Genomic DNA, 67,302 nt, shown 5'->3' on the forward strand with positions numbered 1-67,302 from the left:
GTTTGATGTTTTTATTCAGATTTTATTGGGGACTCCCATCAATAAATGAAGTTGAACCTTCGTTTCTCCTCCAGGAGGATCTCATGTGGTGGCAGTTCCAGCAGCTGCCACTAGGCTGCCGACCTGTCTCTGGACGCTGACATCACTTTTTGTAAAACGTGTTTGTTATTTTGCACGTTAGTAAATAATAATTGTTGAAATAATGAAGTTACTGTTTACTAAAAAGTGTAACATCTGTAATATTCTGACTTATTTACTTGATGGAAAGTAGTGGCAGCTGCCACCAGAAGTGACACTACTATTGTTGAACTGGGAACAATGGGAACAATGGGAATGCTGCGTGAAGTTTATGGAGGATCGAGCTGAGGAGTTCCTCGGGACACCAAGACAAGACGGTTCACCAGAACCTGACCCGTCTCTGATGGACGGCGGGTCCACAGAGCTCTGCAATCTGATCTGCGTCTCATCTCCATGGCGATGTGGGCCGGCGCCGTGGGCCAGGCCTGACCTCCCCCAGCGCTCTGACAGGAACCGGCTGCTTTATGGGAGAAGCCGCACGCCGAGCCACTGCTGCAGCCGACGGCCTAATAAGGAAAAAGCTCTGGGCTGTTTATCTGCTCCTTACACAGGAGCTGCTGCGTTTGGACTAGCTGCTAAATAAAACACCGTCATCTCAGCAAGGACATCTGGAGGACACAGAGGACAGACAGAAACCAGGAGCTGTCAGCAGCTCCCAGTAGGAAGAGGAGGGTCCACCCACAGCTCTGTCTCTGCACTGCTGGACACCTGAAGACATGTCTGCAGGTAAATGGAACAAAACAACAGATGGACTCGCTCTCAGTGGGCGGCGTCCTCGCTGACAGAACATTAAATCTCCTTTCAGAAACTTCTCAGCTTCTAACAACGACTGGTGGCCTGCAGAGAGCGGCTGCAGTTTCTCCTTAAACCTGATGCTGACCGAAACTCCAGCAACATCAGGCCTGGTGGAGCAAACAAGTCTGAGGACGCTAACCTGAGGCTAACCTTAGGCTAAACTTAGGCTAACCTTAGGCTTAACTCAGAGGTTAAACTCAGGCTAACCTCAGGCTAACTTGAGGTTCAAGGTCAGCTAAAACAACCTGCTCAGCCAGAAGCAGTTCCTGCTGCTTCACAGAGCAGAGGCGGAGCTGCTTCACCTGTCAGACGAAACACAATCAAAACAGGAAGTGATAAAGATCAAGAGCAGCTGACCTGCTCCAAACTGCTTGTGTTATAAAAATATCAGCTACTGTAAATATAGAAAAATAATTACTGAAGCTTTCTCTGATCCAACCAGTTCAGAACAAAGATCCAGATGGTTCAGGTACAGCCATTACAGATCATCGTCATCATCGCCACCACTTGTATGGCGCCATACCGAGACACCTAACGGTACCAGCGACAGAATTAAAATCCTTTTTAAACAAGTTCTGCAGAACCATCTGAACCAGAGTACTCAGGTACCATTTCTGTCACTGAAACCTGAACAATCCTGTCAGGATCCCGGACAAGCCCCCAATTATTTTATGAGCTGATGTTTGATCTGCAGCATTAAACATGTTAACCTTGAATTGGCCCATGTCTGCTGCCAAACAGGACCCAGTGGTTCTGAATGACCTCCACTTCCTTTGCACCCCTCTAACTGAGAGACTAATGACCTGTGGACTGGGTCAGGCTGGGCCCAGATTCTGGACTAGTCCCAGTGGGTTTTATCTGTTGTTTTAATCTGAAACTGTTGTTAATTGAACCACATCTGCCTAAATGATGGTGTATTGTGATGAAAAGTACTGCATGTTGTAAAGACTGTGACCACTAGGTGGCCCTACTATTGCTTCAACACTGTCCAGCGAGTTAGAAATGCTGCTGGACCCAAACTGCATTATCTTAGTCTGCTGGCAATACATCAACATAAGAGACGATGCTACATGCCTCCACTGAAAGCTTTTCTTTTTCTCAGGAGACGCGCCATAACAAACTGCCCCCATCTGAACTGAACCAAGATCAAATATTCGCTTGGCTCTGACATGTTTGAGACCTGCTGGGATTTTATTCCAGCTGTTTGCAGAAATATGCCAGGTCACATGACAGGATGGGGCGGAGCTAGCAGATAATCTACAAAATAAAAATGGTAACATTTCTAATCCGCAGCTGGTTTCCATCCACACATCAACATTAGGGACAAAACCGAAACAGAAAAATTGGTCGCTGGAAAAGACTGTTGTGTTCAAGGTGTGCTAAAAGGAATTAGCCTATCAGAAGCTATGCTAGCCTAAAAAAAAAACAAAAAACATCTCAATGCTAAACATGTTGCAGCTAATGCTAATGTCAGCGTCCCAGTCCACGTTTCTAAAGAAGCTTCCTGGTTTTGAGTTCTTATTTCTATTTATTCAACGATTAGAAGCAAAAATTGTTTTTGAATTGAAAGTGTTGCCGACTTTGTTATGTTGTTTGATTAAGTGTAACACTCACTTGCAAATTAACATTTGCAAGTGAGTGCCACCACTAGTACTTACACAATCTCGTCGTTGTCAAACTCCAGGACTCCGTGCGTGTCTTCGAAGTCTTCTCCGCCGCCCTTAGCCGTACCTTCAATGGTTTTGAACGGCACCGCCACGACGCCGCGTGCCCCTGCGTTTCTGGTCACCTTCACCTCCATCACCCCCACGCTCTCGCTCACCGTCACCACCGGCTCCTCAAAACTGAAGATCCCGGCGTGGTCGTCGTCGAAGATGGTGACGGTGGCCGTGCACGGCAGGCCCAGCCCTGCCAGGCCATCGGCGTGGTTCGCCTGATGGTTGTTTGCTCCGTCTGGTGCGACCCGCACGTTGGTGAGGTGAACCAGGAAGTGCTCGTCTTCCTCAAAAATATCGTCGTCAATGATGTTGATGTGGATTTCCTTGTCGGTCTCACCGGGTTTGAACACAATGGTTCCTTCGGTGAGCTGGTAGTCGGAGCCAGCGTTGGCGGTCCCGTCTTCAGTCTGGTAATCCACGTAGACTGTAGCGGTCAAGTCTCCTCCTCGGCGGACGACATTGAGCGCCACGCTGCCGCAGTTCTCCAGACACTGGTAGTTCCCAGGGTCGAAGAAGACCTTGGAGGAAAAGTTGTTGATGGATATCTCGGAGCAAATGTCATGCTGTGCGGCTCTCTTGGCCTGGTCAGCAGCATGTTTCTTCAGGACGTCGCCTGCTCCTGTCATGATCCTGGTCGCCTGGCAGCGGTAAAAGGCCCGACTCTTCTGCTGCTGGGTCAGAACCTGGTAGTTAGCGAGCTCCATCAGCTGCTCCGTCTCCTTCTCTGGATGTTTCTGCTTCAGCTCCTTCAGGATCCTGGCCAGCTCTCTGCGCGCCTCCTCCTCGTCCAGCTCCTTTACCTCTCCGTCCAGAAGTTCATCTCTATGGGAGTTGAGCATTTTGCCGTCCATTTCGACGTCCACCTTTGAAGGGAGATCTGGCTCACCCTCGGTCTCGATAATCATTCCCTTCTGCTTCCCGGCTCGGTATCGCTTGTACACGTATTTGTAGAAAAGAAGCCTGCGGTCGGCCACATAAGCAAACCCAACACAGAAAGGGAAGAAGAAGAGTGTGAGAAGCCCCTCCCATATTTCAACAACACCCGGAGAGAAAACGGCCAGGATCAGGTACAGCCAGGTGTAAGCAAACACGCTCCAGGTGGCGGTGACGAAAAACACCCGCAGGTGCTTCACCTTCCTGGTCTCCCCGTCGGGGATGACGGACACGCAGAGGCCGATGATGACGAACATGTTGAAGGCGGCGCTGCCTACGATGGTGTTGGGACCCAACTCACCGGCGTTAAAGTTGTGACCACAAACCTCCACCACGGACAGGAGGATCTCCGGCGCGGACGAGCCGAGCGCCATCAGGGTCAGGTTGGACACCGTCTCGTTCCAAACGCGAACCGTGGTGGTGATCTTCTCCCCGTTGGGCTTCTTTATGGTGATCTTCCTTTCCTGAGAGGTGATGACTTCGATGGACGCCATGAAGCGATCAGCGATGATGGAGACGCCCAGGAACATGTAGAACATCCCCACGAAGTAGATGGTGGCTCTGGCCAGGCGGTCGGGGAAGGCCGGGTTCTCCGGCTTCCACACCGGCAGGATGACGCCCTCGATGCAGTCGGTGCCGCCGCCGCATTTAGTCTGGTTTCTGGCTGTGCTGTTGGACTTTGGGGTCAAACTGGCGCCCCCTGCTGCAGAGCACGGGAACCCGGCTGAGATGGCGGCGAACAGGAGCAGCAGGAACGAGGGGCGTCCAGCGGGACTCATGGTGAAGCTTCAGGCCTCCTTAACCTGAAACAGACAGAAACGGGCTTCAGTCTGGATCTGGGTTTATGAAGGTAGCGAGGTGGTCAAACCAAAAACACGATCTTCCTCCTGCTGAGACCAACTTTGACCAACCGATCTGAGAAATATCGACAGTCTGGACCTTTAACCCGCTCAAACAGGAGCCAACGATCCAATCCACACTGCAAAAACCAAAACCTTACCAAGGATTTCTGTCAACTTTCCAGCCTTTATGCTTGAGGTGATACACAAGTAACTTTTTAGCAAGAAATAAGTGAGTAATTCCTGAATATTGTTAAAAATCTGGCAGATTATTTAACCTGGAAAGAAAAAGACTCATTAGAGGAAAAAGACCTGGTCAGTTTGGAGCTTCGTTTGGTCCAACTCAGTGACGAGGCTGTGAGCAGCGGTTAGTGAGGTCACCGGTTAGTGAGGTCACCGGTTAGTGAGGTCACCGGGTCACCAGCCTGCAGGTTGCCATGGATACCCTCTGGTTAAGGTGCAACAGAACCACATGAGGACTGGCAGTGAAGTTCTGGTCAGATCTGGTTTCATGGTTACTGAGAAACATTAAGGCTGATATAATCACCTCTGACCTCTGCAGTGACCTCTGCAGTGACCTCTGCAGTGACTGAGGCACTAGCAGCTTCATGCAGTCGGTCATCAGGCTGCTGGAGGAGGAAGAGGAGGAACCTACCGTCAGATGAAGAGCAAAATGCTTTAAATTAGAATCTCCACAAAGTTCCAGGAAGTTTTCATCTTTGAAGGAGGAAAAACTCTCCAGCCCCACAGAACCAGAACCAGAACCAGAACCAAAAGGCGACACAAAGACAAGAAGCAGAACCTCGATGCAGTTAGAGCCCAGAAACAAGACGCTGCCTCCTCCTCTTTCTCGTCTTCCTCCTCCTCCTCTTCCTCGTTGGAGACAAGAACCGGTCCAAAACAAGCAGCTGTAAACAGCCAGAACCTCTCCTGGACCTTGACTGGTTCTGGTTCTGGGAAGGTTTTACTGAGTAAATCTGGTAGAATTGAAACCCAGAAGAATCTGACTCGTTTTGTTTGATCTGTTGCTATGGATACATCAGTAAACATCAGCATGTTTTTCATTTTTCCCATCAGAAACTTCAATTTCATGATGACAGCCATTTTTCAAGATGGCTGCCATTTTTTAGCCTTTCTAACCAATTATTGCAATAAAATGTTTCCAGTTTTTATGAGTAGAATGAATTTTATGTCATCTTATTTTTTCGGCTCATCCAGTTTATGAATCTTAAAATAATAAAATGTATCAGGACGTTGCTCCATTCGTCCACTGATGTTAGCATTAGCCTCTGCTAATTGTTTATGTTTAGGAATTAAGATTTAGCTTTTGTTATTTTTATATGCTTTTCAGTTTAAGATTACCTTCCACTACATTTTAGACACATTTAGCAGTTTAGCATCATTATGTGATTAGCAAGATAATTAGCACTAGCAGGTACTGACCGTAACGTTTGGTAAACTGTCTGCCTTTAGCAATATCTACGGCTAGCTTTAGTGCCAATATATTCTCTACAACAACCACGGCAGCCATCTTGGAAAATCAAAAGATTATCAGTAAATATTTTTATGGGTCCATGTAAAATTTTCATCTTCATCTGTGATAAATGTTGGCAAATTTAGTGAATGAAATGACTGATCTGCTGCAGCTGGAGCAGAACGATGGACAACCTGCAGAGGTCCGTTTCTACCAGCAGGGGTCAATGTGGAGAAGTCAAGATGATCCATCAGTTTTTATTTAACAGGAAGATCTGAAGAAACTTGGCACTGAAACTCCATCTGAGCCGGAGGCAGTCTGATCAGAAAACCGCAGCGTCTGAGACGCTCCAACAACCTCCAAACGTTTCCAACAACCTCCAAACGTTTCCAACAACCTCCAGACGTTTCCAACAACCTCCAGACGTTTCCAACAACCTGCAACTGCCTCCGGCTGACGGCGTGTCGGCGTCTCCTGCTGCAGGTTGAGCACAGTGAATGAGGAGTTTTGTCCCCTGCGGGTTGTGGTTGTGGTTGTGGTTCGGTGAGTCTTTACTCGCCTCGGTCCTGATGCAGCCGCTGCAGGAGAGCAGAATGTGTCCAAGAGGGAGAGCTGCGCCTGATAGCTGCTCTAAATTTAACAGCAACGCCCGCTGCTGGTCACACGGCGTCCTTATCTCCGTCTCCCTGCAGCCATGGCCATACAAGGCTGCTCCGGGCCGGGCCGGGCCGTCCGGCGGCCCCGGGGCCCCGCACACATGGACAGATAACCACCGGCAGCTACAGGCAGCCTGGTGACGCCTTCATCAGGCAACACCCAGAGATCTGGACACTTTGACCTCTGACCTCTCCCAGAGGTAGGTCCGGTCGGTTCTGTTCAGCTTCAGTGCTAAATGTTGAAGCTGAACATTTGAACTGAACTAATTCATTTTCAGATGTTTCGATGTTGGACGAGTTCAAAACGTTTCCAATTCACCAAACGGATCCAGGTTCTGAAAACGGCTCATCGACCCGCCTGCATCAGTACAATCTTCTGTAAGGTTCCACCAGAACCCAATCAGAACCTGTTTCTAACTACGCCGGGCTCACTGAGGAACCGACTCTGGAACCAGGCCCGACCCGGAGGAACCGGAACCAGCTGACGTTCCAGCTGCTTCATGTTTCACATTCTGAACTGAAGGGAAACGAAACGACCGGACAGGAACCGTCGGAACCACCTGGATCAGCCATCCAGTTTCATCCTCCTCTAAGGCAGAACCTACAGAACCTACAGAACCTCCAGAACCTACAGAACCTACAGCTTCAGGTCTCGTCTCTCCTTTTCTTCATCAGCTCAGATCTTTTACCACAAATAAATATTTAAATTAGATTCAAACTTTATTTCACAGTGAGAATCAGAACCAGAACCTTTTCTGGGCCCATTAAGCAGCTCTGGATATTTTCTCATGTTTCCTGGTATTTGTTGTAATCCTGTCTGCAGTCTTTATGTTTCTGTTTTACTGTAAAACTCTCAATAAGTAAAGTGGCATTGAATCAGATGAATATGAAACTTCAGATTTTACCAATAATGAAATGAAAAATCCCAGAATCATGAAAAACAAACATTGTTTTCTGCCAGGACTTTTATTTTCCATAAACGGAACCACTCATAAAACATCAGATAAGAACTAACGGACCGGAGCTTCTGGAGGCTGGCAGTCCTGCAGAGGACACACAACCACTGAAGACCCAAAGCCGCCACCGAACCAGAACCCGAACCCGGCGTAGAGCGGCTCGGTGAAGGTGCACGATGCTTAAGGTGGAGCAGGGAGTCCGAGGAGACGCAGAAGGACAGGACGCCGGCGGGAAGGTCCAGTACAGGAGACGGACAGGACGGCGTCCCGCTGCCGGTGGCTCACCGAGTAGCCGGCCGCCGAGCAGCAGAGGCTCCAGGACTGGAGGTTCCTCCCGAACAGGCACTGGTCTCTGGATCCCCTGTAGCTCACCGCGACGTGCACCGCGCCCCGCCACTCCACCTTCCAACAGCAGCGGCCCGCCAGCGCCTCGCTGCGCAGCAGCTGGCAGAAATGGAACCGCTGCGGGTGATCCGGATACGGCTGCTGCTGGCTGATCCGCGCCGCCTGCCGGCCGCCGGCGGACAGCAGCAGCCGCCGGTGCGCCGGGTTCTCGTTCAGAAGCAGCTCACAGAAATCTAGGAGACAAGCAGCCTGTTGGCTCCATGTGCTGACAGCCCGACTAGTTCGTGAACAAACACGTGTTCGTGAACTAAGATCTTTTTATTTCTCCACAATTGTGTTAATTGTAAAGAGAGTTAAATAATAAAAATTTCAGAAATTATTCTTTTCTTTTTTTACTCCAAGGAAAATCTTAAGTTAGGCAGAGAGGGAGCAGCCTGCAGGCGCCGCCGCCCTCCGATAAAACCCTGCAGGCGCCTGACCGGTTCTAAACTTTAACCATAGAAAAGAGTTTCATGCATAAACCAATTTATTTTAAACATTTTTTATAATTTACTTTTTGAAAAAAATCTAAATCTAAACAAATGTTATTAATTCAATGTAACAACATTAAATTAAATCATTTCTGTGGCAGTGCTCCCTAAAGACAGTGGCTGTTTTTAGAAGTTGCTCTGCGGGCGACTGACGGTCCCCCCGGGGGCCCCGCGGGCCCCGTGTTGGTGGCCCCTGGTATAAACTATGACTGTTGCCATGGAGACTGTCCAGCGTTGCTAACGGTCCCAGTTTCACCCTCCACTGCCTCCAGTGTTGCTTAGATCCATCCATCCTGGTTGATCCAGTTCTTGTTGAAAACTCCAGTAACAAATATCAACAATTTCAGCGGCTCAATGATGGAAGAGTGTAAAACATGATCAACTCCAACATTACGGCTTCTTTGGTTTGTGAATAAAAACGTAGGTCTGATGTTGACGTTAAAAAAACTGGAGATTTTTATAATTGTCCTTGCAATAGCGGGACGAAATCCGCCTCGCCCCTACACTATTATTTATTTTTCTCAGCTGAATGCATTAAATAAAATTTAGTAACAAGGTCATTCTCTATAAATGATGCTACAGGTTTAGATCTATGGTCTGTGTTACAATTTCTAGGGGCCCCTGGGTGTCTGGAGGTCCCTGAATGGCCCCTACCAGCAACTACTGAGTTTTCTTTGCCTTGATATCTCAGTCTTATAATTCTAGATCTAGAGGTTTGACATCAAACTATTCTATAGTTTTAACCCCTTTAAGTTTTTTGATCTATAAATCAGTCTGCAGCCAGGTTGTTCTAGAGGTTAAATAGATATTATTAGGGCTTAATTAGTAAAATGGCAACAAGTTAGCTTATTTCATGACCTTTGACCTTCTCTCCTCTGGTCTGTTTAACAGCTACAGTCTCAGATTAACTCAGCCCTCCAGGACTGTCAGCAGCAGAAACTGAAACTTTATACTGTTGGTTAAAATATAGATTATATTTGCTTTGCATTTCCCTGCATGATGGCAATGATATATTAGGATCCAATTAGATTCTTGATTAATATGGGTTGTTGTGTCGTTGTACTGAGTTTTTGTTCAATGTGCCCCTTTTTTAAATTTGAGCCCCTGCCCCTCCATAGGTCTCTGCACGGCCCTGAGAGAGCACGTCAGAAGAATAGTGGCAACAATATAAAGCAACCTAACATTGCACAGAACCAAACTCGGGTGACAACGAAAATCCATTTATCCTACCAGCAGCATAAGTTTACAGGATCCAAATCCCACTGCACCACAATGGACCCGACTCTCTAAACCTGGCGGGGACACATGGTGCCTATAAACGCACTGATGAGCCCGACAATGCTGCGAACAGAAGTACAGGTGGGGAAACGGGGTATGGTGCATTCAAAGACCCGAAATGGGTGGGAATTTACAACTATTTTATATAAACAGTGTTTCCCAATTCCAGTCCTCGGTGTCCCCCCGCCTGCATGTTTTAGATGTGCCTCTATACCAGAACAGCTGATTCAAATGATTTCATGACATCTTCTGCAGCCACCAAGTCCTGCAGGAGCCTGTTAATCACCCAAAGATTCAATCCAGGTGTGGCAGAAGGGAAACATCTAAAACATGCAGGCAGGGAGCCTGAGGACTGGAATTGGGGAACACTGGTCTAGACCACCCGGTTACAGAAAGAACACTCAACAATTAGAAAAGGTACAACAGACTGTAGTTTGAAAACCCAGCCACCTTACTGTATTTTCATGCTGTAGTTTTTACAGCCATTTATTACAGTGCAGTTCTTGAATCCCAATAGTTCCCTGCAGAGAAAAACAAATATCTATAGTTTAATGTGTAACTAAAACTCTTCCCAGGTGTAAATGTCTCATTATCTCTCGTGATCCCCTGATCTCACTAGATCCTCTTCGAATGAATCTGACTAAATTGAATCACGTTATCTCAATTTAAATACATTTTATTCAAGTTGAGACAAAAACGACTGTCTTGCGTGATATCCTGTGATCTCACTCGGCTTTAGCACTATATCAGTCTGACTTTAATGACTCTTGTTATCTCAACATGATTACATTTCATAAACGTGAAGTTGTTGAATTTTTTCTTTATCCAACATGATTGTATTATGTTTATGTTTGAAGCATGAAATTATTTAGTTAAAAGTACATGATATTCTTTTGTTAATCTGATAACCCCCTAAGTTCATTTTTTACAGTGTGGGTTCAACAAAGTTTGGCTTTTTTCACAAAAACCCCCAAAACAAAACAAATCTTAATACTAAAATGAAAATGTATTTCTACAAAATAATGACAAACATAAATGTGTAACTCTCCTTTAACAGGCAGAACCAGCTCTGGGTTTGAGCAGCCAGAACCGCTGAACCAGGAGAACCTTCTACTCCGTCTGGGTTCCCTGGACCTCTGAGTTACTCACACCCAAAACTTGATTTTCATAAACGCTCCCAATTAGTACACTGTAGTTCACTTTTACATTCAGTTTAATATTTTTAACAGAGTTCCAAATGATTTTATTTGAGCAGTATATAATATAGTTATATTTCTTTATTTTTTATTAAACCATCTTATTGGCTAATCATCTAAAAGTTGTTCTAATTTCAGCTTTTGTCTCACAACCAAAAAGCAATCTCAGATGTTTGTTATGGATAAAATGATTCTCTTTCCTCTGTTTCATATCTGCTTACACGCACACTGCTGCTGCTTACATAACCATATCACATAAGACTGACTCGACAGTCACACATAAACGAATTAAACTGATTAACTTCCTTCGTGGAGGGAAGAGAATGCAGAGAAAAAGAAAAGCTAAACTCGCTCTTCAATCTTTGCCTCCCTTGGTGTCAGCCGAGGTCAGCCGAGGTCACTGAACGTCTCTGTTTCTGTTCCATTTGATTTGCTTGTAACATTTCATCATTTTCGGCATTAAAGTCTGTTTTATACTTAACCAAATCTCTTTATTTCTCAAGTTAATGACACCGAGGGGTTCTGGTCGGGAAACAGCGTACAGAGTGGGAAGTGGGTGAACCACAACATGTTGCTCAAAAAATAAACAGGATAATTTTGTTTTTAACCCGACACTGCCCCCTGGGGGATCCCACAGGAAGTCTCCCAACAATGGAACTGATTTTCGCAGAATCTTGTCTGTTTCTTTGCAGCTTTTCTCTCTAATTTATGAAACTGTTGGGATCGATTGTGTCAAAATGTCGAAGACGTCCCCGCTCCCAACTTCAGATCAGATCTAGATGTTTTTACTTTACTTAACGCCACAACTTTTGCTCTAGTTTCTGTCATATTTCTGAGAACTGAAGGTCGACAGCACGGACAGCCATTTCAAATTCAAATAAATATTCCATGTCCACACGAGTATTAATTAAATGAGTATTGAATAATAAAATGAAATTGTGAAATAAATAAATAATGAAATACATCCATAAAAACATCCTGATATAAATAAATAAAATTGTTGTTGACTAAATAAGCTTTCAATTAAAAATATATTTTTAAATATTTTTCATTTTTATTTCATGGGGAGATTAGGTTATTTAATTGATTATTTATTCATTTGTGATCGATAACAGCGTTTATTTATTTATAGAGCGAACACTCAGCTCTGTAGAAATGCTTGTCGGGGAAACTGAAGGTTTGACTCCACTGGGGCTCCGTAGCCGCTCTAACTTTCCAGATAAAGTTCAGTAAAGATTTGGAGCCTCCAGTAAACAGAGGGTGGTTCCGCCCAGATGTCGGCGCTGTAACTGGTTTCCAGGTCAGATCCAGTCCGCCGGAACTACCTGTTCCACCTGGAAACTTTGGAGCCGCAGGCAGCCCGGGAGCGCTGCATGCTGGGAGGAACTCAGCAGCTGACTGACTCCACCTTCACCTCCAGCCGTCACACACCGCCCGGCTGGCCGCTCCGACCGCCGCTGGACCCCTCTGTCTTCACACCGAGTCATGGACCTGCGGGACCGGCGTCTCACGGTGAGCTGCTCCGCCTGTCCGGGTCACACGGTGTCGCTGGAAGAGCTAACGCTTTGGCTAGCTGCGGGAAACAAGATTGTTGTGCTTGGAGTTCGGCTCGGTTCGGTGTGGATCTGCTTTTTCGGACGGAGCCAGACTGGGGCGAATTTACGGGTTTGATTTCTTTCTAACTCCCTGACCGGGTCGGTACCGGATATTTGAGACGTTATTCGGTTAAATCTGCCCTCAGTCCACAGGTTAGCTAAGCTAAGTTAGCTGCAGTGAAGCAGGTGTTCGGCCTCTTAGTTTTTGTTCTTCTGCTGACTGGACCGGGCTGGGTCTGGGTTCAAAGTGTCCAAACGTCCGCCTCCATGAGCACCGAACCGCCGACCATCATCCAACCTCCTCCGGTCCCCGGCGGGCCCCTGTTGGTTCCGTTAGCCTCCTAGCTGCTGCTGTTAGCGGCTACATAAACTGTCAGACACCGAGGGGTTCGGCGGAGCAGCCGGAAAAAGGTTCGGGAGGTTCGGAAAAAGCTGCTGTCATGGAAACCCTCATTGAGCCTGTGAGCAGGTCTCAGGTCAGATTTTGACTTTAATATTCATGGTTCTGGTTCTGATACTGGTTTCCATGGCAGCACAGTGCTTTGACACGTCAGTCAGTGACGTTTCTTCCAGGTGAACTGGTTTTTCTGGTTCTACTGGTTTGTAGTCCAGCTTAGCTGCTGGCCCCGCCCACATGTACACGGACCCCACCCACAGGTATGTTGGCCCCGCCCACTGCCACCGTTTCTTTCAGGCAGAAGCGGTTCACAGTTGAATAAGTGAAGAATATGATCTGATGGCTGCGCAGTGGTGCAGTAGGTAGACCTGCTGCCTTGCAGCAAGAAGGTCCTGGGTTCGATTCTTTCTGCATGGAATTTGCATGTTCTCCCTGTGCATGCTGGGTTCTCTCCGGTTCTCCGGCTTCCTACCAGTCCAGAAACATATAACTGTCAGGTTGATCGGTCTCTCAAAATTCTGTGTGCTCTAAAGTGAGCGTGTGAATGGTTGTTTGTCCCGTCTGTCTCTGTGTTGCCTGGCGACAGACTGGCGACCTGTCCAGGTGACCCCGCCTCTCGCCCAGAACGTTGGCTAGAGAGGCAGCAGCTCTTCCTGACCCCGCTAGAGACCTGGTTTTAGAAAATGGATGGATGAATATGAACTGATTCTCCGCTGACATGAGGATGAGTTGGTGACGGACGTGTCCCTCAGGACGGACGTGTCCCTCAGGACGGATCAGATTTTAATAGCTTTTAAACAGGAAGTGATGCCATATTTGGAGGAGAGGTTGGTCAGTCAGGTTTCCTGGTCTGATACTAAATTTATGTTCAGGTTCTGTTAGGACTCGAACCATCTCTGTCTCCTGCTGACTTCCTGTCTGTCCCTGTCCCAGGTGTAGCCGCGGCGCGTCCCGTGGGACCGGAGTGTGATGGAGCCAGACGTGATCCGGATGTACTCTTCGTCGCCGCCGCCGATGGACGACGGCGCAGAGGAAGAGGACGATGAGTTTGGGGACTTTGGGACGTTCTCCGGCGTCCCCAGCAGCGTCAGCTTCTCCGAGTTGGACACGCCGACGTCCTTTGACCAAAATCAGGCACTGACCGCCACCTCGCCGCCCGACCTTCACAATGGCAGGGGGGTGCTGGGCTTTGGCCACGCCCCCTTTGGCGAACCGCCCAAGGTCAACGGCCGCCTGGACGTCCGTCCCCCAGAGTGGACGGACGCCAGGAAGACGGCGTCCTCCTCGCAGGAGGTCTCTGTTGATTGCAACGGTGAAGATGCAGAGGTCCTGACCAACGGGTTTGTGACCTTTGACCTTCAGGGAAGCCCCTCCTCACAAGACTCTGTCCCCTCTCATGCCAGAGGACCGTCCACGGAGGACAGGGACAGTGTCCCGGTCCAAGAGGACGCCGTCCAAAAGGATGAGTTTGCAGACTTTGCTGCTTTTTCTGACTCTGAAGAGACGCAGAGTCAGAGGGACAGGGCCGGTCCACCGGGGACGTCCGCCTGTCCCCAGGACAGGGCCGGTCCACCGGGGACGTCCGCCTGTCCCCAGGACAGGGCCGGTCCACCGGGGACGTCCGCCTGTCCCCAGGACAGGGCCGGTCCAGTGGAGACAGCCGTCTGTCCCCAGGACGATGAGCGGGGAGCAGAGGACGCAGTGAGGGACGTCCACCGGGCCGAGGCCCCCGCCGGCTCCTGTAACATGGACCGGGGCCTGGACTGTCCCTCGGGGGACACGTGTCTCTCTGTTTGCACTACGGGGCGTCTGTCCCCGAACGGGACGGAGGACGAGGACGAGTCCCGGGAGGCGGGGGACGAGCGTAGCTCTGAGACGTCTCTGGGCCGGCTGCTGTCCACGGACGGCCTGGAGGACCTGGGGGACATCAGCACCACGGGGTCGTCCCCGCCGCCGCCGGGGGACGCCACCACGCCCGCCGGGGACGACTTTGGAGACTTTGGGGACACTGTGTCCTTCGGGACTCAGGGCTTTTCTGACTTTGAGCAGAACCGACCGGACGGTCTGGAACCTCCAGAACCTGCTGGGTCCGAGTCGGAGGACGACTTTGGGGACTTCAACTCCCCTAAGGTCCTCGGTGGACAGCGGGACGGAGACGGGGGGACGTTTGCCGACTTTCCCAGCAGTGAAAGTTTCGGGAAATTTAGCTCAGCGAAAGACGGCGAGGATGATTCGGGCTGGAGCGCCTTCAACGAGCAGAACCAGGAGGATGGAGAGTCCTGGGCGGCGTTCAGCCCAGAGCCGAGCGGCGAGGAGGACCGGGACGAAGACGGAGAGGACGCTGGGAGGACGGTGCCTCTGCCGGTAAGAGACAGACGGGTCGGGTTCTGATTGATCCCACAGAGAAAACAATTATCTGGTTAGCAGAAACATTCCTCCTGATTGTTAGTTTCCTCCATTTGCGCAGTTTTAGCTCCGATGCTAATTAGAGACACCAGGACTTGGAGGAATGATGCAGCTCAGTCTCAGTATGTTGGTTATTAATTCGATGCAGTTTTTGCTCAAATTGAGTCAAACTAAATGTTTTGAACAACCATTAATTTTTCATCGTTACACTATTTTATTTTAATGCTCATCAGCACCATATCTGTTAAAATAATGTTACATTAGGTAAAATACTTATGAAAATATTTTAGTCATCAATAGTTACTTATCTATTGATGACTAATTGGTCAGCCTGAATCTCTTATTGAACGACCAGAACTAAGATATTAACCAGACGTAGTTAACACCCCGACCACTAGATGGCATCTCCTACAGCAGCCTGAGAGGAACAGGGTTCCTCAGGCCGTTCTGTTCTGGTGCCCCTGCAGGGGGCGCTGTCCAGCCGTCTGGAGAAACTGTTCCTCAGCAGCTTCCCTGTTAGCTCCGCCCACAACCAGCAGCAGGTGGGGGAGGGGCAGCAGGTGGAGACCCTCAAGGTCCTGCTGGAGCCACGAGGTGAGGAAGAGGAGAGGCTGAGCAGCAGGTGAGTTGGTGATGATGATGATGACTGATCTTCATCATCGACCTGCTTCCTGTTTTGCTTCCTCCTGCTGCTCTCTGATTGGCTGCAGGTCGGCGCGCGGCGGCGTCTGGACGCAGCTTCAGGACGTCCATGAGGCTCTGGGCCTGCGGTACCAGTGGGGGGGTTCCCATGGCAACAAGGTGCTGCTCTGCTGCCTCGGCATCGACACCAGGAACATCGTAAGTTTGATGAATGATGGTTCTGATGGTTCTCAGAGTCATTTTGCTTTACTGTAGGAGGAGCAAACACCTGCAGTCGGTTCTGTTGTGGTCCGGTTCTGATCGTGTGGCTCTTTTCCCTCCAGCTGTTCACGGGTCAGAAGAAGCAGCCTGTCATCGTGCCGATGTATGCGGCTGGCCTGGTGAGTTCCTCTGCCTCCAGAAGGTCCAGAACCTCCTGCCGGTTCTGGTTCTGACTCGGTTTGGTTTCAGGGGATGCTGGAGCCGACCAAGGAGCCGCTGAAGCCCGTCTCTGCTGCCGAGATGATCGCCTCCATCGCCCAGACTCCGCCCGCCGTCGCAGAGAAGAGCTCCGTCCAGCCCGACTCGGTGCAGGTGGGTCAGCGCTGCGACCCGGCCCGGCCCGGCCCGCTCGCCGTCCTCATGTTCTGATGCCAGTCTGATTGTTTCCCATCCCTCCAGCAGGAGGCGCTCCCCCCGGTCCAGTTCGACTGGAGCAGCAGCGGCCTCACCAACCCTCTGGACGGTAGGTGGTCCGACCGGGCCGTCCAGAACAAACCAGCAGAACCTCAGCAGAACCACCGACCAAACGCTGAGCCCAGCTGGTTCTGTAGAACCACCAGCTGAAGCTGTCAGTCCAGTCTGCTCCGGTCCCACAGTGAAGCTCGGTAGCAGCAGCATCATGCTGTGGGATCTCCCACCTGGTTTGGTGTTCTGGTTCTGCTGTGGCTGAACTTTGACCCCTCTCTGAGGTCAGCCTGCAGTCCAACATGAAGCGACTCTGCTGCATGACCCTCTCTCTCTGTCTTTCTCTCTCTGACCTCTGACCTCTGACCCGGCCGTCCAGCCAGCGGAGGCTCGGCTCTGTTGAACCTGGATTTCTTTGGTCCGGTGGAGGATTCAGGCTCCAGCAGCTCAGCCTCCATCCCAGGTCAGAACCAGAACCACCCGACCCGACCCGACCAGCAGAACCGCCCGACCCGACCAGCAGAACCACTCGACCCGACCCGACCAGCAGAACCGCCCGACCCGACCAGCAGAACCACTCGACCCGACCAGCAGAACCACCCGACCCGACCAGCAGAACCACCCGACCCGACCAGCAGAACCACCCGACCCGACCAGCGGAACCACCCGACCCGACCCGCGGAACCACCCGACCCGACCCGCGGAACCACCCGACACGACCAGCGGAACCACCCGACCCGACCCGACCAGCAGAACCTCCCGACCCGACCAGCAGAACCACCCGACCTGATCAGCGGAACCACCCGACACGACCAGCAGAACCACCCGACCCGACCCGACCAGCAGAACCACCCGACCCGACCAGCGGAACCACCCGACCCGACCAGCGGAACCACCCGACCCGACCCGCGGAACCACCCGACCCGACCCGCGGAACCACCCGACACGACCAGCGGAACCACCCGACCCGACCAGCAGAACCACCCGACCCGACCCGACCAGCAGAACCACTCGACCCGACCAGCAGAACCACCCGACCCGACCAGCAGAACCACCCGACCTGACCAGCGGAACCGCCCGACCCAACCCGACCAGCAGAACCACTCAACCCGACCCGACGAGCAGAACCGCCCGACCCGACCAGCGGAACCACTCGACCCGACCCGACCAGCAGAACCGCCCGCCCCGACCAGCAGAACCACTCGACCCGACCAGCAGAACCGCCCGACCAGACCAGCGGAACCACTCGACCCGACCAGACCAGCAGAACCACCCGACCCGACCCGACCAGCAGAACCACCCGACCCGACCCGCGGAACCACCCGACACGACCAGCGGAACCACCCGACCCGACCCGACCAGCAGAACCTCCCGACCCGACCAGCAGAACCACTCGACCCGACCAGCAGAACCACCCGACCCGACCAGCAGAACCACTCGACCCGACCCGACCAGCAGAACCTCCCGACCCGACCAGCAGAACCACTCGACCCGACCAGCAGAACCACCCGACCCGACCAGCGGAACCGCCCGACCCGACCCGCGGAACCGCCCGACCCGACCAGCAGAACCACTCGACCCGACCCGACCAGCAGAACCGCCCGACCCGACCAGCAGAACCGCCCGAGCCAACCCGACGACCAGAACCGCCCGACCCGACCAGCAGAACCACCCGACCCGACCAGCAGAACCGCCCGACCCGACCAGCAGAACCGCCCGATCCAACCCGACGAGCAGAACCGCCCGACCCGACCAGCAGAACCGCCCGACCCAACCCGACGAGCAGAACCGCCCGACCCGACCAGCGGAACCACTCGACCCGACCCAACCAGCAGAACCACTCGACCCGACCCGACCAGCAGAACCTCCCGACCCGACCAGCAGAACCACTCGACCCGACCAGCAGAACCACCCGACCCGACCAGCGGAACCACCCGACCCGACGAGCAGAACCGCCCGACCCGACCAGCGGAACCACTCGACCCGACCCGACCAGCGGAACCACTCGACCCGACCCGACCAGCAGAACCACCCGACCCGACCAGCGGAACCGCCCGACCAGCGGAACCGCCCTACCCGACCCGACCAGCGGAACCACCCGACCAGCGGAACCACCCGACCCGACCAGCGGAACCATTTTGCATGTCTGCCGTAGAAACGGGCCCATTGTTCCTCCTGGACCGGGTCGCTCCGGTTCTGCTCTTCCTCCTTTCAGCTTCTAGAAACTAACATGGCGTCGCTGGGTGAACGGGCAGCAGGTCCACTTTCCTGGACCGGACCGGGTTCTGCAGTTTTCATTGTTGCATCAGTAATTGCTGTAGTAATTGATTATTGATTAACTATTATTTTGATTTGGAACCTTTGAGACGCTGGTAGAAAAAAAATTCAAGATGGCCGTGAAGAAAATAGATTTCTGCACTAAATTTGCCAATATTTTCACAAATGAAGACTTTTTGGTTCAGATGTTGCAGAACTGGACCCAAAGACATTTACTGATCATCTGTTGATTTTTCAAGATGGCTGCCATGGAAAATAAAACATTCTGTAAAATCCCCATTGGATGAATCACAGAAATCACATATTTCTTGGTTGCACTAGTGCAGAGAACAGTTTGGGTTTCTTGGTGAAAAGATCGGAATCTGCCACGATAAATTGATGTGGATCACGTTCTGCTGCGGTGGGAACGTAGCCAGAGCGACTGCAGCCAGAACTGGAGTGGGCGGAGCCTCGTGGAAGCCCCGCCCTCTCCAAACCAACCAGCATGAAAGCCTGTCTGACCAGAAAGGGGCGGTGTTAAGTAATCTCTGGTTGGTGCCACAGATACTGGACTAACTGCCGGCTGTGCCCCCCCTCCCCCCCCCCCTCTCCCACCCCCGCTGGCCGTCCTCCTCACCTCTCAGATTAACCACCCGATTTGTTTCCGATGGTTGAAAACTGTTCAGAGGAATGAACTCTACAAGTTGCAGTTGTTGAGTCAGAATCCTGGAGCGGGTCCGGTTTTATCCAGTGACTTTCTGGTAAAGGTCCTGCTGACCTCTGACCTGTCCGGCCCATTCTCTCCCTCAGGCGTGGACCCGGAGCTGTTCGAGCTCACCACCGCCAAGCTGGACCCGAGCGGCGCCGGCAGCCGTGTGGCCGATGCCTTCGCTCGCCTCATGTCCACCATGGAGAAGACCAGCACGTCCACCAGGTGAGTGTGTGGCCCGGTCCCGGCCCGATTCCGGTCAGCGTTGCCCTGAGGTCCGTTTGTGTCTGCGCCCCCACAGGAAGCCCAGGAGGGAGGAGAACCTGAGCGACGAGGCGGCCAAGGTGATCGCGGCGCTGCCGGACCTGTCCTTCATGCAGGCCAAGGTTCTGATGTTCCCCGCCACGCTGACACCGCTCTGCTCGCAGGCCACGCCCGACTGAAGCCCCGCCCACACGCATCACTTCCTCATCTACATCTTTGATTTTTCCATCTTTCAGTTTCTCTCGGTGGGGGTGTACATAATCAGGGATTTAATGTTTTATTTGAATGATTCTGCTTTTATTCTGGCGGGACTATGAAGGAAACACTGGCTGAACATAGAGATCTATAAAGTATGAATACATTTATATCAACATATAGAGTCTTTATAAGAATATTTATGGACTGAAACCACACTGCCTGCAGAATCCAGTTGAATGTTCGTCCTCGTTCGTTTCCGAGGCCTTAGTTCGTCCCGCCGCTTCCTGTCCTCCCCGTCCGTCTCGTCCGGGACGCGTGGCTGGAACCGGAAGGTTCTGGAGCTGTGAAGGAGTAAAGGGACCAACCCGTCTGTCGTTTTGTTTTTGCTCTAACTGCTGTGGCCGTCTCCCTGGAGGGTTTTGCACATTGTGAAGATGATTGGATGTAATTGTAGTTCACTGTGGCTTCAGACTGTAAACTGAGGAAGTTCCTATGGAAAACCGCTGAATCACTGGAAGAGCCTGCGAGGAGTCGCCCTGCATGCCGGGTCTTCCCAGACTGGAAATGTGTAAATTTTAGTGTACACAAGATATTAAAATAATTTAAGAGGAAGCTCTGTGTCTCTGGTTCTGTGGGTCCAGATTGGGATTAAGATGCTGGTTTCAGAACAAACTTCCAATTAGAATCAGAGCCGGGAGGCAAAAATGTTTAATACCTTGATCTGTAAATGTATTTTAATCTAAATCAAAACAAAAATCACTGAATTTTCCAATCCAAAACTGCTGTTGCTAAATTATTGAGCAGACCTGAGTTTAATAAACATTAATATGCTTAATTTGTTCTTCAACGTGATTAGAAAGCTGGACCCTAATATTAGGTGCTACATCTTTAGCAGAGATGCTAATTTAGGCTAGCATAGATTTCTTTTAGCCCAACATGAACACAATGTTTTCCGCATTAGATCTGTTTGAAGCAGAAATTTTTATTTTTAAAGGTTTTATTGGCTCTAGTGGTTTTTATTTGATAGTTAGACAGGAAAGAGGGTAAGGAGAAAAGGGGAAGGCGTGGCAAAGGTCGCCAGGCTGGGACTCGAACGATGTGACAGCCGCACCGAGGACTGAGGCCTCCATATGCGGGTTGTGCATAACCCCTGCACCACCGCAGCACACGCTGTTTGAAGCAGAAATGAACAGAAGTCGCTCTATCGCTGCTGTTAGAGCCCGATACAGAAGCTACAGTTAGCAGTGTGCTGGTGCGTCAGATTTACGGTTGTACCAGAAACACAATACAAAGGTTCCGGGCACTTCAGACTTTTGTATAAAACTGTTTAAAATGTTAATGTGATTAACCTAAATTAATGTGTTAGTCACTTCCCTGAAAAACAAACAAAAAACGACGTTAATTGTTTTAGTTTTTTCCCAAAGAGCTGCAGACTACTGATCTGTTCAGGAAACAGGAAGTGGTCACAAGAGGACACAGGAAGTGGACAAACGAACCAGCATGGCAGTGATGGAGCCTCTATGTTTAAACCTGTAAAGTCATGTGCCTGCATGTCTTCTGATTGGTCGTTCTGATACTCAGCAAATGCTAATTTAGTATCAACCCCAACCCTAAACTGGAACAAACTTCCAGAAAACTGCAAAGATGCTGAAACCCTGAGTTCCTTTAAATGAAAGCTAACAGCCTGGTTAGCGTTCATCTGTAGGGGCAGAGACATCAGAAACTAGGTCTGTGACCTCTGATGCAACATGACCTCATCTACAAACACTGAGTCGCCCCCTGGAGGCCATGCGGAGCAACTGCTGGAGGATTCACCTTCATGCAGAAGAAGAGACCAGACAGATGATCTGTTATGAAACATCTCCTTCATTGTTTAATAGACTGAGCCGCGGCATCCGCAGCCAATCAGCTGCTCAGGTTTCTTCTTCTACAGCTTCTGCAAACATTTATGTATAAATATATACAGTTTGTGGGAGCGCCGCTCCAACCGGGCCGGCAGCGCACGCGCCGCCTGACGGGAATGTTGTCTGGGCGGCGCGGGTTCTTCTTCTGCCCTGAAGGCACGTGGCTGAGGGGGCGAGGCGTGGAGGCGCGCGCGCTGCCGGTCTGAGCGGGCTCCGTCCGGACCCAGGAGACTTAAAAACGGTTCCGAGTGACAAGGAGACGGCAGGGGGCTTTGGGGTCGGGGCTTATCGTCCTACTGCTGGCCAGGGGGAGGGGCGGCGGCAGTGGCGGCTCTCAGCAGCAGCCGCCAGACGAAGTGTTGACCGGCTTGCTCTGGATCTTCACGTTGGACCTGTCGGCGGCGCCGGCCGTGGCCCCGGGGCCCATCCGCTTCTTGATCTCAGCCGCCATGGTCATGAAGGCCTGCTCCACGTTGGTGGCGCTCTTAGCGCTCGTCTCCAGGAACGGGATGCCCAGGTGGTCTGCGAACTCCTGCAGGGGTCAGAGGTCAGAATGCTACACGGCCTGCTTCAGAGGTCAAGGGGTCAAGGGTCATACCTTGGCTGTAGTGTAGTCCACCACCTTCTTGGTGGTCAGGTCGCTCTTGTTGCCGACCAGCAGCTTGTTGACGTTCTCGCTGGCGTAGCGGTCGATCTCCTGCAGCCACTGCTTCACGTTGTTGAACGATTCCTGAGGACCAGCAGAACGCAGCGTCACTGAGGGGGCGGGGCTGGAGGCAGGGCGGGGGCTCCATACGAAAAGAGGCGGGGCAACATCATTTGCATAATCAAAATATATGCTCAACTTTTTCAGCTATACTACCAAAATTTTACATATTGCTTCTTCATACAAATTATAAATCTCTTCATAAATCTTGATCACATGTTTATTCACCACTAGAGGCCATCAAAGCACTTCTAACAGAAACCTTAGTACGAGAGGAAGAGGAGAGGAAGAGGCATAGCCAACATTTGCAGCATTCAATTAATCGCACGATCAGTGAAAATTATCAACCTCATTTTAATTATTGGCTTTATCGTTTCGTCCTGCTGATCACACTGGAAGAAAACTCAGCTCCACTGACCCTCCCTGCCTCATTTCCTCAGTGTAATGTCCAGTTCACACTACACCATCTTAGAGCTGTCGGCCGATTGTCGGCCCTTTTTCTAAACCTGAGAGATCACACATTAGCCGACAGAAATCCTAGGTAGAACGGTTCCATCGGGTTCCATCAGGTTCCATCGGGCCGTGTGGTGTCCAACAATGGGCACAAAATAATTAACGCTCCCAGTCGGGGAAAACCCACACACTGCAGTGATAAACTGGCCAAGACAATATAACATGTTGAATATGTGTGATTTGGATCGGAGCCGCTGTTCTGTCAGATGGTCATAGGATTAGAACTGATGGCCATATCTGTCAAACAAGTATTCACTGTCATCAACATATGATTTTATTTAATCAGCGACGTAGAATCATGACGTAGATCGTCAGACACTTTGGTATTAACAGCTGTGTGACCTCCTGACTTAGTGGTTTAGTAGGTTAATGAGTTTCACAAGGCTGTGTGTTGTTGGCAGCTAGAATCTGCTTTAAATACACAACAATACGTGTAAATGTACCTAGTTATCATGGAGAACAATTCAATGACTTATTTTCATCCCAACTTGTTGAGTATGCTGAACTGACAGCTGCTCTGACAGTCGCACTTCCTAATGCTCAGGCATCCGTCCTCACTGCATATAAGCTCTTCTGACAGTGTATGATGTTCTACCAACTGGACCCGGTCAGCTGCAACACACCTCACACTGCAGGATGATCGGTTATGATTATTGCAAGTGACAATCTTAGAATGTTGGACGTTCTTCGAGTCTAAGACGTTCTAGAGGGAAAATTGGGGCAAAATAATCGTGCAGTGTGAACTGGGCTTACAGGAGGAGTGAAGCGTCAGATATGAGCGTCTTCTCTCTCTGCATCTAGTCCAGCCACCAGGACAACACACTTCATAATCTGTACTCTTTTGGTTGAATGTAGTTTTTATTTCCACTTTAGTTTTATGTTGTTTAGTTTTTATTCAAGTGCATTTTTGTGGATGGACACTGAGAGTCCATTTTATTTTTGGTTGTTTATTTTGTTGACCAGTTTTATTGCTAAAAGTTCTTTTGAAAATAAAGTGTTCTTTGGCAGGAAGTGCTTGCTACCGTTACATCAGTGTAAAAAGGTCTTCAAACAATGTTATCATTTATTGCAGTAGTTTGCTCCTAACCTGAACATTAAGCAGAACTTAACTCAGAATCTAACCAGCAGAAAATAAAGGAGGGTCAAGAAAAGGTCAGTGAGGTCAGTCTCTATCTACAAGTTCTTATATCATGACAGCATCAAGAAAATAAAACCAGATGTCGATATTTCCTGATGACTGAAGCTAACATCAGCTAAGCTAATGCTGCTGATTAAAGGTCAGAGGTCACTGACCTGATCCGTCACATCATACACCACTATGATGCCATGAGCTCCTCTGTAGTAACTGGATGTGATGGTTCTGAACCTTTCCTGGCCCGCCGTGTCCCACTGCAGAGAAGCAGGTCAAAGGTCAGCTCACATTACAGCAGCGTCCTGCTACGATCGGCGGCTCCTTACGATCTGCAGCTTGATGGTCTTCCCGTCCAGTTCGATGGTCCGGATCTTAAAGTCCACCCCGATGGTGCTGATGTAGCTCTCTGTGTACGTGTCGTCCTGCAGCCAATCACAGACGGGTCAGACAGCACTGCAGCCAATCACAGACGGGTCAGACAGCGCTGCAGCCAATCACAGACGGGTCAGACTTACTGCAAACCGCAGCAGGAGACAGGACTTCCCGACACCGGAGTCACCAATCAGCAGCAGCTTGAATAAGTAGTCACTGTGAGGACACACACACACACACACACACACACACACACACACACACACACACACACACACACACAGGTCATGGCAATCGGCTCTGACATGATTCAGGCCCAACCAGTCGACACCAACTGGACCTGAGATGTTCTGATCGGTTTAATCTCATGAATAAAGAATCCTCTGGAACACAACTGGTTTCTCTAAACTGGTTTCAGTTACAGAAATCTGAAATCCATATTTGTAGCGTGAAAAAAGAACCTGATTTTTTCCTGCCTTTTTTCTTTGTGTGTTTGTTTTAAATTGTCCTTCTATAATAAATCCATCAGATTATTAATTTCAGATGTCACAATGGTTTTATGGTTTGTTTCTATCACCAAGAGCAGCTGATTAGCTTCTTAAAAGCTTAAATAAACCTGAACTTTGACCCCTCGCCCAGAGGAGCTGGAGGAAGTCCAAACCATTTCCTCCATCAGAGCAAAAATCCCATCCAGGACTCCAAGACTCTCTGTCCAGCTGTCTGACCAACAACTGATGATGTCATCCAGGACGTTACTATGGAATGGCATGTTTGCTGTTAGCATGTTAGCATGTGATGAAGCCTGTCACACAGCAATGGTCTTCAGTCAGCGGCCTCTCCATATTCACTACAAGACTGACTGCTACTGAACATCCAAAGAATTACATCATTTAAATTCCCTTTGAGAACAATAAAGGACTTTGCTTTCTGAGTAAAAAAAAAAAAAAAAAGATTTCGTAATAATTTAATTATTTAAGTTTAGAATTAGAATTAGTCATTAAATGTGAACACAAAATGACTTAAATACACCTGTTGGTTAAATCATGTTAGTCCCAGCAGATTTTCATTTTTTCGGACAAAAAACAAAAACTAAAATTAGAAATATTAAACATTCAACATTAAACATTGATGACCCGTTTCCATGGAAACGGATCATCAACGACTTTGGTTAGAAAATAACTAACCCATCCCTGAGGCAAGTAATAAACCCTCAGAAAGTAACTAACCCTCCAGAAAACAACTAATAAGTCAGGAAGTAACAAGCCATCAGAAAGTAAGTAATTAGTCAGAAAGTAAGTGACCCGTCAGACAGTCCCTACCCCTTGGTCACACAGTAACTAATTAGAGTAAACACAGTTAGCCGTTAGCCGCTAACAGCTAGGTGTCATAGGACCGGTCACTCCCGTCATTTCTCGGCCTTCTTCCGGCTCAGCCTCGCTGTCAGGAGCCGGTTCTGCCTTCGACTATACGGCTGTCGGGGTGTGTGCGGTCGGGCGGTCATGTTAACGACTGAACACCGAGAAGAAAAGCAGATAAAGCGACGCTGCGCCCGGCTAGCTAGGTGTTAGCCTCCCCGGTGAAGTGACAGCTCAGACCGGACCTGGACGTGTCAGTCCGGAACAGAACCAAACTTACTATTCCGGATTCATGGTTGTCTGCTGGTTGTGAAGTGTGTCGTCTGTGGAAGCAGCTGAAGGTGTTTCGGAGAGATTCTGGATTGGTTCTGTCGTTACTTTGAAGCGAGTAGTTGTCAGAACAGTGTAACCGAATCAAATATGGCCGTCTGAGTACCACCAACCCGGAAATACCGGCCTAAAGGAATCATGGGTACTGTAGTTTTCAAATTATATTACATTCAAAACTGCTTTATTGATCTTAAAGGGAAATTAAAAGCTAATTAAAAACTGTTGTAACGCATTAATTCAAAGTCTTCAAAGACTTATTGTAGAGAGAGATAGCTGATGGCAGGAAAGCTCTGTGGTAGCGGTCTGGATTACAGCAAATCTGTTTTGTGGTTTTGGGTGTTAGCTCCCTGAAAAACATGGAATATAAAAATGTGTTCATCTGAATCCAACAGGCAGCCTTCTGCTCCTGGTTTTATTGCTAAAATTGAAATTCAACACATTTACACAATTTAAAATATAAACTAAATTGCAGATTTCACAGATTTTATATATATATATATATCATGTTGTGGACAGGCGTAGCGCGGGATCATGTTGCTCACCTGGTGACTTTAGTGAGTGGGTGATGAGGGAGGTTTACTTTTTGCTGACCACCGTAAGCTCGTATGTTTTTTGTCTTTGATAGTGATGGCCAAATGAAGCCTCATGAAGCAATGAAGCTTCCCGGTCCGTTGTTTTGCCCAAAAGTTCATCACTTGATGCTTCATTCATTTCTCTCTAGTGTCATCTGCTGTTGAAACTGTGACAGCCTGTCACTCAGACAGACATATTTAAAAACAATTAGTAAATGCAACATTGTCACAAAGTTTTTGTCAAACTCACGTTTAGTAGCAGGAGAGTCAATTAAATCCTATTTAACTAATCTTTTTTAGTTATTAAAATAATTTGTAGTCAATCCTGGTATATGTTGACTGACTGTTTTCTTTTGTCATTGACAGATTTGACAGTAGACATTTGTTTTAGTGTACTCAGAGTGCAGCTTGTTGGGGCAGACAGTTTTCTTTGAGTTTTGATTTGCCTCCTGAAAAATTAAAATTCTTCAAAAATTCTTTTTCTTGGATTTCTATTGGCTCTCTGATCTGATCCCTTATATTTTTACACATCAGCCAGAATTTTACTTTTCCAACAGCTTTAAGTCTGTTTGTGCTTTTAGAGACTGATATATTTTTGCAGAACAAAGAAATAGAGGAAATTTTAAGAAGGTGAGAATTTTTGGATGTGAAAGGTTTAATTATTATTATTTAAGAATCTTGTGAATCATCTCCAGTTTTCCCTGATGTCAGATTTTTTTTCTTCTTGCTGGCTCCTTTTCAATAAAGTTTATTTGTGTAGCACATTTCAGCAACAATCCAGTGTCAAAATGATTTACATAATAAAAACACATAAATATAAATTCGCAAAATATACCATAATCAACCATTGAGAAAACTGGTAACAAACATTACATTTTGATGAGTGTCATCATCAAAATCATTAATACACATGAACTATAAATATCGAAGACCCTATCTGAACATGGTCTATCTGAAGCCTGGCTTCAGATAGACCATCACTAGTCTTTGATCACTCTTTAAACTTGCGGATCCACTTTTTATGCTCTTTTGGACACTGTTCTTTCTTGGATATTGACAATATCGACAAAATAAAACTATTTTAAACTGCATCCTGGATTTGCGTTTTTGATCAGCTGGCGTGTCAACAAGGATTCCCCTACTCAGCTGCTCGGCGACTTTGTTTGACAGTCGCTAATATATTATATATATTATTTAATATTGAAAATATCTCTTCTCCTTCACTCTGTCTGGTTTCATACTTAACTGAGTAAAATTTGGAGTCACTGGGACATGTATGGAGGTTGAAAAGTCCTAAAATGTTGACTGGAGTCCTACTAACCTGGGAAGAAGTTTTCTTGACTTGTTTAGCCAATCAGACGGCTGATTGACGGCTTCAATTAGGACAAAGAAGGTCCTGGGTTCGATTCCCAGCCCAGGTCTTTCTACATGTTGTTACTGGGAACCAGACTGGGAACCTGACCTCCTTCACCTGGAAACTCTGGGCTGGTGAACATTTTTAACTCAGACTTGTTGCATAACAAGTTGCTGTCAGTAAAATCAAAACAAAGTCAGTAAATTTGAGCTTTTCTTTTATTTTTCAGATTTTAGTATTTTTCTTTGTATCTTTGACATCCATCATTTTAGAAACAATAAAAAAATAGAACTGAAAAATGTAGATTGCTGACTTGATACATATACATATACAGTATATATTCATATATTCAGTTTTTACACTGGTATAAATGTAATTATGTATAAAAAAAGACAAACTGATGGACTGCACCTTTGCTTTTTTCATCATAGTTATTAGACTGATGAAGACACGATGAAGAGGCTTCAGGCACTTTCCCTGGAGAGAGCCAGCGCCGGCCGACACACAGACAGGAAGTGGCTTCTCAGACGCCGGACACACTTCCTGTTGGACACTTCATTTTTTTATTGGACACTCATCTCTGACGGTCCAGACTGCCGCTTCTCTCTGGAGGGAAACCAGCTGCTGTGCCCTGACCAGACTGGGAACCAGACTGGGAACCAGCTACTGCATTCTGACCCAACTATGGACTGCAAGGCCAACATCGATGGTTTTCACAGATGTTTTCCTTCCACCAACTTTACAGTCTGTACCAGGAAACGTCTGGAAAAGCAGATGGAACTGATCTCATCTTGTCCTGACTTCCTGTTTTCCATCTTGACTTCCTGTTTGCCACAAAGTTTCAGCAGAACATTTCAGCTGCAGCACCATGTGGCCTATGTTAGCATAATGCTAACTACTAGCATCGCTAATAATTTTACAGGAACTGGATCACTTTGCACAAGAACATCAAGGACAACCAGGAAGCTAGGTGCTAGCGGGGCTGCTAATCTAGGCCACACGGACCGGACCGGACCGGACCGGACCAGAACTCATCGTCTGTTAAACTTAAAAACCACAGATGAATTTCCCAAACGCCATTCGTCCCGATGTCAAGCTACACTTAAAAACACATTCAGCCCAGAAACGTCAGTAAATTTTACCTGAACAAACATCTGGATTGTTTCCCCACCGGGTTCTGACCCGATGTCGGGTATACAACTGGAGTCGACTGCTTCCTGCTGCTGCCAGTACGGCCCAGTTTCTGTAGCTTATGTTGCATCAAAAATATCTGTATTAATTTACATTATAGCCTTTCTCTGAAATGCTGGGGGAACTGTCGTTACACCAATAAAAAAATAGATTTCAAACTTCAGCTCCCATTTTTGTTAGTTGCTCTTTAACCCAGATTGTGATCATCTGCCTGTGTTCCTGTTATCGGCTCCAGACAGCAGAGCAGCAACGCTCCTCCAAACCTTACCCCCAAAATGATCAATTCTCAGGAATCTGGGCCCAAAAATCCTCGCTGTGTTTGGACAGCCTGCTCCAGAACCGAGCAGCTGAGCTGAGGACTCACCGGCTGGTTTTCAGCACAGCGCCTCTGCCGCCATGGTGTGTGTATATGTGTGTGTGTATGTGTGTGTGTATGTGTGTGTTGGTGATAAACCAGGAGATTCTCCATTACAATAACTAGTTAAATGCGTCACTTTTCTGTCAAAAAATTCCAGTGTGGTTACAAGCATAAAAATTCAGGTCATAGGTTTTTCATTTTTCCCACCAGCCACTTGAATTTCAGGGTGACGACCATTTTTCAAGATGGCTGTCATCATTTTTGAGCCTTTTAAACCAGTTCTTGTTACCCATTTTCATGACCTGGATGAATTTGATGTCATCCAAGTCCAATTGTTTTGAAATTTGGTCATCCTGTTCATACAAGTTAGCAACTTAATGGTTAGCTTCTGCTAATTTTTTGTGTTTAGCGGGTTAGCATTAGCTCTGCTAATGTTTTATGTCTTTAGGATAGCTGAGCTAGGGTTTTTGTTTAATGAATATGTCATTAGTAAATGTAAGTTTTTGGTTAGCTGTAGCCACTGCTGATTATAGTGCAAACATATTTTCTCCTTCACAACCTTGGTGGCCATTTTGGACTTTTCAGTGACTAATGTTTACTTTATTTTTCCAAACTGCCAAGTTAAGTTAAGTTCTAGAAAGATGAAATATTAAATTTAAGTCAGGTCTCATATTTATGCCACACAGAGGGATAAACATCCAGTTTCAGATTTTTTGTTCAGATTCTGAAAAACCCAAACCACCAGACCAATAAAACCATCAGTTCTGTCATGAGGAAGACTGCTGCCATGACAACAAGGAGGGAAAGCTGCAAAAGCTAACGATGCGGTGGCTAACACACACCACTGTACAAATCTACTAAGAAAAAACTGAATGGAAGGAGAAAGTGTGTGAAAAAGGTGAACAAGCAACAACACTGGTAGAATAGTGAAGAGCTCATCTGAAGGTTTGGAGGAGGTGTTGTTTGTTTGTTTGTTTGTTTGTTTTAGGAAATGAAATTTTCTAATTTTCTGAATAACATTTTGAATCCTATTAGCTGTAAGTCAGAAATATCAGAAATATCCCTCTGTGTAGAATAAATGTCTGTCTCAACAAGAGAGTGAAGCAGCTTCTTCCAGATGAACAGCATCACAAACCCAGCTCCACCTTCACTGACCTGCAGGAATCCTTCTGGACCTTCTCCAGGCCAACCTGGCGGCTCCAAATATCCAAACTTTCATAGACATTTTCTTCATTTGGTCCTCAGAGTGACAGAAAAAGCACAACGGTTGACACAAAGTTTCACTTCCCTCTACAGATGAACCACATCAACAACAGAAAGAACAGCGGTGACGGTCTCTGTGGAGTGGGCGGGGCCTGCAGCCGCGGCCTCCGGCGGCTCAGCCCACGGCCCTGTGCTTGCCGCCGCAGCAGCGGCAGGCCACGCCGCAGCGGTGGCACGCCCTCAGGGGGGCGTAGCAACACATGCAGGGCGCCAGCAGCGACAGACCGACCAGCGCCGTCCAGCGCAGGCAGAAGCGCTCGTCGCTGGTGTCGCAGGAGCAGGGGTCCGAGTAGTCGCCCTCCGGGTCGGACATGCAGTGGTACAGCAGGCTGTCGGCGCACCACATGAAGCTGACCCGGCGGATGCAGGTCTGGATGGGGTCCGGCGCCTCCTGGCACTGGCCCCGCCCGTTGTCCTCGTGGTTGAACATGTCCTGACAGTAGACGCAGCGGAGCCGCCCCCCGTCCTCCATGTGACACTTCCCTTTGGACGCCGGAGGCCGCGGCTGCAGCGTCACCACCGCCCTGCGGCCGCCGCCCGCCTCGAGGCCGCCCGGCTTGCTGTCGAAGCCCCGCTGCACGCCGCAGCTCAGCGGGTACGGGTACGTGTAGTCGCGTTTCGGCGCGTCGCTCTTGGTGAAATGCACGCAGGTCTCCGGGAGCTTGTCTCGCGTGGCGTTGGCGTGACGGTAGTCCTCGTAGCCGGTGAGCCAGCTGCGCTCACGGGGGCTGAAGCGAACGATGTCCTCCTCCTCCAGAGGGAAGCTGGCGTGACGAGGAAAGATGTGGACCGCCTGCCAGAGCCGAGGGGAGCGCATGAGTCGCAGGAACAAACCTTGATGTTTCTACAAGGTGATGCAAGTGGGCTGCACGATGCTGGAAAACCTTCCAATGGCGATAATATTGGCAAATACTGAGATAACGATATCAGGAGCAAAATATGCCCGTTTTTTATGCTATTTGTGTCTAATTTGAGTTTTTACTGCCATGATTTTCTGTCCTACTGGCTAAACGATGAACGTAAGAACTCGTAAAATAGATGAGCCAGCAGTTTGTGCTCTCCACGCTGATATTATATTTGCGATATATTGTGCAGCCCTCACGCAGAAGCATCAAAACAAAGGCGCTGCGGACTCACAGGGTCCAGGAAGTAGTGGTCCGAGGGCCGGTGGTGCTCATAGAAATGTCCCAGGATGCAGTGGTGCCGGCGCGGCTCGCAGAAGTGAGCCGGCGCCGCGTGCATGGCGGGCTCTCTCCTCTGAGACGAGTTGGACGAGCTGTCGGTGGCCGTCTGCAGGACAAACGGAGGAGATGGAAGAACTGAAAACCCACAGATACTTCAGGTTGTGATTCCCAGAGTGTCCACTAGAGGGCAGGTCCTATGGGCTCCAGGGCTAACAGGGTTTAGCTCGGTGAACAGAGGTGGTAACCCTCTTGTACAGAAACAGCTTGTGGGAACTAGCTCACTTAGCTTACTGCTAACCTACACAGCTAACTACCAGATACTGAAAAACCTCAACAAATAAACACATCTGCAGTTTGCTGGACTTTGTCATAATGTTCTAAATATATTTTACATCATTGTAATGCTATTGTAGAAATGCTAAGGCTGCTAATGTTAAGGGTCTGTATCCTTTGACTAGGCCAGAACTAGCTTTACAATGAGAGAGAAGGTGGTTTTATAATTTTATTGGTTCAGTAAAAATAACTACAGTTCAGAACTGAGTCATCTTAAAGCTACTGCAAAATACTACAAGTACTTAAGAGTACTACTCTTCAGTAGTAGTATTGAAGGGCCTTAAGGAGGGGGTAGAGGTAAAAATGTATTAAAACCCAACCTTCTCCAAAAACATCTCAAAATGATCTCATCCTCTTTATGAATATTGTTCATTCAATATTTATTCAGATTCTTGCTTAATGCTGTACATTCAATAATATGCTAATGTTAGCGCTAACAGTGCTAACAGCAATAATTATATTAACATTGACAAAATAATATATCAATATGTATTTATTGCAATCTATTTCCTGATACAAAGTTTGATTTGTTTAATAAAATAACTGAATTTGTAAATAAATTACTTGTTATTGGAAGCATTTGAAAGGTCCCATTTTTAAAAAGCCTGATGTGTAAGTTCATTCTAGCTGTGATTTCTATTCATTCCCAGGTTATGGAAGGATTTCTGGGTTCCAGGTTCTTTTGGTTTAGCAGAAATGTTTTGAGGAAACAGAAGATCATCAGTTCAGATCCTGGTGGATCAATAAATGTCTGAAACCTTTGACCTGGAGAAGGGCAGCCAGCGGCTCTAACAGGATCTGTAACGGATCTATGATCTAGATTTCTGACTGATCTATAAAGGATCTATAATGGATTTATGAATTTAGATTTCTATGACAGATCTGATAGCTCTTTATTGGATCTATAACAGATCTGTGGTAGATCTATAATAGGTCTATAATGAATCTTTAACAGATCTATAACAGATCTATAACAGATCTATGTAAAAATCCTGCTGGACTCAAACAGGAAGCAGCAGATTTGAAATCTTTTCTTGAGATTTTTTCTCTCTGTTTCTACTTTAGTCCTGTAAGTGGATGAAGTTCGCTGCTCCAGAGGCTCCAGCTGCTTCAGTAATCTGGACTGAACCAGAACCGGTTCTGCTGGTGGATCTTCACACCTCTGATGGAGCGTCGTAAGACCTGACATTTCCACACTCCTCACCGTGAAGACGTCGTCGTCTCCGAGCTCGGCTTCGTTCTGCAGCGTCGACGAAGACGTGGTGGAACCTGCGGAGCAGAGAGCAGATCAGGGATCAGTGATTCAGGGCTTTCCTCCGTCTGGACCACTACAGGAACCGCCGTGGGCCCGGTTCTGGACGGAGCAGGACGGTTGGCTTCACTTCAGGCTTCTGCTTTCTTCTGACCCGGATCCTTCTCCAGTTCAGTCTTGGGTCGTTTCCTCGGAGGCCTCAGAGTTGATCCTCCGTCCGACCCTTCATTGTCTGCTGCTTATCAGAGATCAGGTTGCCATGGTAACAGGAGGGAAATCCAACATGGCTCTCCTCTGTGGGATCCAAAAGCGTTCCCAGCCAATAGGGACATATCCTCCTTCCTACAGGTTCTGCTTCTGCCAAGACCTCCTCCCCCTGACCAGGGGCCCAAACCACCAACTTCCAGTGAGATCAGGATCAAGGCGCCCCCTGCTGGTCGCTTTAAAGACGCCCCAAAGGCCAAAAGAAATCCTGTCTCAACGACGGACACTTGAAGGACACGTCCTTGAAGAGACGGACAAAAGATCAGCGTGTCTCCTCTAAAGGCCTCAAGGTGTTTCCTCTAAAGGCCTCAAGGTGTTTCCTCTAAAGGCCTCAAGGTGTTTCCTCTAAAGGCCTCAAGGTGTCTCCCTGTAGGAAATGGTCTAGTTAAAGTCGTTTGCTGTCCTACCTTCTGCCAGGTCCTCCAGCGCTCGCCTCACGCCGCGGTCGAAGGCGCGGGCGTCGGACGAACACTGGAAGGTCAAGCCGCACTTCCTGCTGTCCACCTGCCAGTGGTGGAAGGTGGGCGTGGCCTTGGTGTAGACCAGGTCTTTCTTTAAGAAACTCTCCAGAATCACCTGGGAATCCAGACAGAAAGTTGGAGCAGAACCAACCAGAATTAAACTCTGACATTATTTCGAATGTTTGTTCTGTTTATTTATTTTCAGTTGAAGCGCTAACCGATGTTAGCGCTTCAACTGAAAAGGCCAAATGGATCAGGACGGTTCTGACCGACTGGACCTTCTGCTCCTTGCTGACGGAACGTTTTTAATTTGTTGCAGATTTAAGTTCTGATCTCAAAACACTGCTGATGGTTTTTAAGCCTGGTGTTCTGGACCGGTACCGGCCCAGCAGAACCGGTACCGACCGAGCCCACCTGCCGGTCCTTGAGGCGCTCCCCGTGGATCAGGAAGTTGTTCCGGCCCGTCGGCCCATCAGGCCGCAGCCGGCAGACCCCGACCCGGCTCAGGCAGCCGTCCAGCGCCAGCCAGCCGCCGCTGGACTCGTCCCGGGTCATCACCACCGCCGTGACCCGCACGATGTAGCTGTCACTGCAACACAGGTCAAAGGTCATCAGAACACAAACAGCCTTTACCACAACAGAACCAGAAGATCAGGACGGGTTCGCGTTGTTGGATCGACCCAACAGGATGTTCCTGAGATCCAGTTGAGAGAGGAGGAGCCAACCAGAACCAGAACCAGAACCAGAACCGGATCATAAGCCAAACTCCATCTGAACCTCCATCCATCCGGATCTCTCACACAGGCTGGTTCTACAGAACCAAGTATTGGACCTGGAAATGTCCTGGGTTTTAATTCTGTCAGGTCCTGGAAACAGAACCGGGCCCACCTTGGTCCATATTTAATAAACAAACATGTCCTGTCAGAACCTCTACGCTGACAACAGAACCATGTCTCAGAACCCGCTCTGATCAGAACCTCTCCAGCCTTTCTGCTGCTGGTTCTGTGGACCGACCGGCCCGGCTGACCAGAACCTCCAAGGTTCTGATAGCTCTGGTTTTCCTGCTGGGAACCCTCCTGGAGCAGCTGAGGTCCACATGGAACCAGAACCGGCTCTGTCTGGACCAGAACCAGCAGCTGAACTCTGATGATGACTCACAACATGCAGCATTTCAAGAACCTGAGCTTCGGAACCGAACCGGGTCACCCCCCCACCTCCCGTCCCCCCTCTGCGATGAAGAAGAGGCCCTCCTCACCCTCCTCTTCAACAGTGGAGCTCAGAGACTCCTCCTGTCGCTGATACCGCACCAGAACCACGAACAGAACCGGTACTCACTCGTCGGGCCGCGGCTCCTCGTTCATTTTCTCCGGTTCAGCTCCGCTTGGATCGAGCTGCCGCGGCCGCTGCGCGGTGTGGCGTCTTCATGGTTCCGCAGCGAGCGGCGGGAGCGGCGGATGCGGTTCTGACGCCTCCTCCTCCTCCTCCTCCTCCTCTTCTTCCTCCTCTTCCTCCTCCTCCTTCTCCTCCTCCTCCCATCGGATCGTCCTCCTCCTTCAGCCCCGCCGCCTCCTCCGGACCGGGCCGGGAACGCTGAGACCGAGCAAGAGGTTCTGGTGTCGGGGAGGAAGGCACCGCACGATCCCCATCTCCTCCTCCTCACTCCGTGATGGACTCAGAGGGGGGAGGGGGGGCGGTGACGTCAGACCCGAAGGACCGCAAGGATCACGTGTCTTCACCACAACAACAACATCATCATAATAATATTAATGGTTCTGATTCTGATTCAGGATGGTACCAGTTCTGGTCCTGATGGAAGCCCATTTCTACCATGAAAAATTAATAAAAGCACAACAGGAAGTCAATTTAGTTTTAAATTTATTTTAAAAATGTTTTTATATATTGATCATGTAAGACGGTTTACACATCAGTCAGAAACAACCAATCAGAGTCAGGAGGCGGGTCTTAGTGCTGTCAATCAACCACTGCAGCTAGCATAGCCTGCCATGACTGCTAATGTAAATTAGCATTGCCACCAATGACAGCAGATAAACGGTCTTCCTGTAGCAGTAAGTTGTTTGTCCACCATTAGCACATTTAGCAGGGGGTACATGAGGATGATTGACAGCGCTAAGCTCCTTCTCTTGGTTGGGCTTTTATTTTTTTATTCATGGCAGAAATGGACAAGAATGAAACTAAATACCAGAAATGGGAAAAAACCAAAAAGTATAAAGTAAATGAACTAAATTCAGGATAAAATATTCTTGTGATGACATCAGGATGTTTGGTCAGAATGTAATTCTAAAACATTAAATCAACCAAAATTCAAATTTAGTTTCAGTGACTCTGAGTTAAAAACTCGGAATATCCAGTGGAACATAGACGGGTGTTACACCGAGCACTTAGCAAATATTAGCTGTCAATAAATGCAATATCTATTCTTTTTTAAATTAAACTTTATTTACAAATAAACAATATACAATTGCAGACAGTAGCATGCTGCAGGTGCTGCGGTAACAAATCCACAGGATTCCATGAAAAAAAAAAGAGAAAAAAAATAACAGTTTACAAATCAAATGAATCTCTTCTGGTAATAAGTTTCATAGCTTTAGAGTTGGTGAATATTTTTAAAGAGTCCAAAAAACGTCTTACATAAACTCTAAAAACAGTGAGGTTGGGTTTGTTTTTAACTAATTTACAGGCATGTATGTGGAACGTAGCCAACAGAATAAGAAAATGGATAATATATTCTTTCCCAGAAATACTGTTATTGGAAATACCAAAGAAAACATGTTTATCATTCAAAGGAATAAGTATATTACATTTCTGACTAAAGAAAATTTTGAAGTCTCACCAAAACATTTTGCTGAAAGAGCATTCTCTGAAAAGGTGGATTAAAGTTTCTTGTTCGATGTGACAAAAGGAACAAAGAGGATCAATATTTTGAATATATTTAGTCAATACTGAATTTACAGGGTAACATCTGTGTAGAATTTTAAGAGACACCTCCCGTACTTCATTTGAGACAAAAACTTTCTTGGCAATAACCATGTTTGTTCCCAATCAATATTTGTATAGAGATTGTTCCAAAAAAAGATTGAAGCAGGTTTGCTAATAGTATTCCTCTGGATTATTTCTCTAATATGTTTATTTCCAGTTTTAATACTAAGGAATGGATCTGAATTACCAATAAATAACTCTGGAAATCTGGGATATTGGACATGGGCTCCACCTGAGGTTGATATAAGGAATTTCAAACCTGCCTATTCACAAAATATAAACGGTAAAATGTCCATCTTACTCGTGAAACGTTATCCCACGAGATCTCACGACAATAGTCCGTCGATATGAACAAAAATATCCGGCGGTGTTGAGGTTCTGCTTGAGGTTCTGAGGTCTGCCTTTGGTTTTAGCCAAGTAGGAAGGACGACCGCTCCAAGATGGCCGCCGTGTTTCCTGAGCCACAGCAGCCAATGCGGGGTCTACTCTTCATATTACGTCTATGCACTTGAACGCACTGCCGAAAGGAACTCTGGGAAAGAGGCAACATGGCGCGATGTTCAAATTCTCCAAATAATTTTGAACTGATGTCAGTTTGAGTTTTATCCGCAGTCCGCCATGAACGGAGGCCGAAGGCGGCTGGAGCCGCTGGCGGCGGCCGGACCTCCGAGGAGGAACCGCCTGAGCCGCAGCCTCAGACGGAGTCAGACGGGAGCGGCGGTGGTCCTGGAGTCCACCCGGAATCGGAGAGAACCAGGTCTGAACGGACAGGTTCTGTTCGGGTCCCGGTTCAGGCTCTCCGCCTGATTCCATTCAGAATTCTGTTGTTTTAGGTTTTCTCCAGATTTATCCGCTGGTGAGCTGGTTCCGATCCAGAAACAATGATTTTACAAAGAGTTCTGTTCAGACCTTTATTCGGCACCGGACAGATTTCTGATTTGTCAAATCCGATTTAAATATCTCGAAATGATTCAGTTTAGTTGTCTGTCAGAACCCAGACAGTCAAGGTTCGGTTCGGTTCTGTTTGATGAAAACATGAAGGTGAAATCTGATGACTGTAATCGGGATGTTTGATCCACTATCAGAGTTCTGCTCACTTCTGGTTCTGTTCATGGAAAAGTTCTGGATCGGATCAGATTCTAACAGTTTCATCTTAATAGACTTCAAGACTCCCACCAGAACCAAACCCAGTTCGGTTCCGGTTCTGGGCCCGGACTCCCCGCACAACGACCTGGATCTCCAGCAGGACATCGTCTGGGACGCCGCGTCCCCGTCGCCCCGCCGATCCGGTAAAGTTCTGGCAGAACCTCCTGGTTCTCCGCGTCCTGCTCCGGTTCCCTGACGTTGCGTTGTGTTGCGTTCAGGAACAAGAGGGAAAAAGGCCGCCGCCGGAGGCGCCGTGAACATCTCGGAGATCGTCAGCAGGATCGCTCCAAAGGTCAGCAGCTTCCGGTTGGGTCCTGTGGAACCGGGCCGGACCAGAACCCCGGCTAATGTTCTGATTGTGTCTGCAGCACAGCTCCCTGCTTCCTCCACCCCCCCCCACAGGGCCCGCGGGCCAAGAGGCGCTCTCCCAGGTGGGTTCTAGAGGCCCGGTTCTGAGCAGAGGAGTTCTGAAGATTAGTTCTGGCAGACGCTGAGATCCAGAACCAAAAGCCCCTGTTCTGGTTGGCGTGGCAGGATGGAACCGCTCCAGAACCAGAATTTAATTTTGGTTCTGTTTCCTGCAGAGTGACCGGAGTGGAGAACCTGCTGCGACTCGCCAGGCAGCTGGACCAGAACCTGTTCCAGAACCAGAACCAGAACCTGGAGGAGGTTCTGACCGAGGAAGGTCAGGGCCCCGATTCTTTTGGACCGGAACCACAGTCAGACCCAGACTTCCTGCAGGACGACCTGGACTTCCTGTTTGACGGTCCGACCCAGACGCCGAGCAGAACCCCGAGTCGAGGTCCGACTCAGAACCGACCCGGTTCAGCGTCCCTGTGTGGTTCTGGTCCAGCCAGCTCCGGGATGTGCAGCGGACCCAGGTCGGTTCAGAACCAGTTAGAGAACGACGACCTGCTAAACGACTCGCTGGTTCTGGAGAGGACCCAGAACCCGGACCGCTTCCTGGTTCCGAAGCTCTGCTCCACCCAGAACCCGGCTGGTTCTGGTCAGGGTTGGGTCGCTCCATCTGTCGGAACCAGAACTGAGAAAGAGAACCTGGACCCAACCTGGAACCCAGACTGGAGTTCTGGTTCTGGGAAGTGGGTCCAAACAAGACCAGAACAGAACCGGTTCTCCTCCGTCTCCAGAGCACCAGAACCGGGTCAGATGTGGAACTTGGAACCAGAATCCCAGTGGTTCTGGAGCGACCCAATGAACCGGCCCGGTTCTGAAGGGCCGGAAGTCCTGGGCCATCTGGACTCTGTGTTTGGGTCGGAACCGGTCTGGGACGGCCCGGCTGATGAGCTGCTGTGTGAGATGTGTGAAGAGTTGGAGAACCGGATCCGGGTCCAAACGGACCAGACCGGGTCCGATCAGAGGGCGGCGCTGCAGCCGACCCCCAGAAACTCTGGGAACCGGATCCGACCGGACCCGGCCGGACCGGCTGGCTGCTCTTTGGCCGCTGCTCCGGTGAAGCAGCCAATCAGCGGCGCTGTGTTCAGGAACAGAACCGGGTCAGAACCGTCTGCGGCTCTGCGACCCAAAGATGCCGGTCTGGATGGGGTCCGGCACTTCACCTTTGGGAGGCCCGGCGAACGGGTAACCATGGCAACGGAGAGAGGTGAGGCCCTCGGCCCAACCTGCTGTTACCATGGAAACAGCCGATTCATCAGCGTGATGTCATAGCTGGAGTTGATGATGTCATTTCCTGTCGCTGCAGGGAAATGCTCGGCCGCTGAAATCGAGCGGAAGAAGCAGCAGGCGCTGGAGAGGCGGCGGTGGCGGCTGCTGGCCCCGACCGGAACCGGCTGACCCGGAACCAGTTTATTATGTTGTGGATTTAAAACGGAGATGATGCGTTCAGGGACCGCAGGACAAGCCGCAGCTAACTAGTTTGAAATTGTGCAATAATACAAAAGCTTTGATTATTACAGGATGTCTGTAATAATTTGGACTCTTTTTCTGTTGGTTCTGAAATGTACATTATGAAAATTCCTTAAAAATGGTTTTCAAGATTCAGAAACATCAACAGTTTATTTCGTTTATGTTTTATCCATAAAGCTGATGATTTCTGGCGGACTGGAATCAGTCTACCTTCTGTGATGTCATCAGGAGCTGCCGAGGCTAATTAGCGGTTTCCTGTTGTACTGTCCCTTTAAGGCCTCAGCAGCCTCCTCACTGGATTTCCACCTTGTTGAATCTGATGGTCATTAAAGGATTTTACCTGATGAATCATCTCCAGTGAGAGGAAGTGATGCGTTCCTGCTGCTTCCTGCCTCCAAACTGAAGACAAAGTCAAAAACTAACAGCAATGATTTGGGTGATTTAGCAGCTGTAGAGAAACGAAATGCTGAAACATTTTTCTGCATGCAGTTCATTTATAAATATCACAATTTCAAACTAGTTAGCAAAGCAAGTCGCTGAATATTTAACTAACCAATTATTAAAATCACATATTTAGTAGGTGTTATGTCTCCGTCAAGCCCAAGGGCAATAAACAACCAGAATAAAGTTAATTAACAATATTTATTGTTACATTCCCGTTAACTTTATCCACTCGTTGTTAATCCAATAACGTTCAACCCACATTTAAAAACCACTTCAGGAGGACAAACCAACACAAATGATCACATTCAATCCAAACTGGAGGTCACACCAACGGGATCGGGGCTCAGATATTTACGATTAACAGCCGCATGGAACCCGAGTATTCAGGAAGTGACCCAAAGACAGACGGAGGACAAAACCCACAATGAGTGGACGGTTATCAGCCTGACCTCACAAACAGACTAACCAAAATCAAACTCTAGAGGGACAGCAGGAAGCAGTTATAAAACTAAAAACAAAAAGTACTAAATGCTTATTAAATCACTTTAATCAAGTCAACCTAAAACATTAAAACGCTGAATACCTGCATCCTAAACCAGAACTCTAAAGTCAAACTAGATGTAGTAGATCTGCTGCAGTCCTACCAAAAATAAACAATATAAAAACAAAAACATACAATTCAATCTGATTAAAAGAGATAATTGTATAAATCTCCCGTCATTATTAATGCGGCCCTGTATAAAAACATCAGCACAAACTTATTAACAGAATCCATTTAAAACCGTTTTTCTCCAAACCGACACACTCCTGGCCTCCACCTGCCCGCTTCCTGTTATAGAGGCTCAGGCTGCGGAGGCAGCGCCACCTGGTGGTGCCGCCTGTTACATCAGAAAGCCAAGAGCCCAGCTAAGGAAGCTAGCAGCAAGCTAAACGGCTAACTGTGTGTAGCTTTGTTACTGAAATAAGTTTATAAAACAATGACAGTATTTTCAACGTTTCAATTTGTTTTTTCTATTAAATAAATTAGTTTAAAATCACAAGTGAAAAAGTTTCTTCACATGATTAATATTCAGATGTAAACATTAGTTATATTAATAGTTCAGCCATGACGCTCATTAGCCAATCACAGGAGACCTTCATCAATAAACAACATCTCAAGTCTAGTCAAAGTAAGAGCATAAACAAGGTTCACTTCAGGTCTGATGGGTTTCATTGAGGACCAGAACCTTCTGGACCAGCGGTCTCCCAGCTGGGTGTGTCCATGCTCATGAGACACCACAAGGTCCAGATCCAGAACCTCCCGTCTGACCCGGTTCTGCGAACGGTTCTGGTCCAATCAGATGTCCACCACCATCTTCTTGGGGAAGTCCAGCCCACCCACAATCTGCAGAGGAACAGGAAGTGAGGTCAGAGGACAGTCGGTTCTGCAGAAGCAGTCGGTTCTGGAACGGTCCCGCTCACTGCACAGAACTCAGGACGGTTTTATCGACGGCGTCCTGCAGCACCTGGAAAAGCTCTCCATCCTTATCCACGTTGTTGACCTGGAAGACGACTGGACCCGGACACAAGCAGAGCAGGTCAGACAGAATCGGACCGGACCGGAGCAGAGAAGGTTCTGGACTCACAGTGGAGCTTCTGCTGCTGGTTCCCTCTGACCCTGAACTGAGACGCTGCTCTGATGAAGCCTGAGGAGGACAGCGGGGTCAAATCGGGGTCAAACTGGGGTCACGCTCCTGATGATCAATAATCAATCTGCTGTGACTGATGGGCCGGGACCAGAACCGGAGCAGCTCAGGTTCAGCCACAGATCAATGATCAATAATCAGTCAGTCCAAATCGCTAAAGTCTAAACATTTCCTCCTCAGATCCAGAACCGCCAGACGACCTTTGACCCCCCCATCTGAAAGTTAGGAACCCGAACCGGACCAGCTGGCATCAGAACTCAATATTTATTAAGTTGTCAGGAAATGATCAGAATATATCCCCCATTAGAAACAATGATTTATTGCATAAAGAATTATTAAAAGCTGTTCATGTTGACGGACTAATTCAGTTTCTTCACTGAACTAAATCTGATCCTTGTCCCTCTGAACGGGACAAGATTTAATATTGTTGGAAATTATTGTTTAAATCCAAATGTAAAACCTCTGATCTGTTCAAAGCAGTAAAGAAATTCAGATTTAAATCATAACATCATGATGGAGACAAAGGTCATACGTCACTGAACTGTTCATACGTAACTGAACTGTTCATACGTCACTGAACTGTTCATACGTAACTGAACTGTTCATACATAACTGAACTGTTCATACGTCACTGAACTGTTCATACGTCACTGAACTGTTCATACGTAACTGAACTGTTCATACATAACTGAACTGTTCATACGTCACTGAACTGTTCATACGTCACTGAACTGTTCATACGTCACTGAACTGTTCATACGTAACTGAACTGTTCATACGTCACTGAACTGTTCATACGTAACTGAACTGTTCATACGTAACTGAACTGTTCATACGTCACTGAACTGTTCATACGTCACTGAACTGTTCATACATAACTGAACTGTTCATACATAACTGAACTGTTCATACGTCACTGAACTGTTCATAGGTAACTGAACTGCTTATACATAACTGAACTGTTCATACGTAACTGAACTGTTCATATGTCACTGAACTGTTCATACATAACTGAACTGTTCATACGTCACTGAACTGTTCATACATAACTGAACTGTTCATACGTCACTGAACTGTTCATACATAGCTGAACTGTTCATACGTCACTGAACTGTTCATACGTCACTGAACTGTTCATACATAACTGAACTGTTCATACGTCACTGAACTGTTCATAGGTAACTGAACTGCTTATACATAACTGAACTGTTCATACGTAACTGAACTGTTCATACGTCACTGAACTGTTCATACGTAACTGTTCATACGTAACTGAACTGTTCATAGGTAACTGAACTGTTCATAGGTAACTGAACTGTTCATACGTAACTGAACTGTTCATATGTCACTGAACTGTTCATACATAACTGAACTGTTCATACGTCACTGAACTGTTCATACGTCACTGAACTGTTCATATGTCACTGAACTGTTCATACATAACTGAACTGTTCATACGTCACTGAACTGTTCATACGTAACTGAACTGTTCATACATAACTGAACTGTTCATACGTCACTGAACTGTTCATACGTCACTGAACTGTTCATACGTAACTGAACTGTTCATACATAACTGAACTGTTCATACGTCACTGAACTGTTCATACGTCACTGAACTGTTCATACGTCACTGAACTGTTCATACGTCACTGAACTGTTCATACGTCACTGAACTGTTCATACGTAACTGAACTGTTCATACGTCACTGAACTGTTCATACATAACTGAACTGTTCATACGTCACTGAACTGTTCATACATCACTGAACTGTTCATAGGTAACTGAACTGCTCATACATAACTGAACTGTTCATACGTCACCGAACTGTTCATACATAACTGAACTGTTCATACGTAACTGAATGGTTCATACGTAACTGAACTGTTCATAGGTAACTGAACTGTTCATAGGTAACTGAACTGTTCATACGTAACTGAACTGTTCATATGTCACTGAACTGTTCATACATAACTGAACTGTTCATACGTCACTGAATTGTTCATACGTCACTGAACTGTTCATAGGTAACTGAACTGCTCATACATAACTGTTCATACGTCACCGAACTGTTCATACATAACTGAACTGTTCATACGTCACTGAACTGTTCATACGTCACTGAACTGTTCATAGGTAACTGAACTGCTCATACATAACTGAACTGTTCATACGTCACCGAACTGTTCATACATAACTGAACTGTTCATACGTCACTGAACTGTTCATACGTCACTGAACTGTTCATAGGTAACTGAACTGCTCATACATAACTGAACTGTTCATACGTCACCGAACTGTTCATACATAACTGAACTGTTCATACGTCACTGAACTGTTCATACGTCACTGAACTGTTCATACGTCACTGAACTGTTCATACGTAACTGAACTGTTCATACGTCACCGAACTGTTCATACGTAACTGAACTGTTCATACATAACTGAACTGTTCATACGTCACTGAACTGTTCATACGTCACTGAACTGTTCATACGTAACTGAACTGTTCATACATAACTGAACTGTTCATACGTCACTGAACTGTTCATACGTCACTGAACTGTTCATATGTAACTGAACTGTTCATACATAACTGAACTGTTCATACGTAACTGAACTGTTCATACATAACTGAACTGTTCATACGTCACTGAACTGTTCATACATAGCTGAACTGTTCATACGTCACTGAACTGTTCATACGTCACTGAACTGTTCATACATAACTGAACTGTTCATACATAACTGAACTGTTCATACGTCACTGAACTGTTCATAGGTAACTGAACTGCTTATACATAACTGAACTGTTCATACGTAACTGAACTGTTCATATGTCACTGAACTGTTCATACATAACTGAACTGTTCATACGTCACTGAACTGTTCATACATAACTGAACTGTTCATACGTCACTGAACTGTTCATACATAGCTGAACTGTTCATACGTCACTGAACTGTTCATACGTCACTGAACTGTTCATACATAACTGAACTGTTCATACGTCACTGAATTGTTCATAGGTAACTGAACTGCTTATACATAACTGAACTGTTCATACGTAACTGAACTGTTCATACGTCACTGAACTGTTCATACGTAACTGTTCATACGTAACTGAACTGTTCATAGGTAACTGAACTGTTCATAGGTAACTGAACTGTTCATACGTAACTGAACTGTTCATATGTCACTGAACTGTTCATACATAACTGAACTGTTCATACGTCACTGAACTGTTCATACGTCACTGAACTGTTCATATGTCACTGAACTGTTCATACATAACTGAACTGTTCATACGTCACTGAACTGTTCATACATCACTGAACTGTTCATAGGTAACTGAACTGCTCATACATAACTGAACTGTTCATACGTCACCGAACTGTTCATACATAACTGAACTGTTCATACGTAACTGAATGGTTCATACGTAACTGAACTGTTCATAGGTAACTGAACTGTTCATACGTAACTGAACTGTTCATATGTCACTGAACTGTTCATACGTCACTGAACTGTTCATACGTCACTGAACTGTTCATAGGTAACTGAACTGCTCATACATAACTGAACTGTTCATACGTCACCGAACTGTTCATACATAACTGAACTGTTCATACGTAACTGAACTGTTCATACGTCACTGAACTGTTCATAGGTAACTGAACTGCTTATGCATAACTGAACTGTTCATACGTAACTGAACTGTTCATACGTCACTGAACTGTTCATACGTCACTGAACTGTTCATACATAACTGAACTGTTCATACGTCACTGAACTGTTCATACATAGCTGAACTGTTCATACGTCACTGAACTGTTCATACGTCACTGAACTGTTCATACATAACTGAACTGTTCATACATAACTGAACTGTTCATAGGTAACTGAACTGCTTATACATAACTGAACTGTTCATACGTAACTGAACTGTTCATATGTCACTGAACTGTTCATACATAACTGAACTGTTCATACATAACTGAACTGTTCATACGTCACTGAACTGTTCATACATAGCTGAACTGTTCATACGTCACTGAACTGTTCATACATCACTGAACTGTTCATACATAACTGAACTGTTCATAGGTAACTGAACTGCTTATACATAACTGAACTGTTCATACGTAACTGAACTGTTCATACGTCACTGAACTGTTCATACGTAACTGTTCATACGTAACTGAACTGTTCATATGTCACTGAACTGTTCATACATAACTGAACTGTTCATACGTCACTGAACTGTTCATACATCACTGAACTGTTCATAGGTATTTGAACTGCTCATACATAACTGAATTGTTCATACGTCACCGAACTGTTCATACATAACTGAACTGTTCATACGTAACTGAATGGTTCATACGTAACTGAACTGTTCATAGGTAACTGAACTGTTCATAGGTAACTGAACTGTTCATACATAACTGAACTGTTCATACGTCACTGAACTGTTCATACGTCACTGAACTGTTCATAGGTAACTGAACTGTTCATACGTAACTGAATGGTTCATACGTAACTGAATTGTTCATAGGTAACTGAACTGTTCATACGTAACTGAAGTGTTCATAGGTAACTGAACTGTTCATACGTAACTGAACTGTTCATACATAACTGAACTGTTCATACATAACTGAACTGTTCATAGGTAACTGAACTGTTCATAGGTAACTGAACTGTTCATACGTAACTGAACTGTTCATAGGTAACTGAACTGTTCATACGTAACTGAAGTTCTTCATAGGTAACTGAACTGTTCATACGTAACTGAACTGTTCATACATAACTGAACTGTTCATACATAACTGAACTGTTCATAGGTAACTGAACTGTTCATAGGTTACTGAACTGTTCATACGTAACTGAACTGTTCATAGGTAACTGAACTGTTCATACGTAACTGAACTGTTCATAGGTAACTGAACTGTTCATACGTAACTGAACTGTTCATAGGTAACTGAACTGTTCATAGGAACTTATGAAATCGATCTCCCCTCTCCGTCCGTGTTGAAGGGTCAGTGACTCTCTGGACCTGCGGCCAGGAATCTTGGGCCCTTTAATGAAGAGATCTTCATTACTGGGACTATTTTACATATAAAGCACTTTAAACGTGTTTTTGCACTTTGTAAGAGCCAAAAATGTTAGTTTTGACATTGTTTATTTTCTGTATGCCTTTTGCATGTTTAGATATTGTCTTTACAGTAAGGTTTTATTTTACTATGTTTTTTGTAAAAAAGCGCCACCTAAAGGACACAATTGTATATATAGAGAAAGTGCGGTGTCACTTAAAAAAAAAGAAAGAAAGAAAGAATATTGGATGTAGTGTGGTCGCTTAACCTCTGCACAGTTTTTGACCGTTAATTTTAAGAATGCTGTGCAACACAAAATAATTTTCATGTTATGCCAAAGAAAGTAAAGTTCATATTTTTTGTGGAACCGTAAGTATTGTTAATTATTTAATGCACAAGACATATCACTAAACAGAAACGCGTCAACTAAAAAGAGCTAAGCTAACCTATACTAACAATGAAAGCTGAAGCTAATTGATCAACATAGTGGCTTTATAAGTAGCCACTACACACTTTATTAACAAACACTTTATTTAGCATTGCACTTTAAGGAGAGATATGCACAACAATAAAAATGTGTACACAAGAAGTTTTAATTATATTTATTGAGTATTTTAGTAATTAGTATGTAGCCTTTGTTCTGGGCTCTGTACAGCTGCTCCTCATTGACGAGTTAGGTTGGTTGCTGTTGCCTGTGGAGGAGGATAATTGTTACTCAGAGCAACGAGCTGCTGGTGGGAAAAACTAAACAAATGTTGTGCATAATCTGTAGAGTGTGGAGTGCTGCTGTGGAGTGACTCACCTGTCTTTTCTGTGTCCTCTCCAGGGTGTTTGGACAAATTCTGCCCCGGGGGTCCAGATACCATATAGCCTCTGGGAGAGGCCATTGAAAGGAGAAGGGGGGGGAATTGTTTATGGGTTTTGTGGTGTTTAATTATGGTGTAGTGATAAAACAGAAAATATCTATAAAAAGTAAATGGAAATGTTGTATTTAATAAAATGTATTTTATTGAATTAGGTGGAGACTGATGAAGTGATTCCCCTGTGAATTAAATGTGGTTTGGTCCGTCACAGCTGGGACTATTTACGGCTGAAGTGTCACCTGTGAAGTTGTTGTTGATGCTGAGTGAAAAATAAACCACTGCTGTTCTCCACCTGACTCTGGCTCAACATTCATCCTCACTAAAAAAATCCAACCGCAAAACGTCGTCCTGTTACAGGCCCCCTGACCAAAAATTAGATTGGCCCCTCAAAAATGCTGCATAGTTGCATTTTATTCAAGCTGCAGTTCATAACTTTAATTAAAAAAATTTTCTCCATATTTGTTAAACTGTCATCATGTCATCACAGTTTGTGATGAGACAGATAATCTGTGAAAAGATCAATCTGTTCCACCTGAACTACTATTACTGGTTAAAGTAATGCAACGTTCCAGCCAAAGACAACCAATCAGAACCAGGAGGAGGGTCTTAACGCTGTCAATCAGCCTCACTCATTCACTGCTAAATGAGCTAATGGTGGAAAATCTCTCTGCTGTCATTGGTAGCTATGCTAACTAGACTGAGCATTCACAGCAGGCTGCGCTAGCTACAGCATAGGGATGAGCAGCCACATGAGACTGTGATTGACAGCGCTAAAACCCGCCTCCTGCCTCTGATTGGTTGTTTCTAGATGGTACTGGGAGAAAGCAGAGGGAAGAAATTTTTCACAAATTGTTTCCATATCATACTGTCACAACATAATGACAATTTTAACAAATATGTAGAAAAAATATTTTTATAAAAGTTACTGCAGATTTAATTTGACTAGGAGAGGAGAGTGGACGGGTCAGGAGGGTCAGAGCTGCTGCTGACTGACTCACCTGTTGTTAAGTGGTCAAAGGTACAGAGACAAATTAAATATATGAATATGTTGCTAATTTCTTTCCTTAATTCATTTAATGTTAGTGAAATGGAGGCAAACAGTCTGTAGCTAAGCTAACTATGCTAAATGGTTGATAAGCTCACAGTCTACTCACCTCAGAGAAAAACTGGGTTACAAATTGACACTTTTCTTTTTCTCTCTCTCACTCTCTATTTTATTATTTGTTTTGAAAACCTGACTTCATTATTTTTTTTAGCAGTATAGTAACAGCCACAGTCGTTCTTGTTTTCCACTAACTGCTGCTGAACGTCGTCACCAGGAACGAATCATTTTCTGCAGATCCAGGAAGTTCAGGACGAATGTGGATGTTTCTGGTCTGGGAGGGGCAACATTTGATTTTTGCTGCTAAAAACTGTTTTAGAAAACACAATATGGTTAATTTTGTAATTGACAGGGTCCAATTATTTTTTGTATTTCTATGAAAAGAATAAATAAATAAATTGCGGAGGGCCCCCTGTCGGTCAGGGGCCCTTGTAATTGGCATAACTTTCCTCCCCTGGAACCAGCAGTTCCCCTCCAGAACAGTTGGTGGCAGCAGTGAATGCATATATTTATAAATACAGCTGCACATTTATTCACTTCAAGAAAAAATTATTGGCCTTTAGTGAATTATTTTTGAAAATATGTATGTTGTGCTCCGAAGTGGTTCCAACGCTGAACAACGCTCGCCGCATGGCCCCGCCCCCAGGAGCATTTTTCTGGCCGCGCCCCTGCGAGGAACCGTTGAACGTTCTTCCTGCGACGGTCGCTCTCCTTCGCCACCTGGTGGAGCTTCCTGGTTAGGTCTGACCGCGCTGTGACTCAGCATGTTCCTTTAAATCTGTCGAAGAATTGATTTTGAAATTATGAATGGTACTTTAAAAATTAGATGGCTTCAGTCCCTTTTAAAAAACAGTGATCTCATATGGTTTGTTATTCCGTCGTTCGTATTTCAAAAAGTTGGAGGTATTGAGTTGTTATTGAAATGTGATTTTGAATTATCAAAACTCCCCCTACAACTCTCTAATTTCCACCAACAGGTTTTGTTACAGTGGAAGTTCATGTTTAAACAACTTCAGCCCTCATAATGTTCCACTGTGGAACCACAGAGCCATTCTATGTGGTAGAAAATCTATTTTTCTAGAAAATTGGTGGAATAAAGGAATCTGGTCAATTACTCATTTACTGGATGGAAATGGTGATTTTCTAAGTTTGGAGAATTTTAACAGGACGTATAGAAATGATTGTTCACTAAGAATTTATAAGAAAGTTTTATGTAGTATCCCTGATGTCCTCATTCATTCAGTTAAAAACAGTTTATCTAATTTCTTTATTCCTAGACTCCATAAGATTCAATTTGAGCATGTGGACATTAGAGATAATAAATGTAACAACAAGTTTTTGAATCAGTATTCTATAAATAATATGTACCCAGGAAGAACAAAAAGCACAGTTCTCTTACAAAATTTTAAGAAATCCATGATAGTCAAAATTAGGACAAATTATTTGAAATTCCCAATTCCTCCTAAATATAAAGAATTACAATTTAAAATAATAAATAACATATATCCTTCAAATGAGTTCTTTAGAGAGATTTAAGTTTAATGTTGAGAATTGTGACTTTTGTACAACTCAATTGGAAACAACTAAACATCTTTTTTATTAATGTAAAGAAGTATCAAACTTATGGGGTCAACTTCGAAACTTTCTGTCTTCTAAAACAATAAATGTAGATTTTATTTCCTTGCAAAACATTCAATTCGGTTTATCCATTAAAGAAAAAAATTTGGAATTTTTAATCAATATTCTAATAATTGCAACAAAGTATTATATCCATAAATGTCGCTATGCAAAATGCTCCTTCTCAATCTCTGCTCTCAAAAATGAACTTTCCCTTTTCAAAAGATGTCTGAAAAAGATGCAGAATTTAAATGCAATTAAATTGTTTGAGTTAATTGAAGATTTTCAGTTGGTAGTCCCCACTGATTAATTTATTTTAACTATTATTATTTAATTTATTTTTATTTATTTTATTTTATTTTATACTTTGTTCCAGCCTTTGTATTTAATTGTATTTTTCAAAAGCAGGAGTTGTGATATTTCTTCTTGTATTGAAATATTGTTATTGACTTGTTATTTGAGATTGTTATTGTTTTTTTTATATATTCAATAAAAAATAAATAAATAAAAAAAAATCTGTCGAAGAAGCGCAGTAAGAACTTTGTGTCCTGAACAGATTCCACAACGAACCTGTAAATAGCGACGTCGTTTCCATCTCGTCTTCTTGTTGTTTTCCGTTGCTGCTTCTTGGTGAGTACGGAAGGCCATCCAGGACAAAAATACCGGACTTTTAACAGGTAAACAACAGGATGTTTACACATTGTTAGCGTGTTAACAACATATCAACAACATGTTAGCTGGTTCTGGTACTGACCCGTTCCAATGAATTGAGCTTAGACTCTAAAGCAGTGGTCCCCAACCACCGGGCCGCGGACCAATTGGTACCGGGCCGAGCAAGAAATAATTAAATATGTCCGTTCTATGTATTGAGTCTGGAGGAGCTTTTATTTTGAAAATCGTACACCGGATGCCGAGGGTTGAGTCTTGCGCCCCACCCCCAACGCACGCAGTCTCCCCCCCCAACGCACGCAGTCTCCCCCCCCAACGCACGCAGTCTCCCCCCCCCCCCAACGCACGCAGTCTCCCCCCCCAACGCACGCAGTCTCCCCCCCCCAACGCACGCAGTCTCCCCCCCCCCCCAACGCACGCAGTCTCCCCCCCCAACGCACGCAGTCTCCCCCCCCCCAACGCACGCAGTCTCCCCCCCCCCAACGCACGCAGTCTCCCCCCTCAACGCATGATCTCTCCCCCCCAGCACGCAGGCTTCTGGTTCTGACTTCCTGTTTGACTCGTCAGCTCCGACCTGGACTGGACCGGATCCGGTTCGGTCAGTGATGAGGCCCTCAGGAACTCCAGAACACGGCTTTATTCACAGCTACGCTACGTCTGAATACAAAACAAGAAGCAACACATCAGATTTGGCAAAATGTATCTTTGAAATCGGCGGCTGCAGCAGAGAGAAGCGCCGAACGAGGAGAAAACCACAGAAGAAGAAGAAGTCCTCCTCGCAGCAGAAGACAGATGACGGATTCATCCGCTGCTGAAAGTAGTCCCAGACAAGTCCGAGTGTCACCGTGAACACTCGTTGGTTTTCATCATTCTGTGACTGAACTCAAAGTTTCTCAACGAAGCAAAAATAGACAGAAAACAATCAGAACACTCAAACAGATCCGGTTCTGGTCCAAAGTTCTGATCCGGTCCAGGTTTTCCTTCCAATCAGCCAGAAAAATGCAACATAAACCCAATCCGGCTCAGACGTCCCAGTGGACCGGACTTGGAGAACCGGGCCAGTTTAATTTGGCTGCATTGAAGTAGACCATGAAGGATCGGATCAGAACCTTTAAACAGAACCGTTCTTCATTCTGGTCTTTAGTGAACAGATGCGGACCGGTTCTGCTCCAGTTCAGACCGGGTCAGAACCGGTTGTGTTCAGCTGAAGACCAGCCCGGTTCTGGTGGGGCAGAGGAACAGGGAGCGGTTCTGGTCCGGCTCAGTTGAAGGCCTCCTTGTTGATCCACATCAGGGTCCGGGTCTCGTTGGGTTTGCACTCGTACTCCACGTTGCTGAACTGGTTGCCGAACTGGCAGTGCTCCCGCTTGTAGTAGTTGTAGAACTTGACCTGCCAGACCGTCTCGAACGACCCGGCCTTGTTGAACTGCAGAGACAGAACCAGAACCAGCATCAGAACCAGAACCAGAACTGTTCATGTTCAGTGCTGAACTGAACCTGTTAGTTTTGGATTTAAAAACAGGCTTGTTTTTGGGCTCCTGGTCCGGCCCGGTCCGGTCCGGCCCGGTCCGCCTGCAGGTTCAGAACCTGAGGCCGGCCTGGCTGCAGACGTTTCTATCTATGTGTAATTTCTATAGTAGAGCTGAAATGAAAGGCATTGAGGAATCTCTGAAATAATCGCAGAGTTTCACTGGCAGGAAATGAACTTTGACCCTTCATGGCGTCGGTCAGACTGTTGAGCAGAAGCTCAGGTTTTATGGACAGAAAATCTTTATTATTTTACATTATAATAAAATATCGATACGGGAAATGCAGCAGTTTCACAGCCAAAACAGGAAACTTGGCGGGTTTGATGTAAACGGAGCCCAGAGGATAAATCGAGGCTCCAGTTCCTCTGAGGTTAAAGGTCAGCAGAGCCCCCATGTTCCTCTGAACTCCCTCAGGTCTCAGTACCTCCTTAGGGTCACGACCTCACCTCTATACTGACTTGGATGGGCTGGCGGTCTCCGCTCTTGGTGTGTGGGACGCCCTCAGTGTCGTAGCGCCCGTGGTAAACCACCGACTCCTCGTCTCTGGACTGCTGCTCCAGAGGGAACACGATTCCTCCGATGTTCATGTTGCTGCGAGGAAGAGGAGGAAGAGGAAGGGCTCGTCACATGACCTCAGGGGTCGGACTCTGAACCAGAACCTGGAATCCAGAGCCGGAGGAACGTGAGCCAGAAGTTTTCCAGAATTCTTCCTGTTAAATTTTGGAATCAGTTTTTCAGAAACGCTTCTGGAATATTCTGGGGGGGTTCCGGGAATATACCCCCCCATATAAAGTGTCTTGACAATCAAGACAAAAACCTGATTAATAAATAAAATCAAAATAATGACATACATATAACTGTTAGTTTTCTTCTTTGTGTTCTTCCTCCCTTTTTACTTGTTTTCTTTTAGTTTTCACACCCTAAAAAATTATTTATCATTTCTGTTTTCCTGAAGTTGCACCAAGAAATAAAGACAAAAAAATAAATTAGACCTTTTTTCTTTACTTTTTGTGCCTCTCTAAGAAAAAAGATATTTATATATAATTTCTTTTTCTTTTATGCTGCTAGCCTGAAGAGATAAAAAAAGGAAATTATATCTAATTTTCTTTTTTGTTATAACGCCATCATAAAAAATGAAGAAGAAAAAAGGGAATGATTGTTTTTGGGGGGCTGCTCCTGGGGGATATTTCCTGGGGCCGCCCCTGCTGTGACGCAGCATTATGACGATAAACAATATCATTCATAAACTCATTTCTCCTCGTTTCATTAAATTTGGAGCTTCTGTTGCTGTAAGGAGTCACGTGTCTCCAGCTGGATCACCTGCAGGTTTTCTGTCCAATAATTACCAATAATTATTCGGAATATTGGCTGATTTCAAACTGCGAACCGCGAACATCCAACCTGATCCTGCATCATTTATTCAGGAGGTGTCGGATGCTGCGGCCTGCAGGAGGAAGAGGAGGAAGAGGAGGAAGAGGAGGAAGAGGCCGCTCTCTCCTCTTCCTCTCCTCACCTGATGACCTCTGACCTCCCACCCCCGCCGCGCAGCGCGCAGGGATCTTACGTGGCCTCCAGGGCTCCGGGCTTCACCGCCACCTCGACCCGGTACTTGGAGCCCGTCAGCAGCTTGATGGTTCGGCTCTGGCCGAAGCGGGTTCCGTCCACCTTGAAGAAGACGGGCCCGTCGTTCGGCTGGATCCGGAGCGCGATCTGGATGGTGATGATCGGCGGGACGTCGTCCATGTTCCCGGGATGCGGCTCCGGCTACTGGAGGAGAGGATGCTGAGAGGGACCAGCGGCTTCCGGTCGCACCTTTCACAATAAGAGCTGAGCCAGCCCTGGCTCAACACTGATGATGTCATTTCCGAACTTTTTAGTTCAGGGTTATTTATTTTTTAGGTTTCCGTCTTTTTTCATCTGATCATTTGGAGCTTCATGTGGTTTTAGTTATTTAAACCTAAAAGGTGAGATGTTTCAGTTTTTAAATGTTTGGATCAAGTTGTCATCATAATTTCTCTTCTTGTTTTTTAATTTCCTTTAAGCTTAATTTGCGGTGATCGATTATCAGCGTTCAATAATTCATATCAAAATGTTCAGCTTCTTCTTTGACTTATGGTTATTTCAACTATTATAAATTTTGAAATATTTCAAATTGTATTGATATTTCAGCCACATAGAAATTCAGAAACGTTTTGCTCTCTGGCAGTTCAACATAAAAACCACCAAACCTTTAATCAATCCTTCAGCTGTTGTCAAATTACTCAGATTTTTGATGTCTTATGTTTTTAAATCATGACTGTACAGTGTGATCCAGAGGCTGAATGCTGTTGAACCTGAGCGCCGCTGCTGCCTGAGGAACCGGTGGAGATCTGGACCCAGCCAGGTTTTCTCTGTAACCTGTCCTGACTCTCAGCTCAGTGAGTTTTATACCAGCTGCTGTTTGAAATGAGGATCAGTTTCATCCCTCCAGAACCTTCTGGTGAGACCAGCAGGATCAGACATGATGCTGCCATGTCCAAACCGGCCGCCAGGGGGCGTCCCGAGGCGCCGGCGCCACCTAAGACCCGGATCAGCTGGTTCTGCTGGCCCACTGACATCGTTCACATCTCAGACAGGAAACAGGAAGTGGACCGTAAACAGAACTTCCTGCTCACATATATTTACACCAAATTCATCCACCATGATCAGATTTCTTTAAAAAAAACATTAAATATATATATATACAGTTATCTGTGTTGCATTAAAGTGAACTCAGAAAAAATTAATGTTGGAGTCAAAATCAGGGAGAAGTGCCTCATCATCCTCTTCTTCATCTGTCGAGCTCCGCCTGCAGGATCTCCCCCCAGGTCTCTGCGTCCAGCGGCGCCATCTTGCTGCCCAACAGCTCGTCTGCAGAGCGCACGCCGCTGTAGCGGCCGGCTAGCCAGGCCGCCTTCACCCGGCTGCGGCTGTAGTTCCTCAGCAGGGTCACCTGGTGGGGAAGGAAGCACCGTCAGCTTCCTGTCTGCAGACTGGCCGCCGTTAAAACGACCACAGAGAAAAGGAAACTGGCAGAAGGAGGACAGGAAGCAGCAGAGCCTCGATCAAACAGGAAGAGGCTCAGAGAGGAAAACACGAAACTCCATCAGGTTCAAACGTCAAACTGGAGCCGTCGCGGGTTCGATTCCCGGACCCGGCGACATTTGTCGCATGTCTTCCCCTCTCACTCCCCCTTTCTGTCAGCCTGCTGTCATATAAGGGACACTAGAGTCACAATAAAAAAACATGGATATCAAACATTATTCAACTGAAAGTTCACAAAACAGTTAAATTAGTGGTTTAGAGTTTATCCTGAGTTTATTTGAGGGAAGTGAATGTTTAGCAAAAATGCTAAACAAAAAGTAGCTCCACTACTAGCAAATTAGCATATTAGCAAAAGTGAGGATGGTCAGGTGAATTAGCAGCGACACTCAGGAATGACTTTGGTTGGACTCAATTCAAACCAGATTTTTCAGAACTGACCCAAAATGATGAAAACAATTCAGATTAGCTCATTAGTTTATGTACAAATCCGTCTTTATTGTGACACTTTCTTTAAACTTTTTTCAAATATGTGCAACTTCTGAATTTAGGTAATGCTTTCAAAAGATGTAAACTAATATCCACACACAAAGTGTAGTGAAAATAAAAACCCAAACATAGAATAAACCTGGTCCAGAAGTGGTTCTGATCGGGTTCATCTCCAAACCCAACGACGCCGACGTCAGCAGGGCTCTGTGCCCAGGGCAGCAGCAGACTCACCTTCCAGGAGAGGCCGTCTCTGCGGTCGCTGTCCACCTCCCGGCGACAGACGGCCCGGACCAGCATGCACTGCTGCCGCCACAGCTGCTCGCTGTCATCGATGATGGAGCGCCACAGTTTGCACGTCCTGGAGGCTCTGCACAGGCTTTCTGCGTCCAGCTCTCTGAAGATCCTCACGCTCATCTCCGTGGGAAGAGTCTCTGCAAAGTTCTGAGAGCCGCGAGCGTTAAGGGACGTCAGGCCGGCTCTGCGTTCACAGAGCAGAAACACTGGCGAGGGCCCCGCAGACTCATGCTGCATAATACTACAACAGGGTGGACCACCAGTCCTGCAGCAGAACCAGAACCAACGCTCAGGTCCGGAGGAACCAGGAGAGAGAGAGATCTTCCTCCAAAGACAGGGAGCTTCCCTGTGAAGTCAAGATGGTTTCATTTTCAGTAAAATAATCTGACAGGAAACTAGCAGAACAAAACACAGAAATTACAAAGAAGAAGAAGAAAAAAGAAACAGTTACTTAAAGCTGTCAAATCTAAACTGGGTTCATGAGGAGTCGTCACTCTTTCTCGAATATACGCAGGTTTATTGGTGTTAATTGGTGTTTTTTGGTGTTAATTGGTGTTTATTGGTGTTTATTGGTGTTTTTTGGTGTTTATTGGTGTTAATTGGTGTTTATTGGTGTTAATTGGTGTTTATTGGTGTTAATTGGTGTTTATTGGTGTTAATTGGTGTTTATTGGTGTTTTTTGGTGTTAATTTGTGTTTTTTGGTGTTTATTGGTGTTTATTGGTGTTTATTGGTGTTTTTTGGTGTTAATTGGTGTTTTTTGGTGTTAATTGGTGTTTTTTGGTGTTAATTGGTGTTTTTTGGTGTTGTTCATCCCCCTGAGGTTGTGGTCTCCCTCGATACAGAGAAGGCTTTGGACCGGGTCGAGTGGCCCTACCTATCGGCAGTATTAACTAGGTTTGGGTTTGGGCCCAAATTTACATCATGGGTGCAACTGTTGCATAAAGTTTGCACATCAACCAAAGCCAGTATAATCACTAACAGAACAAGGTCAACCCTTTTCCTCTTCGTTTTAGTTATTGAGCAACTTTCAGTTATGCTAAAGATTCACAGAGCTTTTAGGGGATTTATAGAAAACAGCTGGAACATCGACTGTCCTCATACGTGGACGACTTCTTGCTCTACATCTTGGACCCAGTATCTTCCATCTCCAACATTTTGAATTCACTGAACCGTTTTGGTCAATTTTCAGGATACAAGCTGAACTTCATGAATGTTTTCCAATTAATAACTCCGCACTCCAAATAACATGAAATGTTATGAAATCTATTTGTTCTACTTGATGTTTGTTGTGAATGATGTAAACTCACAAACAAACGAGGTAATTAGTCCAACGTTTAGAAACTACAGCGGCTGTAATGAGCCACAGCAAAGGTAAACAAAGGTAAAATAACCCGAACAGGTGATCAACTCAAAACCACTCCTACCTTTTTACTCTCTCTCTCTTTGTAGTTTAAGGACACCTGTTACCATGGCAACTGTCTGCCCCTGCAAGACGACCAAAGATTACGTTAAAAACAAAACATTCAATCCGTTACGATATAATCAAGTTTATTTGTGGATTATTAATCGTTGGTTCCCTGAACACAGTGATGGTTGATTGACCAACTGTACTTGGTGCTAGAGAGGCTAACAGGAGGAACAGTTTAGTCCAAAACCTTTTCTGCTAAAATCAAATCTTCAGTGTGAGTCAGATACACGTTGCATATTGATCTGTTTAGCTAATGTAAGACTGTAGCAGACAGGCTACAAGGTGTAGAAGTTGTATCAGTGCTGCTATTATGCTGTACTTAGCTAACAGGAAGCTGTTTGTGAGACGGCCAATCAGGTGACCACGTAGAACGGGCATCAGCCAATGAAAACGGCCCCTGTGGTAAGGTCCATCACTCCTCAGTCCACGCCAAACCACGCCCACACACACTGGAGCTGAGGAAAGTCCATCCTGATTGGATGAATACTGTGGCTGAGGGGGCGTGGCTAGAAGCCTGTCAATCATTCTGAGCGTGACAGACAGTAACCTGAATGGGACTGTCAGAAATGAGCCTTTCGGAAAGACCCAGGGATTTTCTCCAGACGGTTTGACAGGTTTGTTGAAAATGTAGCAAAATGTGATACATTATTTCTAAAAAGTATTTGCTTTTAAGTTGTTTATTTTAACAGCTTTATTGTAAATGTCAGGGAGGGCTTAGCCCTACTAGCCCACTTATACCAGCCATCCCTGATTGTAAGAAACCTCAAAGATATTTCAGACTGAACATCTGCAGTTTCACTATAATCTTAAGATTTCTTTTAAATCCTACTATGCTCATGATAAACAAATAAGTCAATAAAAATATAAATGAACAAGTCAATACAAACAGATGAACTTGAAAAGGATAAGACTGGGGGTTAGGGGCTACAATGAGCCCAGGTCCCCTCTGGACTTCAGATCGCCCCTGCAAGTGTTTTAATCCCCCGCCTGGACTGTTCCTGTCCTTTCTTTTCTTTTTGGACCAGGACGCCCCTGCAGACTATTAGAACTAATTCGTTTTTGTCATCGGTCGGTTTGTGAACATACAGAAGACTTTGTTGTCCATCATTGATAAAACATTTGACATTTTTCGGCTACATTTCTTCTATTCCCCGCACAGCAAAAGCAGTTCCTCAGAAACTGTTTCAGGCTCTAAATCCCAGATAAACTGCGACAATAATTATTACATTTTCAGAGTTCATAAAAACAGGTCGACCATGTAGTTTTTTTTGTTTTTTTTTTATAAAGAAGTGACTATGTTACCTGCACTATAAGAAGGCTTCGCAGCAGAGCTCTTTAAATGTCCCAACGGCTGTTTACGCTGCGATATGACGTCAACACGTCATGAAGGTTTGGCGCATGCGTATAGAGCACACCCGGCCGTTATTTATTTTTAAATTTATCTCCTTTCTATTTTAAAATACATTCTTACAAGCGATTTTTACATGAGAAGATTTAGATGGTTTATTAATAAAAAAATATGGTTTTGAAAAAATCTTATGCTTTAATTTACCAATTTAGTATTTTCAGTAATGCAACAAGCAGGCCGCCCATTAAAATGAAAGCAGTAAAGTGAAAGCAGATATGCAGAATTGAACTGTGATATCCATTATGATGTAAAATGCTTTGAAATGTTTATTATATGGGGATATTTTGCAGTTAACCAGCAAGATTTTAAAAGTTGATGTTTTCAGAGTAGAGTTTGGTTGTTCTCTCTACTGCGCATGCTCTCCTGGACCCCGGAGGTTTTGAATCTGAAAGTTGTTGTCCCTTGGAGCTCAATTGTTTTCATTTTGGATTTTTCCAACTGTTTATCCTTTAAAGCCATTTCTTCCGATAAGTCCTCTACAATTGGAGTTTAAAACCTTCCGCTGTCTCCCGGCTGACTGAGCTGGCAGCCGGGGACCGCCGCTCTCTGTCCCGCCCGGAGCAGAGCCTCATGTCCGGCTTCGGCCTGGTCCCGGTGGATGGCGGGGATCTGGTCCCGCTGCCGCCGGGTGAGACGGTGCTGGGCCGGGGTCCCTTCCTCGGGGTGAGTCATTCTGGGGGTTTCAAATGATTTTTATTCTATTTCCACACTTCTCAGTTTATCTGAAGAGGTTCAAAGGTCAGAATACTGAGAGGCAGCTGGGTTTACTGGGACCAGTTGACACCGCATTGGATGACCGGACAAGAGAGACATCCTGTTTCTAGATATATTTCCTATGTTTGTATAACACAGATCTAGGATAATACTGTACACTCGGATACTGCTAGGTTCTTTTTAAGTTTAAAGAAGAGAGATCAAACTCGTTCTTTCTTTCTGTAGTCGATCTGTTTCTGTCTGTATGGAGAAAACGTGAGGCAGAAATCTTTAGATGGAATATTCCTGTTTCTGCACCAGATCAGTGACCCCAGAGTTTCCCGACGCCACGGTCTGCTGGAGAACCTGGACGGACAGCTGCGACTGAAACCGGTGCGTTCAGGAACAGCTGAACTTATTAGTATTTCTATCATCAGAGCTCAAATATTACTGTAAAAACTGAACTGATACAAGCGTAAAAATTAGCATGCTCTCCCCTCAGGTAGTATGGTTTTTATTATTCCAATCAGACACATGACTTTAGGATGATGGCCATTTTTCAAGATGGCTGCTTTTTTTCCATCAACTAGAAGGAGATGAAGATGAGACACAGTTGTCCTAATGGTTAGCATGAGCGGTTTAGTGTTAGCTTCCCCTAATTTGTTTTTGCTTTAGCTGTACCACTAGAGTCTTATCAGTGATTGGTTGATCAGTTTAGGTTGTAGGTTTGGGTTTGGTGATATTTGATGGAAACCTTTCAACTTCTTCTTTTCTTCACGTTTTTTTTCAAAAGCAGCAGAATTTCTCTCAGTTGGTAAAAATGAATTCAGAAAAGTATTTTTTCTAGTTTTATGTCAGTTCGATGCCCTTTAGCTCTATGCTTCGTACTCAGCAGTGGGCGCCATGGCACAGAGAAGCTCATACATCACTTCCTCTCAGCAGACCCACATCAACCCGTGTTTCCTCCTGTTGTCCCCGAACGATGACCCCCGACCCCTGGAGAGGGGCTCCTGGCACCGGCTTCAACCCGGAGATCAGTTCTCTCTGCTGCCGGGTCGCTTCATCTACAGGGTGGCGGCCTACGGCGCGGAGCAGAGCGCGCCCAGGTACCCGCCTCCCAGGCGTTGTCATGGCGATGACGGGGCGTCTGTCACTACCGGCATGAGGTTCATTACGGAGCGGTGTTTTGTTCTCATGTCCCGCTGCAGAAACAGTCAGAACTTTGAGGAAGAGGACGGAGCTCTTCCTCTTCCTGCCGGGTCCGACGCGGCGGCTCCTCTGGCGGCCAGACCGGGTCAGGAACAGACTTCCTGTCCAGACAGGAACCAGCACAGCAGCGATTTCAGGCAGGTGTGTGTCCTCAGAGCGGCCGTGTTCAGAATGAGGTTTCCTCCAGACATTCAGAAATGTCCAGAATAATTTCACATATTTACAAAAAAAGCAAAGACACTCAAAATCATTAATCTGCAAGTAAAAAATGTATAATTTTCTGTGATTAAATGCATGAATTTCTGCCTGGCGTTGAGTCAGAAGCATCCAGACGTGTGATCAGGATCCAGATGGGAATGGAGGATCCACTTCCTGTCCAGATCCGTCCGCTGCGTTTCCTCCTCCATCCAAACACAAATCTGAGTTCATAATCTCTGGAAACTTCTCACTTATTTCTGACACGTTTGGACTTTAAAAATGAGAATTTCTTAGTTTACATTTAATAAAATTTTGCTTTTAATCATGAAAAATTTTCATTTTATCTTGAAATGTGACAACTTTTCAAAAATCACAGGATTTTTCAATAATATGTGGAATTAATGAGACATTTCTGTGTTTGGTTGATCTCTGTGTGGAAGTCAACAGGAAGTTGTTTTTCTCTGACAGGAAGTCTCGACGCCACGTCTGGATGGCGTTCAGAGCGACGAGGCTCCGCCCCCTCCCAGGAGGCGGGTCTTACCTGCCTGGATGATGGCGGCTGCTGCGGCTCCAGCCTCCAAAGGTAACACGGCAACTATCGTCATGGCAACGTCTTATTGAGTTACAGCAGGGGCCTGATCCAATTATCAGTTTTCCTCCAAATATTGATTTATATTTAAGGTAATTTTTATAACACATTTTCAGCAACAAGGAAATACAAAGAAAATAACAAACCAAAGGAAAGAGCAAAAGAAGACAAAGAATCTAATGTTGATCCAAAATAAATAAAGAAGATACTCCTGGTCAGGGTTGGTAGAAAAGTACAAGTACGTATCCTCTGGACTGATTCCTTCTCTGGGTTGGATAGGAGCTTGAAAAGTAATTGCTAAAGTAGTTTGTCTGGATTATAAGTTCGTTCTAATTCCTTCTCTGGGTTAAAAGTGAGAAAAACTTCACAGCTTATAAAAAATAAACAAGACATATTAGGAAAGTTTGGACACTCAACATTCAGACAAATCAAAGACGTGGGTGGAGGCGTTGGCTTCAAGAAGTGTTTATCCTTGCTGTGTGTGTATTGCATTTATATTGCCATGACAACCATGTAGCTCAGTGTCCCAACAGAAGTCCGATCAGATGTTGTTATCAAGGAATGTCCTTGTTAGCGCTCAGCTCCACAGCTGCATGGATAACAGGAGGAGGTGATGTGGGAAGGAGCGTTTTGTTTCCATCTCTTCAAGGAGATTGGAAATCTGCAGCCCTTCCAAGGCAACATGGGGAAGACAATTCAGATACAGAATGTCTGATGTTAGACTTCCCTAAAGTCTCTGATACATCTCAGCTCCCAATCATCCAATTTAATTTGGTCTTTCCACTGAAACCAGCAACTTCTCCCAGATGGATTCCATCCCGTTAGTGAGTTTTAGAGTCTCAGCAAGAATCACATCCTGCGTGTTCGCTAGTTGGCCCAAACCGTCACAAATCTGCCAATGAGCCAGGAATCCAAATAAATCCAGGATGAATCCCTCTGGGTGTGTCCCCACAGGACAGGAGGGCTCTCCTGTGCCCAGTCTTCTCATCGGGAAAATTTGATCAATTGCATTGAGAGCAGCTGACCAGATCCATAGTTTGTAGATTGGAGGATGTGCAAAGAAAGGCTCCAAAAATATAGAAAAAGAGAAAAAGACACGAAACAGAGCAGGAAGGGAGCAGAGGACAGAAGCGTCCGCCTTCACTGAGAGCAAGAGAGAGAGACCATTAATTCTCTACAGTAAAGTTTCACATTTAGTTGATCAAATGATCAATTAATGAGAACATAATTTATTCAGAAATAAAATATTAAACATATTAGCTGCTTGTTTTCACATATTTAGTGGTTTTCTGCAGGCCAGACACTCACTGACTGTTTGTTCATCCAGGCGTGAAGAGGAGTAAACCTGCTGCCACTCCGGACCCGCCCACTTTATCCCCCCCACCTGAGGAGGCGGAGCTCCGCGAGGAAGACGCCGAGACGCCGAGGAAGAAGAGTCGGGCGATGAGCAGCGAGGAAGAAATCCTCCCAACACAAACAGTCAGTACAGCATCAGAAAATATCTGAACATTTCCACAATCCTAAGGAATTCTATTTGTTGTAAAAACTGTTTGATGATCTAAAAACATTTAAATGTTAAAAGAAAAAAGTTTTCCAGAAAATGAGTGAAACGATGATCCTGAAAGCAGGAAGCTTCAGGTCCGAATGGAGGAGAAAACGGCTCCGAGTTTTTCCACACATCGTCTGAAAAACACCTGGATATTCTCTGAACCCAACAAGTCGAACATTAGCAACGCTTCCCGGGCCCTCCAGGGGTCTGGGGCCCTCCAGGGGCCTGGGGCCCTCCAGGGGCCTGGGGCCCTCCAGGGGCCTGGGGCCCTCCAGGGGCCTGGGGCCCTCCAAGGGTCTGGGGCCCTCCAGGGGCCTGGGGCCCTCCAGGGGCCAGCCACATAATGTTCGTTCCTGATTCTAGACCAATCAGAACCACAGAAGGTTTTGGGGCAGCCAATCAGAGGTGAATGTTTTCAAAATGGCGGTTGGAGGAGACGCAGGTCGGTCAAAATGTCCCGACTTTCCTGTTGAACATTAAAATCAGTGAGTCAGAAGGATTTTCACAAACTGGTTTTCTGTGGCTTCAGTTTGTGTAATATTGGGATTATTGAGATTATGAGATTAATTATCACCAGAAAGAAGCCAGAGGGACGAGTGTCTGGCACTCTGAGACTGAAGTGGCCGTTGTCTGATTTCAGGATGACCTCTGGGATGAGTCGACCTCCAGAGGTCAGATTGGACCCAGCAGGTCAGAGGTCAGCTCTTCGCCGTCACGGAGCGCAGCAGCTGAGAAATCGCAGCAGGAGGAGAAGAAGATCCGGTCTGGAGTCAGAACCGCTTGTCCCTATGGGAAGGACTGCTACAGGTAGCGCCCCCTGCTGGGAGGCGGGGAATCAGCTGGAGACCAGCCGGCCCTCAGCATCTGCTGTTTGCTTCTGCAGGAAGAACCCGCTTCACTTCCAGGAGAGCAGTCACCCTGGAGACGCCGACTACGAGGAAGAGGAGGAGGAGGAGGAGGAGGAAGAGGAGGAGCGACCGGAGTGTCCGTACGGCGCCGCCTGCTACAGGTCAGACGGGTCCAGATCAAAGTCTGACAGAACCACAGGCACAATTAGGAAGACTTCCCAAAGTGGGCGGAGTCGGGGACACGGAGGGGCGTGGCCACGTGTGGGTGGGGGTGGAGGGAGTTCATTGGGGCATTTGGTAAAAACACGAGTCTGACAACAAACATGAAATATTATTTTTATCTCCACATTTTTCCGTTAGTCATTTAAACATTTGAACCGTTTGTTCGTCATGAATCAGTTCAGTTGTGATGTAATAAAACCTTCTGTGATGTCACGGCTGGACCTCTGCTTTCAGGAAGAATCCTCTCCACCGGAGGCAGTTCAGACACACGCAGCGACCCGGTGAGTCCGCCCTATTTCACCTTTTACTGGCCAGAGCTAACAAGCCGGCCGGGTTCTGGAATCTGACGTTAGCACCAAGGACCAAAGCTGCGTGTCTGAGCGGTTCGACAGCAGGATGCAGTCTGGATGGTTTGCTGCTAAAGTTCTGGGAAGGAAGTGAAGATGAAGGGCAGCGTTTTGAAGCTCTTCATCTTCTCTGAGCTGGAAAATGTTTTTGGTTTTAAAACATCTGCAGAGATGCGATCGGTTCTGAAACCCAGACTCCTCTCTGCAGCGCCCCGCTCCGCCGCCAACGACGACCCCGACAACTTCATCAGCGACGACTCGGGCGACGACTCGGACTACGATCCGCAGGACGACCTGCAGCGGCAGAGGGAGGCGAAGGCCTTCCTGAGGAAGAGGAGGTAGAGGAAGATCGGGTCACATGACCCGTCTGGCTGAAAGTCTGATCACCAGCCTGACGACAGGAAACACTAAAAGAGGGTTTTCAAATGAAAAGCTTTATGTGAGCTGGAAGCAGAAAAGGGAACATTTGTATTTATTAATGTTTCTGCATTTTATCCAGCAGTTTTATTTCTGATGCTTTTATTGTGAAAATATCAGGAAATGTGAAACAAGAATCAATTTCTTATTTTTAAATGGTTTCTTCTTTACTCCACTTTTTTTAAAAATTAAAAGCTAATGGATAGGCTTCTAAAGATTGCTAACAGCCAATGATCGCTAACAGCTAATGATCGCTAACAGCTAATGATCGCTGACAGCTAATGATCGCTGACAGCTAATCGCTAACAGCTAATGATCGCTGACAGCTAATGATCGCTGACAGCTAATGATTTCTAACAGCTAATGATCACTGACAGCTAATGATTGCTAACAGCTAATGATCGCTGACAGCTAATGATCGCTGACAGCTAATCGCTAACAGCTAATGATCGCTGACAGCTAATCGCTAACAGCTAATGATTGCTGACAGCTAATCGCTAACAGCTAATGATCGCTAACAGCTAATGATCACTGACAGCTAATGATTGCTAACAGCTAATGATCGCTGACAGCTAATGATCGCTAACGGCTAATGATCGCTGACTCCTGATTTGATCTAAATAATATTAAATGTTCTGCTTTATAGAAACTGTTTCAGTTTCCTTTAGTGGAAAATCATCCTTTCATATTTATAATGAAATTTTTTTCTGAATCAATATTTTGTCCCAGAAGGCAGAAACCAAACTGATGAGTCACTTAATCCATTTATTTTACAAAAATCTAGACAACTCTTAAATCCGTCAAAAAGAACGAGTAATAAAGTAAAAGTGAGTCCAGAGTTCAGGCGAGCAGCTACTTCTTGGCGTAGGTGATCTTCATGGCGCAGGTGGCGGTGATCCTGAAGCCCTGCAGCGCGTCTTTGGCCACGCCCCCCTGCGTCTCGCTCTCAAACTCCACGAAGGCGATGTCGTGTTTCCCCGGAACCAGACGCACTTCTTTGAAGC

At 46.3% G+C, this 67,302-nt stretch overlaps 10 protein-coding genes across 25 annotated transcripts in view; 4 read left to right on the forward strand and 6 right to left on the reverse strand.

Annotated features, from left to right (window-relative positions):
* The window catches only part of LOC122828924 (sodium/calcium exchanger 1-like), a 26,332-nt gene extending 19,857 nt beyond the window's left edge, over window positions 1–6,475 (reverse strand). For 3 of the 6 annotated variants that reach the window (XM_044112987.1, XM_044112986.1, XM_044112981.1), the window contains exons 1-2: window positions 6,032–6,286; window positions 2,532–4,327 (exon numbers count right to left, since the gene is read on the reverse strand). In XM_044112987.1, the coding sequence (XP_043968922.1) occupies window positions 2,532–4,303 (1,772 nt within the window). In that variant the 5' untranslated portion in view covers window positions 4,304–4,327; window positions 6,032–6,286. Of the gene's footprint in view, window positions 1–2,531; window positions 4,328–5,018; window positions 5,983–6,031 lie in introns of those variants that run through there. The other 3 variants (XM_044112982.1, XM_044112985.1, XM_044112983.1) reach the window with 3 other exon arrangements.
* Window positions 6,476–11,897: 5,422 nt separating this feature from the next.
* aftpha (aftiphilin a) lies at window positions 11,898–20,540 on the forward strand. 5 transcript variants are annotated; one of them, XM_044113004.1, is made up of 11 exons: window positions 11,898–12,310; window positions 13,724–14,308; window positions 14,348–15,154; window positions 15,664–15,818; window positions 15,907–16,036; window positions 16,162–16,218; window positions 16,289–16,411; window positions 16,499–16,562; window positions 16,884–16,967; window positions 19,571–19,694; window positions 19,771–20,540. In XM_044113004.1, the coding sequence occupies exons 2-11, from the start codon at window positions 13,760–13,762 to the stop codon at window positions 19,910–19,912; spliced, it is 2,235 nt and encodes a 744-aa protein (XP_043968939.1). In that variant the 5' UTR covers window positions 11,898–12,310; window positions 13,724–13,759; the 3' UTR covers window positions 19,913–20,540. The 5 variants fall into 5 exon arrangements, with proteins under 5 accessions (XP_043968939.1, XP_043968937.1, XP_043968938.1 ...); XM_044113002.1 differs by having other exon boundaries at window positions 13,724–15,154; XM_044113003.1 differs by having other exon boundaries at window positions 11,899–12,310; window positions 13,724–15,154; window positions 16,502–16,562.
* Window positions 20,541–21,779: 1,239 nt separating this feature from the next.
* On the reverse strand, window positions 21,780–26,372 carry LOC122828968 (ras-related protein Rab-1A). Its single transcript, XM_044113090.1, has 6 exons — window positions 26,194–26,372; window positions 24,702–24,774; window positions 24,513–24,608; window positions 24,348–24,443; window positions 22,434–22,565; window positions 21,780–22,367 (listed from the first exon to the last, which is right to left on the reverse strand). The coding sequence occupies exons 1-6, from the start codon at window positions 26,205–26,207 to the stop codon at window positions 22,170–22,172; spliced, it is 609 nt and encodes a 202-aa protein (XP_043969025.1). The 5' UTR covers window positions 26,208–26,372; the 3' UTR covers window positions 21,780–22,169.
* A 4,478-nt stretch (window positions 26,373–30,850) lies between these two features.
* Window positions 30,851–37,482, reverse strand: spred2a (sprouty related EVH1 domain containing 2a). Its single transcript, XM_044113040.1, has 6 exons — window positions 35,811–37,482; window positions 34,890–35,064; window positions 34,422–34,590; window positions 33,703–33,767; window positions 32,119–32,271; window positions 30,851–31,774 (listed from the first exon to the last, which is right to left on the reverse strand). The coding sequence occupies exons 1-6, from the start codon at window positions 35,834–35,836 to the stop codon at window positions 31,097–31,099; spliced, it is 1,266 nt and encodes a 421-aa protein (XP_043968975.1). The 5' UTR covers window positions 35,837–37,482; the 3' UTR covers window positions 30,851–31,096.
* Window positions 37,483–37,919: 437 nt separating this feature from the next.
* etaa1a (ETAA1 activator of ATR kinase a) lies at window positions 37,920–39,266 on the forward strand. The gene is made up of 4 exons (XM_044113093.1): window positions 37,920–38,229; window positions 38,633–38,761; window positions 38,837–39,049; window positions 39,203–39,266. The coding sequence occupies exons 1-4, from the start codon at window positions 38,091–38,093 to the stop codon at window positions 39,205–39,207; spliced, it is 486 nt and encodes a 161-aa protein (XP_043969028.1). The 5' UTR covers window positions 37,920–38,090; the 3' UTR covers window positions 39,208–39,266.
* LOC122828953 lies at window positions 39,204–40,846 on the forward strand. The gene is made up of 2 exons (XM_044113059.1): window positions 39,204–40,239; window positions 40,339–40,846. Exons 1-2 carry the CDS (start codon window positions 39,483–39,485, stop codon window positions 40,428–40,430), a joined length of 849 nt encoding a protein of 282 aa, XP_043968994.1. The 5' UTR covers window positions 39,204–39,482; the 3' UTR covers window positions 40,431–40,846.
* An 11,752-nt stretch (window positions 40,847–52,598) lies between these two features.
* On the reverse strand, window positions 52,599–55,445 carry cnrip1a (cannabinoid receptor interacting protein 1a). Its single transcript, XM_044113092.1, has 3 exons — window positions 55,070–55,445; window positions 53,952–54,096; window positions 52,599–53,402 (listed from the first exon to the last, which is right to left on the reverse strand). Exons 1-3 carry the CDS (start codon window positions 55,246–55,248, stop codon window positions 53,238–53,240), a joined length of 489 nt encoding a protein of 162 aa, XP_043969027.1. The 5' UTR covers window positions 55,249–55,445; the 3' UTR covers window positions 52,599–53,237.
* A 312-nt stretch (window positions 55,446–55,757) lies between these two features.
* LOC122828973 (F-box only protein 48) lies at window positions 55,758–60,224 on the reverse strand. Of its 2 annotated transcripts, none has more exons than XM_044113094.1 (3): window positions 60,121–60,224; window positions 57,286–57,694; window positions 55,758–56,476 (listed from the first exon to the last, which is right to left on the reverse strand). In XM_044113094.1, exons 2-3 carry the CDS (start codon window positions 57,583–57,585, stop codon window positions 56,315–56,317), a joined length of 462 nt encoding a protein of 153 aa, XP_043969029.1. In that variant the 5' UTR covers window positions 57,586–57,694; window positions 60,121–60,224; the 3' UTR covers window positions 55,758–56,314. The 2 variants fall into 2 exon arrangements, with proteins under 2 accessions (XP_043969029.1, XP_043969031.1); XM_044113096.1 differs by lacking the exon at window positions 60,121–60,224 and adding an exon at window positions 58,775–58,813.
* Window positions 60,225–60,446: 222 nt separating this feature from the next.
* On the forward strand, window positions 60,447–66,929 carry aplf (aprataxin and PNKP like factor). 4 transcript variants are annotated; one of them, XM_044113033.1, is made up of 10 exons: window positions 60,450–60,889; window positions 61,241–61,312; window positions 61,862–62,025; window positions 62,128–62,269; window positions 62,795–62,909; window positions 64,243–64,394; window positions 65,105–65,271; window positions 65,326–65,473; window positions 65,769–65,815; window positions 66,090–66,929. In XM_044113033.1, exons 1-10 carry the CDS (start codon window positions 60,797–60,799, stop codon window positions 66,241–66,243), a joined length of 1,254 nt encoding a protein of 417 aa, XP_043968968.1. In that variant the 5' UTR covers window positions 60,450–60,796; the 3' UTR covers window positions 66,244–66,929. The 4 variants fall into 4 exon arrangements, with proteins under 4 accessions (XP_043968967.1, XP_043968968.1, XP_043968969.1 ...); XM_044113034.1 differs by having other exon boundaries at window positions 60,458–60,889; window positions 65,348–65,473; XM_044113035.1 differs by having other exon boundaries at window positions 60,870–60,889; window positions 61,815–62,025.
* A 121-nt stretch (window positions 66,930–67,050) lies between these two features.
* The window catches only part of snrpb2 (small nuclear ribonucleoprotein polypeptide B2), a 14,251-nt gene continuing 13,999 nt past the window's right edge, over window positions 67,051–67,302 (reverse strand). For all 3 annotated transcript variants that reach the window (XM_044113073.1, XM_044113075.1, XM_044113074.1), the window contains one exon: window positions 67,051–67,302. This exon is cut by the window's right edge and continues 8 nt beyond it. In XM_044113073.1, the coding sequence (XP_043969008.1) occupies window positions 67,151–67,302 (152 nt within the window). In that variant the 3' untranslated portion in view covers window positions 67,051–67,150.

The sequence above is a fragment of the Gambusia affinis genome, linkage group LG04, assembly GCF_019740435.1.
Source record: "Gambusia affinis linkage group LG04, SWU_Gaff_1.0, whole genome shotgun sequence".
Classification (NCBI taxonomy): domain Eukaryota; kingdom Metazoa; phylum Chordata; class Actinopteri; order Cyprinodontiformes; family Poeciliidae; genus Gambusia; species Gambusia affinis.

Bases quoted from the DNA above. Each gene is read 5' to 3' on its own strand.
- aftpha (XM_044113002.1), top strand. From the start codon at position 13,760: ATGGAGCCAGACGTGATCCGGATGTACTCTTCGTCGCCGCCGCCGATG. The intron at 16,219-16,288 runs GTGAGTTCCTCT...GTTTGGTTTCAG, and splicing joins CGATGTATGCGGCTGGCCTG to GGGATGCTGGAGCCGACCAA. The intron at 19,695-19,770 runs GTGAGTGTGTGG...GCGCCCCCACAG, and splicing joins AAGACCAGCACGTCCACCAG to GAAGCCCAGGAGGGAGGAGA.
- LOC122828968 (XM_044113090.1), bottom strand. The intron at 24,609-24,701 runs GTAAGTCTGACC...GATTGGCTGCAG, and splicing joins GTCTCCTGCTGCGGTTTGCA to GACGACACGTACACAGAGAG. The intron at 22,368-22,433 runs GTATGACCCTTG...TGACCCCTGCAG, and splicing joins TGGACTACACTACAGCCAAG to GAGTTCGCAGACCACCTGGG.
- spred2a (XM_044113040.1), bottom strand. From the start codon at position 35,836: ATGAACGAGGAGCCGCGGCCCGACGA. The intron at 35,065-35,810 runs GTGAGTACCGGT...CCTGTGTTGCAG, and splicing joins GAGGAGCCGCGGCCCGACGA to TGACAGCTACATCGTGCGGG. The intron at 32,272-33,702 runs GTGAGGAGTGTG...TTTGTCCTGCAG, and splicing joins GAGACGACGACGTCTTCACG to ACGGCCACCGACAGCTCGTC.
- etaa1a (XM_044113093.1), top strand. From the start codon at position 38,091: ATGAACGGAGGCCGAAGGCGGCTGGAGCCGCTGGCGGCGGCCGGACCT. The intron at 38,230-38,632 runs GTCTGAACGGAC...TCATCTTAATAG, and splicing joins CCGGAATCGGAGAGAACCAG to ACTTCAAGACTCCCACCAGA. The intron at 38,762-38,836 runs GTAAAGTTCTGG...TGTTGCGTTCAG, and splicing joins CCCGTCGCCCCGCCGATCCG to GAACAAGAGGGAAAAAGGCC.
- LOC122828953 (XM_044113059.1), top strand. From the start codon at position 39,483: ATGTGCAGCGGACCCAGGTCGGTTCAGAACCAGTTAGAGAACGACGAC. The intron at 40,240-40,338 runs GTGAGGCCCTCG...CTGTCGCTGCAG, and splicing joins AACCATGGCAACGGAGAGAG to GGAAATGCTCGGCCGCTGAA.
- cnrip1a (XM_044113092.1), bottom strand. From the start codon at position 55,248: ATGGACGACGTCCCGCCGATCATCACCATCCAGATCGCGCTCCGGATC. The intron at 54,097-55,069 runs GTAAGATCCCTG...TCTTCCTCGCAG, and splicing joins CCCGGAGCCCTGGAGGCCAC to CAACATGAACATCGGAGGAA. The intron at 53,403-53,951 runs GTGAGGTCGTGA...CTGTCTCTGCAG, and splicing joins CCATCCAAGTCAGTATAGAG to TTCAACAAGGCCGGGTCGTT.
- LOC122828973 (XM_044113094.1), bottom strand. From the start codon at position 57,585: ATGCAGCATGAGTCTGCGGGGCCCTCGCCAGTGTTTCTGCTCTGTGAA. The intron at 56,477-57,285 runs GTGAGTCTGCTG...CTTCCCCACCAG, and splicing joins GAGACGGCCTCTCCTGGAAG to GTGACCCTGCTGAGGAACTA.
- aplf (XM_044113032.1), top strand. From the start codon at position 60,797: ATGTCCGGCTTCGGCCTGGTCCCGGTGGATGGCGGGGATCTGGTCCCG. The intron at 61,313-61,861 runs GTGCGTTCAGGA...TCCTCTCAGCAG, and splicing joins GACAGCTGCGACTGAAACCG to ACCCACATCAACCCGTGTTT. The intron at 62,910-64,242 runs GTAACACGGCAA...TTGTTCATCCAG, and splicing joins TGCGGCTCCAGCCTCCAAAG to GCGTGAAGAGGAGTAAACCT.